This window comes from Quercus lobata, chromosome 1 (assembly GCF_001633185.2).
Source record: "Quercus lobata isolate SW786 chromosome 1, ValleyOak3.0 Primary Assembly, whole genome shotgun sequence".
Lineage (NCBI taxonomy): Eukaryota > Viridiplantae > Streptophyta > Magnoliopsida > Fagales > Fagaceae > Quercus > Quercus lobata.
Window position 1 is genome coordinate 21,873,160 of NC_044904.1, and position 60,948 is coordinate 21,934,107.

The window sequence follows — 60,948 nt, forward strand, 5'->3', positions numbered from 1 at the left end:
TGGTTGATGGACCTTCAGAAGCCATTTTCCAGACACTTATGTCTCTTGGTCCCTTAAGATCAGAGTAAGTGGAATATCCCATCTCTTCTTATGTTGAAGCTTCATATTTCTTTAAAATTCATATTATCCATGGCTTCAATTCAATATTAAAGCAAAAACCCATATGCTTGAAGAAATTTGATCTTAGGATATATAGCACTGTCAAGCTTTTGAGTACCATTACTTTATGGATCCTTTATTTCTTGCTCAAACACCCCTCCCCCCTCCAAAAAAAAACATTTATTTTATTAAAACTTTTGTAATAGTCATGGTTGCCAAAACAAGAAAAGACAATAGAGGAATAGAAAATCATGTGGTTAGTGACCATTCCTACTGCAAAGGCCATTAGTGAGAGCTCATACTCTGCAGATTATATAAATTAGAGACATATAATGTCAATCCTCCAACACAATCCCTAAACTATCTAAAACTCTGATTAACCTAGATTATTCCTACCACACTAACTTTCAGTCACAGAAGTGACACATTTGTTTTGGGAAGCCTGCTATCCAATTGCAATTGAAGATGAATAGATCTAAAATCTGACTGTCAGGTGCCCTTTTCATAAATGATTTTATAGTTTCCCATTGTTATGCATTCAATTACCATTAGTATTATGTAGTTATCTTTAATTCAACATATCATTTATCAAGCTTGTTTGTTACAAATTTGCTTGTAGATGGGACTTCTGTTTCTACAAGGGCAGTGTGGTTGAGCACCTTGATGGTCATACTGATATTATTCACAAGCAGTTATGTAGCGATTGGTTACCTTGGTTAGATCATTACCTTTGATGTTAATGATGTGTTTTTAGCCAGTAGTTTAAGAGTCCCTTATATTTTTTTGGCAGTAATCTCTGTCATTGACATATCATTCCATGCAGGGGAATGAAGCGAAGAGATCTGTTACTAAGACGTTATTGGAGAAGGGAAGATGGTGGAACATACGGTAATAATATTTTGGAGCGAATATGTGAATATAGTATTATCAACATTTCAATATGAATGAGAAGATGACTTCCTGTGATTTATCCTGTCACAGTTATTCTCTACCATTCTGTGTTTCACAAGAAGTGTCCACCTCAGAAGGGCTATGTCCGTGCCTGCCTTAAAAGTAATGTATGCTTAAAAATTAGATTGAACAACATTCTTACTCCTCATTGATTTTATTTTGTCATATGGTATCTCAATATATGGAGTTCACAGTCTGCACTCTCTACAGGTGGAGGATATGTTATATCACCTGTGAACCAAGGAACACAATCAGTTGTAAAGCACATGACTGCTGTTGATTGGAAATTCTGGAAATCTTATCTACGACCTTCTTCAGCCCGATCTATTACCATCTGTATGCTTGGGAGAATCGCCGGTAGCTTTCAACTGTAGATGGAATTTTTCATGTATATTATGTATCTATGGTTGTTTCAGATAATTTGATTCTTATCGATTTTTCCCCCTTTCTATATGCAGCATTACGAGAGATGTTTAAAGCAAAACTCGGAAATTATACCCTTGATTTATCATCAGGAGAGTTGACAAGAAACATTAGGTTGAATCAGATTGAAGGGGATAGCATGGTTGAATTTCATACACCGAGGGGGGATGGGAAGACCAGGGAAAATAAAGCTGAAGAAATGGAGAAAACACCTTCCGAACATGCAAGCCTAGTTAGCTTGAATGATGTTGCTGATGAATTTTTTGATGTACCAGAACCATTAGATTATGATCAATCTGAAAATAGCTGGTCTCCTGATTTTGGCCCTGATACCTACTCCCAGGTACAACCATACAATTTGTTTCAACGTTGTTCTTGTTGCTTATGTAACTAGTAAAGGGAATTTAGAGCTGGGGCCTTCTGTTATGATGAAATCTTCTAGTGTAACTTGTGTTTGAATAATGCTCATTCTGATGATGCTCTTGAGTTTTGGTTAAGTGTTAGGTGAAAGTGATAGAAGCACTAGCATACCTGTTTTTCAGAAGGCATAGTGATTTAAATTTGTAATATGTGAACCTAGGCTTAAGAGAGAAGTTCCTTCTGCAATGGTTACTTCTTCTTAGGGATCATGTGTGTCTCTGTATAACTTTGTGTTTTGGATGATGTTGAAATTATGTGTTTGAGTCAGTGGTGAGATCATGGGAAGAAGCCACAGAAGGCACAAATGCCTTTCTCAGAGCACTAATAATATTGGTGCTAAATAGCTATATAGCTATTTTTAGCACCACTAAATATCTAAATGTACCCTGCAATAGTGGAGCCAAAACTATATTTTTTGGCTCCACAGCTACAGTGCATAGCTATTTTTGGCTGTGCACTGTAGCTGAAAGGTAAAAAAAAAAAAAATTATTGGTGCGTTCGCACTACTTTTTATTATTTTACTATTTTACAAGCTCTCTCACTCTGAACTTGCAGACAACAATGGCGAACCCAAGTCTGTATGTTCTTCTACCTTTCACTTTTTTGCTTCTCATCCTCCATTTCCTTTTCTCCCAAGCTTCGAAAAACCCAGATTTGGAACCTCTCTTGGTGTTCAAAGCCTAAAGCAAACAAGCTTACAGCTTGAAACTCCACCACCAAGCCTCTCTATGCGTTCACACTATTTTTTGGCAACAAGACTTGCTGGGAAATGAAGGGAGAGAAGTGAGAAGTGAGAGTGGAGAGTGGAGAGGCACGACATTGAGATAGAGAGAAAGAAATAAATTAATAAAATAATGTAGTAGATATATTATTTTATTGTGATGTTTATATTATTTTATTGTGTTGAAAGCTAAAATAGATCCATTGATGCTGGATGTTTTGTAAAATGAGTATGTAAAATAAATAAAGTAGCTTTTTGTGATGCCAAATGGCTAAAAAAATAGCACCACTGCTGTGGATGCTCTCAAAGAGCCTATTAGTCTAAAGTCTAAACATACAGTAGGCTGACTTCATTGTCTTTTAACTTTTGTATACCTTCTAGGTGTTCACAAAACATGGTTGACATTGTAGTAAAGGATTATTGGTAATTGAGTGGTTTTTGCTGCTATTTTTATTTTCATATGTATATAACTATGTAAATGTACATGCATAGATTTATATCATTGAGCATTTTGTGTTGGTAATTGAATCTTAATTATAAGCATTCTTACCACCATAACTTCATATTTATCTTCAGTTCTAATTTAGGCTAGCATGTGGGTATTAATTCTTCATGGTCAAGAGATGCTAAGCTTTTGATATCTTGGATCGATAATTTATAAAGATGGAGAGATTGAAGAGGATATGAATCATAGAATAAGAGCACGGTGGATGAAGTGAAGAAGCATATAGGAGTATTGTGTGATCGTAGAATACTTATTAAGTTAAAAGGTAAACTTTTATAAGACTACTATATGACTAGCTATGTTCTATTGTACCAAATGTTAGGTTGTTAAGAAGAAAACTGTTTCTGAGTATAGCTAAAATGCGATTGTTGAGATGTCTAAGTGGAAATACATGAAAAGACAAGATTCAAAATGATGACATCTGCTTAAAGATAGGGGTAGCTATATTGATGAAAAGATGAGGGAGAGTTGCTTGAAATGGTTTGGTCATGTTCAAAGGAGAGGAGGGCGATTAATACACTGGAAAGAAAGCGTGAGTTGATCCAAGTTGAGGGAACGAAAAATGGTAGAGGAAGACCAAAAATAACATTAGTAGATGTAATAAAAAGGACATACCAATTAAGTAACAAAGAGTATGACTTCAAATAGAATAGAATGCAAGAAAAGAATACATGTGACCAACCCTAACTTCTTTGTTGAGGATGCATAATTGACCTCAAAATTTTAGGACTAAGGCCTTGTTGTTGTCGTATGTGGATATCATTTTTCGCTACTTTGATTTGCCCCATTTCTTCTTGTGCACATAAATCTCTATTCAGAGATTCTCATTCATTTAGGCCTTTGATTTTTGGTAGTAGTTACTCTTATATTTGTATTTGGTACTCTGCTTTTAGAAATGAGTTTAAACTTTGCATGAATTGGTGTTTTGGCTTTCTCACTTGGTTCCTTTGGCATTGAGAGTTACAGGATACACGTCAACCAAAATTATCCACTGCTGCTGGTCTTGTGAAAAGATTGCATGATCTTGCAGGTATTCAAGATTTGGTGATCAGTATGTACAATTTAGCATATGAATTCATTTGCATATCTTTTCTCCTCTAGCAGTTTTAGGAATTTTCTTTTTTGTATTATTTGATGATGGCTGGAGATTATGTGCTGCAGTTCAAAAAAGGGGCTATGTGGACTTACAAGAGATGGCAAGGGAAGACTGTATCCCATGCTGCTATGGGACAACCCTTCCAAAAGATCCAACTTGTACATTAGCTTGCAGTTGGACACAAGCGGATCCTTCGTCTTTCCTAATTCGTGGAGAGAATTATCTGGAAGACCATAAGAAGGTATGCATAACAAAATTTTAGTAATAATGAAGCTGAACACAGTGTCTAGAAAACAGTTTTGCTTGTATGTTCAGTAAGATGTTTGCCATGCTCACCAATTAAAGGATAACAAATTGGTTTGCAATCATGCATAGAATTGCATGATTTTGGAATGCTAAACTGCATATGCTCTGTGATGAAAACTGGTTTATGCTAATGGAATGTTATAATTTCTATAGTAATAAAATTCATACTTTAAGGTTCGTTTGGTTGGAGGGGTGGAAAAGTAGGATGATAGAAAATTGGTGAGGAGATGGAAAAGTGAGAGGCTAGAAAAAATTTTAGTTTTCTATTAGAAGTGTTTGGTTGGGGAGATGGAAAAGTGGAGGAATAGAAAACTTTTTTGTTTGGTTGAGAAGAAATATAAGAGGATAGAAAGTAGAGTTCATATAAATTTACTATTATGTCTCTATTAGATAAAACAAAAAATAACACATTATATTTTTATTAGAAAATTATGTATGAATGAACACATCATGCAGCCAAAAAAAAAAAAGCACAAGAAGTTCAACAACCCTCTCAAAAAATCAAAAAAAAAAAAAAAACTGTTGAGAAAAAAATGAAAAAATGATAATATCAAAAAAGACAAAAACAGCAAAGGATGAGCACATTAAAAAAAATTAAAAAATTAAAAATGAATGGTAAGATCTGAAAAGATGAAAAAGCAAAGAGGAAAAAGACAAATCAACGTTAATAAAAATTTGAATGTGCTGGGCAATTTCGTCCAAACCTCTGGCTCCCCATTTTCTTCCGTGTTTTCTCCCCAATTTGAGGAGATTGATTTTTGGGCCCGGAGAGAAAACTGCCGGGCCCCACCATTTTCTCTCCTCCTTTTCACTTCCAAACAATCACACCTCCACCCCCCCCCCCCCAAATTTTCTTTCCTATTTTCTCTCATTTTTGTTCTTTCCTTCTTATTTCACCCTCAACCAAACACACCCTAAAAAAAATGCCTCATAACCACTAATAGCGACAGTATTTAAACCATGAGATTTAGTTTCTGTAGAGTTCTTAATCCTGTGCACTCCATTAAAATTGTTTTAGTTTGTTCCTCTTAAACATCTTACTTGTCCAAATAATAAAACTCCAAAATAGGTGGCATTATAGTCTCAATTGGTGATTCTTATTTAAGTTCTCTATTCATTTGTTGTTTACTTTCTAGGTTAAGGCAAAGAGCACCTTGATGCAAATGGTTGCTGCAGATTGGCTGAAATCTGACAAGCGAGAAGATGATCTTGCAGGCCGTCCTGGAAGTATTGTTCAGGTTGATATTTAGTTTGTTATTATTTCTTCATAGTTTCAATTCGTAGCCCTTGATCACATGTTTAATTAATTGCACTCATTGCATTTTCACGATGATCTTTGTGATTGCAAATAAACTTTACAAGATCTGTGGTGCAGAAATATGCAGCACAGGGTGGGCCAGAGTTCTTCTTCATTGTAAACATGCAGGTCAATTCAAGCTTTTGTCTATATCTATATTACTCGTTTTTATCTTGTGGATTAACATTAATCAGATTATTTTCTGTGACCAGATCCCAGGCTCAACAGCATATAACCTTGCTATATATTATATGATGAATACTCCTATGGCAAATGCACCCTTGCTAGAGCGTTTTGTCAATGGAGATGATGCATATAGAAATTCAAGGTTTAAACTCATACCATATATATCTAAGGTTAGTACCTAAAATGTTTGTCATGGTCCTGTGGGATTAGAAACAACAATATCACAGAGCATAACAGTAGTCTTATTCCCCTTTTTTTCATTCAAGGATACATAAAAGCAGATAAACTTTTTTTTTTTTTACTTCATTGAGCTAAACAAGTCAGTGTGTATTTCTCATTGGTGCTTCTCCACATATTCATGGATGATTATGAATTCATTTTATGTTTTATCATTCTCTCCCCGCACCTGTGACCTTTGGCCCTTTCTCTTGGAAAAGTTTTTTTTTCTCTGCTAAATTGAAACATTTTATTTTTTTAGCTTTGTGCTTTAATCATTGGCTTGATTGCTGCTTAAGTAGAAACCAAGGGCAAAAAGTTAAAACTATATTTTTTTTCCTCGTTTGTACATGCATCTTCATATCTTTTAAGTTCAAAGTATTGCTTTATTTGTTGAAATACATAGACCCTCTCAATTCCCAGATATGTCTCCTGAGATCTCTGTTTTTAACAGTTTAAGTTTCCCATATGATCTGAGATCTGAGATTCTGGCATTTGCCTCATTTTTTCCCCATAAGGCTCATGCATACAGATGTTCTATTTGTTTTAATGTTGATATATATGTATGTGTGTGTATTGGGTTGACTCGTATAACCAAAATAGCTCCTGCAATCTGCAAAATGTATTATATGCACTTCCTTTTTTTCCCTTCTTGGACCTGAAGTGACCTTGTTACCTATACAATGCTCCATGAACATCATTTATCATCAGTGTATAGTGTATGGTTTATGTGGGTTCGCATTTTCTTTTCTCAGGGTTCATGGATAGTTAAGCAGAGTGTAGGAAAGAAAGCATGCCTTCTTGGCCAAGCCCTTGAAATTAATTATTTCCACGGGAAGAACTATTTGGAGGTAAGTTTACAAGAACTGTTGTTCCTTTATTTGTGTTGTGTAGTCTGGGCTTTGTCCTTTTGTAAAATGCGAGCGCGTGTTTGCACACGCATGTACACACACTCAAACACATGCACGCACGCACACACAACTCAGGCTTCGTCCTCCTGTAGCCCAAATTCGATTACTTTTGTACTCATTGGATTGGCATAGGTGCCTCCCAACATCTGTTGGAAAGGTTTCCCTGCTATTCAGAGAGTTTAGACACACTCATCTGTGCCTTGGTATGATAAATTAAGATCTGGTAACAGAACAGAGTAGAGACACAAGTAAAAGGACTCTGCCAAAGTCAGGGATATGCAACCTGATATTGAAAATAAAATTGTATGTCATGTCATGTGGGTGGTTATACACACTCCTCTGTGCCTTGGTATGATGAATTAAGATTTGGTAACAGAACAGAGTAGAGACTCAAGTAGAAAGGACTGTGCCAAAGTCACGGATATGCATCCTGACATTGAAAATAAAATTGTATGTCATGTGGGTGGTTATTTATCACATTAGCTAATTCTGCTAAATGACAATCAATGCAGCTTGGGGTCAATGTTGGGTCTTCAACAGTTGCAAGGGGTGTGTCTGGTCTTGTTCTCGGATACCTTAACAATCTCGTTATGGAGTTGGCATTCTTGATAGAGGTAATACTTTTTTATTTTTTAAGTGAGAGTTTTGTGCATTGGGTATAACATTTATTTATTTACTTTATATTTCCCCCTAGTTTGGATAGGGAAATAGAATAGAAGTGGGGAAGGGATCAATGGAACATACTCATTCTTTCCCTTCTCTCCCCTTGTCTCACTTCTTTCCAAGGATACCTTGAGCGGAGGGAGGTTAGATCTTAGATTCAAATCTCCTCATCTCACTTCGTTCCAAGGATATCTCAAGCAGGGGAGATGTTAGATCTTAGATTCAAATCTTGCAAAGCGATTTCAAAAAAAAAAAAAAAAATCTTGCAAAGCAGAAAATTTGCATACTATTGAACATAATTTCTGCTGATTCCACAATTCCTTGCATTTTTAAGTCATGATTCAGTTTGAAGAAACTGATATCTCTCTACCATATGGGTAAACCTCAACACCCAATAAAAAGAAGAAGTTAGAAATGAAAGCTTTACTATAAAAATATTATGCTTCTTTAGCGATTGCCTTTCTTGACGATCACATTTTTTCATTACAAAGCCTAAATGTCAATTTGTTATGCACAGGCGAATACACCAGAGGAGCTCCCAGAGTATCTTCTAGGAACCTGCCGTTTTAACCATCTTGATGCCTCCAAAGCAGTATTAGTGAAACCATAATTAGTTCCTAATACTTCCTCAAAACCCAACCAAATGTTGGGGGTTATAGAGTAGATAATGGGAAATTCAGGATGTTTGGTTCTGCAAAATTGCAGTCATTCTTATATTCAATAGAAATGAATTTGGCACCAGGTTGTTGTGATGTAAATATCATTAACGTTGATAATCAACCTTTGCAAAAAGATGCAATTTCTTGTTGGTGCTTATTCTTTGATTTAGATATATGATTTGTTTAGATCAAGCATATTGTCCTGGTTTTTATTTATTTTTTATTTTTTTTCTCGCTTGGCTACATTTAAATTCTTTATTACTTATAAAATATATATAGTTATTCTATATGTCTTTGAGCAATAAACTTGTTGAAATGAAAATTGCTGTGCTATACCAAGCACTTGCAAACTAATTGTAACGATAAATTCATTGTTTTTAATAATGAAAGTATCTAATTAAAAAAAAATAGCATGCACAGATTTGAAATAAGGGTAAAAGGCACAAGTTGACTGAATGACATACTGGGTAAGAATGAATCATCCTTGATAGTTTCAGACCCAAGGCGGTACATGTTGCTGTGTCTGACGTGTTTTTCAACTAAATGTGCTTTTTAAAATTTCCTAATAATAGTTTTTTATTATCAGACCAAGATATCAATCACAAAAGTGCATAACCAACTGGAAAACAATAGCAAGAGTGCAGTGGCAAGTGTGTTGCCACTTTAGCTACAGACCAAATGTCTTTTACAATTACACGAGGAATCCAAAAAACATCACAATGCAGACCATTCTGGTTCATGAAACAATAGTCTGCAAGCCTGGTACTGTCCATCCAGTCCATGGCACATTCCTTCTGCACTTTTGTAATTGCACTTTGTGTTATTTCTCCCTTCAATGGTATGGAAAAAGACCAAGATATCAATCGGTTTTTGGTATAAGTGGAGATTGAACTCCAAATCTCTTATTGAAAATTTACCTGAAAATCACGTTTTAAATTTATTCAATTAAATGCTTTCGGTCATCTTCAGTTAAATATATATCTATATATATATATATATATATATATTGTAAGGACACTATTTTGTGACGAACCTAAACAGTATTAGGTTCGCACGTAAAAGGCCCAGACAATATGATTTGTAGAGCATGGATGTAAAGAACTAGGTTAACTGTGGTATCTCCTCCAAAGATTTACTCTCAAACCCGTTCAAGGTTTGAAGTTGGTATAATGAATGTTTTTCTTTAGTGACTAGTGTAACTCTCTCTCTTTCTTCTCTTACTTTCTTCTTTTTTTTTGTTTCCGTCTGTTCTTCTCTTTTCTTTTTTTGTCCCGATCTTTCTCTTCATGTTCTTCTTTTAGTTTATATACTCCCCTTTGCGCTCCATTCTCGCCGCACACGTGTAGGTTGTGTCCGGAGGATTTCTTTCTGTCCCATCTGGCACCTCCTGGAACTTCCTATGGGCAGCTGTAAGGCTGCTTCCCTACTGTTCAGGTATCACCTCCACATTAATGCGGTCAGAGAGTTAGTTGAGAGGTCATTAATGCGGAGGCAGCTGTAGTTTCAGATATTTGTTTGTCTTATCTCTTTCATCTTTAGTCGACTACTTTATCCTTTACAATGACCTAATTCTGAGATCTGATCGCAGTGAGACCACGTCCTGATTGTCCTCGAACGCGATCGTCCTCGGACGCGTACTGCCGAGGAGCATGGTGTCCTCGGACGGGTATACGGCCTCGGATGGGCTACTGGCCCAACAATTCTGAACCCTATGGGCCCATTAATCGAACGATCCCCACAATAGCCCCTCAAAATCCTACTTTTCGAATCCTCGGGAGAAAAGGTGGATTTTGACGTCATAAGCCTGCACCTGTGCGCATTTTGGGGCATGCCCCTGACGCTTCAGCACCCCGCTTTTGGCAGCATTAAATTCTGACAACTCCCTTGTCTCCCACGTTCGACGGTGAGATCCAAATCAAACGGTAGGGGACTTCTCTTGTTTTGTGAGCGGGAACTTCACCGCTCACAATCTTCGCATGACTATAAAGACGCTCCCCAATTGAACCTGCACTTTACCCTTAATGGTTACGTAGTTCCAGAGCTTATACATTGAATCTGCCTTCTTCCAGTCTTCGCTGTTCTCCTGGCGACTACAAATAATCGTGCGTTGTCCAAGGTCCCTCCTTTGAACCTGTAAGTCCTCTTGAAGCTTTTACCATTTTTGTTCAAAGCCAAAAAGTCTTTTCTACTAAGTCTCTTTAGAAAAATGGGGAAACAGAGGAATCCCTTTCGGTGTCTCGTTGACTCCGAGGAGGGTATTAGAAACTTCCGCTCTAAGTACAATATCCCACCAACGGTAGGGATGAGGTACGCAGCCCAAGGGGAGTGGGTTGATGCTAGGCAAACTGGGGAAGTGGTTATCCCCATGATCGCCTTTATTGAAGGCGGGATGACCATCCCCATGGGTAGTATCACTAGGGGTTACCTCAATTTCTTTAGGCTATCCCCCACCCAATGTGCTCCCAATATGTTTAGGGTCCTGGAGAGTGTAGACGCTCTGAATCAGAGAATGGATCTAAATCTATCCCATCACGACGTGAATTGGGTGTACAGCCTTCACCGCCTAGCTGACCAGGACTATTATCTCAAGTCGAGATATCCTGAAGTAAGGCTAATTCAGTGCCTCCCTACTTCAAATAAGTACCTAAAAGAGGATTTCCTTATTTTTTCTAGGGAATGGCATGATGGTCTACCTTGCCCGACAGTAGAGGGAACACCAGGTGGGTGCGAAGTTATAGACCTATGCTACTTAGCTCGTGAACACATTTTACTTATCTTTATTATTTTCGTGTCTTACAATTTTAACTTTAAAATTAACGGTTTTGCAGATAAACGCTACACGAAGCCCAATCTCAGATTAGTCAATAAAGCGAGCCTAGACAGGTTATTGAAAGCTGAAATATACGTGAACGAGACTGATGGTCAGCTACGGGCAGCACATTTAATTCTTGGCTATACCCCCCTTTCTTTTGGCTTTCAGGCGCCGAAGTGCGTGATTAGGGCACGCGATCCTCGGCTTCGCCGTATCAGTGTTGCCTACGAAGGGTTCATTGTTCCAGAGGGTATTCCACTTCCCAAACACATACCTCTCACAGAGCCTCTTTTCGTGGCCAGCGTCTCGGCGGAGCCTTCTTCACCCTCACCTTCCCTCAAGAAAAAGGGAACCAATAGGAGAAGGAAAAGGGGAAAAAACAAGGAAACCGTTGTAACAGTATCTGAATCCACGGGCGATTTCGAGATTTTCGATCAGCCCACAAGCCCCGAGGAAAGTTCTGATGAGATGGGGGTACAAAGGAAACCCCAGAAAAGCTTGATGGAGCTGATGGAAGGTCAACAAGGAAAGTCTGCACCTACCCAAACAATATCATCCCAGGTTTCATCTCTTCCAACCGGGTCTCCCCCTCCAGTTCCTCGCCACCCTCCTCGATCATCTCCGCAACCAGCGCCGCCCAGCGCTGCCGAGTAAGAAAAGTGCAGAGAACAGAAGGGTAAGGGGGTGGCAGATGCGAGCAAATCTCGTCCCACTCGAGAGGAGGATGTCCAACGAGCTGCAAAGCAGTAGAAAACTAGGCACCCCGCTACGCGGGGCCAAGAGAAATCCGATTCCCCACATCCCGATTCACAAGCGTGGCTGCCAGTTCCTATGCTCGGTGGGGAGCCCCTGCAAGACGATGCCTCTATAAGGGACTTTAACGGCGGCATTGGGTGTCATGTAGCCTCGGCCATAGAGGAGGCCTTATTGCTCCCAAAGGATATGACTGAGATAAAGAATGTGAGGAAGAATCAACTCATCCTTGACAATAAACGATACTTGGGCATAGTGAGAAGCTGTCTTTTACACTGTTTCATTCTGTGACTGTTACTTACTAATGCGCACTTTTCATTAATTATAACGCTAACTCACCCCCCCCCAATTTTTTACAGATCATCCAAAATACTTTCAAGCTAGATGAGATGCTCAATGCTTGCTCCAACCAGCTAGATGGTGAAAGGAAAAGAAGGGTAATGGCTGTACAAACCTTGTCCAAATCTGAACAGGATTTAATCGACGCAAGGAAAAAACTACAGGTCGAAGAAGAAGCTCGCAAGAGTGCTGAATCGACATCAGAAGGCTACCAGAAGCAGGCCGAGGAACAAGCCAAGCTTCTGCGCGATGCGAATGCCGAGCTGAAGAAGATTCAGGAGCAAGTTCTTATTCTTAAGAAGCATCTAGAAGAAACTCAGAGGCTAAGGGAGAAAGCTGAAAAGCTCAAAGAACAAGCCGAGAAAGCGAAAATCAAGTCCGAACAGGCAATGAATGAAGCCGAGTAGAGGGGCTACGAAATTGGGATAGCTGAAACTGAGAAAGCTTTAAGAGCCGAAGTTCCGGAGGTGTGCCGCATCTTCTGCGCGAGAACCTGGAGCGAGGCTTTTAACCGTGCTAGGGTTGAAGCCTCATCTGAACTACGTAAGCCAGAGAACGTATATTACCCCGAAGCGATACGCTCCTCAACTCCTCAACCATACCAGGCTGATACTCCTTCCCCAGCTATTAACCCTAACGAGGAGGTTTTGCCTCGTAATTCCCTTCCAGGAGCTTCCCCAAACAAATCCACCACTGCTTCGAAGGCAAAGACGGTCTCACAGGGTTTTCAACAAGAATTGGACTCCACAGTTCAATCAATTGGGGGCATTACCAATTAAAAGTAAAAAAGTAGAATCTGTTTTGTAATTTTAAATAGACACTTAATAGAGGACTTTCTCGCTTACTTTCTTATCATTCTGATGGCTCCAAGTTACCTTCACACTTACTTACTTTGTCGTCGTAATTTTGTATGGGTTCATTTCAACCACCTTTTTCATTGTACGCCAATCTTGCATTCGAAGCTTTCTCTTTCTGACTCCTTAATGAATGTTCATAGGGCATTACTTTCACCAAGTTTATGATTTAGAAAACTCATCACCACTCTATTTACCATTTAATAATTCAATACACAACTTAGCAGGTCAATTTCTACCGAGTTTGTGGTCTGAGGATTTAGCATAACATAGTTTCTGTTTAACAATACAACATGAATGATAGGATGTTAATTTCCACTAAGTTTGCGATCCGAGGACCTGGCATAACTCAGTTTCTGTTTAACAATTCAGTATGATAGGATGTTAATTTCCACTAGGTTTGCGATTCGAGGACCTGACATAACTTAATTTCTATTTAACAATTCAATATGATACGATGTTAATTTCCACTAAGTTTGTGATCCGAGGACCTGGCATAACTCAGTTTCTGTTTAACAATTCAGTATGATAGGATGTTAATTTCCACTAAGTTTGCGATCCGAGGACCTGGCATAACTCAGTTTCTGTTTAACAATTCAGTATGATAGGATGTTAATTTCCACTAAGTTTGCGATCCAAGGACCTGGCATAACTCAGTTTCTGTTTAACAATTCAGTATGAATGATAGGATGTTAATTTCCACTAAGTTTGCGATCCGAGGACCTGGCATAACTCAGTTTCTGTTTAACAATTCAGCATGATAGGATGTTAATTTCCACAAGGTTTGCGATCCGAGGACCTGGCATAACTTAGTTTCTGTTTAACAATTCAGTATGATATGACAGGATGCAAGATTTTACAGGATACATATTTGACGTAAGTTAAAAGAGAATATTTGAATTAAAACTTCTTTACTAATAATAATACCTTCTGAGATTATTTACATTCCAAGGATGGAGTACAGGTTTTTCATCTAGGTCCTCTAGATAGTAAGCCCCTATTCCTGCTACAGAAGTAATCTGATATGGTCCCTCCCAATTGGGTCCCAGTTTTCCCCAATTCGGATTCTTAGTGGGCCCCAGGACTTTTCTCAGCACCAGATCTCTTATGGCTAACGGCCTCATCCTCACATTGCTATCGTAGCCCTGCTTGAGTTTGTGCTGGTAGTAAGCTAGCCGAACCATCGCGCTCTCCCTTCGTTCTTCAATCAGGTCTAAACTTTTTTCCAACATCGCATCATTATTACTTGAAGAGAACGCACTGGTCTTCAACGTTGGGAATCTAGTTTTCAGGGGAATAACGGCCTCGGCCCCATAGGTCATGGAGAAGGGAGTTCTTCCACTCATTTTCCTTCCGCGTCATCTAGTCTCTTCTTAAGCCCATTGACAATGACTTTGTTAACAGTTTCAGCCTGCCCATTGCCTTGCGGATAAGTTGGAGTGGAATATCTGTTTCTTATTCCCAGTTCTGAACAGTATTTCCTAAAGGCATTGCTATCGAACTGGAGCCCGTTGTCCGAAACAAGAGCTCGTGGGATTCCAAATCGCGTAACAATGTTCTTCCAGACAAACTTCTTCACATCTACGTCCCTGATGTTCGCCAAGGGTTCAGCTTCAACCCATTTAGTAAAGTAGTCTGTGCCGACCAGCAGGTACTTCTTGTTTCCTATAGTTTTAGGAAAAGGGCCGACAATGTCCAGCCCCCATTGTGCAAAGGGCCAAGGGCTTGAGAGAGGGTTAAGAACTCCTCCTGGTTGGTGGATATTCGGAGCATATCTTTGACACTGATCGCATTTCTTAACGTACTCCTGCGCTTCTTTCTGCATATTCGGCCATCAATAACCTTGCGTTAGTGCTCGGCATGACAAGGACCTTCCTCCTGTTTGGCTTCCACAAATGCCCTCATGCAACTCTTCCAGGATTGATTCTGCTGTCTCAGGAGGCACGCAGAGCAAGTATGGCCCAGAGAAGGACCGTCTATATAGCTTTTTATCCTTGGATAACCAGTACCGAGGTGCTCTCCTTCGTATTTTCTCAGCTTCCACCTTATCTTCGAGCAACACATCACCGTCGAGAAATTTTAATATAGGGTCAATCCAACATGACGTCAAACTAGCTTGACGAATTTGGCAAACCTCCTTTTCTGGTGAAGTGGGAGTACGCAAGTCTTCGACGATAATCACCCGAGGGAAATTTTGTACTGAGGAGGTGGCGAGGGTTGCCAAGGAGTCAGCGTGGGTATTTTCACCTCGTGGAATATGTAATACGTCAAAAGATTCGAACTCTGTTCGCATATGCCTAACCCGGTTCAGATACCCTTGCATCCTTGGGTCTCTGGCCTCCAACTCTCCAGTCACCTGGCCAACAACCAGCCTCGAGTCCGAGAACAGTTTCACCACCTTTCCACCCATTTTATGGACCATGCTCATTCCCATTATCAGAGCTTCGTACTCTGATTCATTGTTAGTAGCCGAGAACTCTAGTCTTAGCGACTTCTCGATGATGACCTCTTCGGGAGATATCAGAACCAATCCCAATCCAGCTCCCCGTTGGTTTGCGGCCCCATCCACGTATACCTTCCATACCGGCCCTCCTGGCGCGGATATCACGCCAACCGATTTTTCATTCATGTGATCTTGATTCCTACTAACTTCCTCAGGGCACTCAGCGAATTCAGCTACCAGATCGGCGAGAACTTGACCCTTTACAGAGGTGCGGGGCATGTATTTGATGTCAAAAGCACCCAGAATCGTTCCCCACTTGGCAATTCTGCCGGTATAGTCAGCACTTCTAAGTATGGATTTGAGAGGCAGTTGGGTCAAAACAACTACAGTGTGAGCTTGAAAATAGTGCGAAAGTTTACGTGTTGCATGGACGACCGCCAGTATGGCCTTCTCTAACGACAGATATCTCACCTCGGCTTCATGGAGGGATTTACTTACATAATAAACTGGCCTCTGGACGCCATTGTCTTCTCGCATCAAGACGAAACTGACTGCGTGAGGAGCTACCACCAGATAGGCATACAACACCTCATCCACTTCAGGGCTAGACATGATCGGCGGTTTGGATAAATAGTCTTTCAACTGCTGGAACGCCTCAGCGCACTCCTCGGTCCATTCGAATCCCTGCCACTTATGTAACAGACGGAAAATAGGACGACACCTTTCAGCCGACCTGGAGATGAACCGGTTCAACGCAACAGTCATCCCCGTCAACCTCTGCACTTCCTTTGGATTTCGAGGCGCTTGCAAATCGTTAATGGCCCTAATCTGATCTGGATTCACCTCAATTCCCCTATGGGTCACCATGTACCCCAAGAATTTCCCGGAACCTACACCAAAGGAGCACTTCAAAGCATTCAGGCGCAACTTATGTTCTCTCAGTATCCCGAAGATGCTAGTAAGGTCCTCCACATGTTCAGTCACTACCTTACTTTTCACCACCATGTCATCAATATAAACTTCAATACTTCTGCCCAGCTGTGGCTCAAACATTTTCGTCATCATGCGTTGGTAGGTAGATCCAGCATTTTTCAGACCGAAAGGCATCACCTTGTAATGGTAGTTCCCAACTGGGGTCACGAAAGCAGTCTTTTCTTGATTATCGGTGGCCAGCGGTATTTGGTGATACCCTTGAAAGGCATCCAAGAAACTCATCCTAGGGTGGCCCACAGTCGCATCCACCAACTGGTCAATCTTCGGCATAGGAAATGAGTCCTTGGGGCATGCCTTATTAAGATCCGTGAAATCCACACACACTCGTCATTTCCCCGTTTTCTTTTTCACTACCACCGTATTGGCCAGCCATTGGGGGTAAAAGACTTCTTTGATAGCCCCAGCCTGTTTTAGCTTGGCAACTTCACTTCTGACTGCCTCGGCATGCTCTTTCGATGGTCGCCGAGGAATTTACCTCCTGGGGGGAACGGAAGGGTTTACGTTGAGTCGATGACAAATGAAACTTGGGTCTACTCCTGGGGCTTCATACGGGTCCCATGCAAAGATGTCCACATTGGCTCGGAGGAACTCCAGCAAACTCGCTTTTTCTTGCAGAGGCAACTTGGCCCCGACCCGGAAGAATTTCTCTGGATCATCAGTAACAGTCACCTTCTCCAGATCTTCACACTCTACCCCATTGGTTGGTACGTCTAAACCTGATGCTGGGGACTTTAATTGCTATGACTCATTATCGGCTGTAGCCGAGGTTTCTGCCTCTGGCCGATGCTGAATAACCGCTACTTGACATTGCCGAGCAGCCGCTTAGTTCCCTACTATCTCCAGCACTTGGTCTCCGGATGGGTACTTCACCTTCTGATGTAGGGTGGATGAAACCGCTTTAAGTGTGTGAAGCCAAGGTCTGCCCAAGATGGCCGTATACGGAGAATAAACATCTACGACAATAAAATCCACCTCCACCACCTTCGTGCCTGACTGCACGGGCAGCCTGATTAACCCCATAGGAATGACCAACCTTCCCTCAAAACTGATTAGAGGGGAATTATAGGTTGTCAAGTCTTGCTGTTTCAAACCAAGCCCCTTGTACAAATCCGGATACATCACATCCGCTGTACTTCCCTGATCAACCATCACTCTTCGGATATCGTACCCACTAATCCTCAGTGTTACCACCAAGGCATCCTCATGGGGTTGTATAGTTCCAACCAAATCTTCGTCTGAAAAACCCAAAATCAAGGGGACACGCCTCTTGGCTCTCTTCAATGCTTGAGAACGATCCTCGGCCTGGGATCAGGACACCGACAACACTCTGGTGGGGCAAGATCCAGTCCTTCCCGGGGCCGCAAAGATGACGTTGATCGTACCCCGGGGGAGCCTTGAGGAAGCATCCCCATGCACCTCGGATCCGCTGGAACGATGCAAGAGTTGCTTTAACTTCCCTTCCCAGACCAACTGCTCCAAATGGTCCCATAAATTCCTGCAGTTGTCTGTCGTGTGCCTATGGTCCTGATGGTAATGGCAATACAAACTCGGGTTGCGTTTTGTAGGCTCTCCCGCCATCCTGTTCGGCCATTTGAAAAATGGCTCGTCCTTTATCTTCTCCAAAACCTGCTGAACAGGCTCCCGAAATACTGCATTAATAACCTGGGCGTCCGCCGAGGCTGACTGCCCAACAAAGTCCCTCCTCGGTCGGCTATTATTATAACGATCCGAGCTGAAATCCCTCCTCTCCTGAGGGATCATCTTGGCCTTTCCTTTCCCCTGTAGTTGATCTTCCTCTATCCTTTTGTACTTCTCTATTTTGTCCATCAACTGGCGCACACTGGTAACAGGCTTACCCGTCAAAAATTTCCTCAAGTCGTGATCAGCTGGGAGACCGGCTTTGAAAGTGGCTATAGCCACAGCGTCATTCTTCCCCCCTATTTCGTTAAACATTTCCCAGTACCCATCCGAATAGCTCTTGAGAGTCTCGCCCTCTCGCATAGACAAAGTCAACAAGGATCCCAGAGGCAAAGGAGTTCGGCTGCATGTAATGAAGCGAGCACCAAAAGCCTGGGTCAGTGTTTTGAAAGATCCAACAGAATTGGCCCTTAAGCCATTGAACCACCTCATCGCCGTTGGACCCAAACTCGATGGAAAAATCTTGCACATCAGAGTATCATCCCTGGAATGAATAGCCATTTTCTGGTTGTAATAGCTTACGTGTTCCACCGGATCCGAATGGCCATCATACAGAGAGAACGTAGGTTGATTAAACCGCCGAGGATGGGTAGCATCATCTATGCTTCTTGTAAAGGGTGACCTGGAAATTTGACTCAAGGCTTTGTTCATGGCATCGTTTCCCAGGCCCTTGCTAGTTGGACTTTTACGCCTACGCCTATGGCGACGCTCCTCTTCGTAGGAGAAAGTCTCGCTCTACGGAGTCCTCGACCTCCGCCTGTAGCTAGTTCCATCCGACTCCTCGGATGATGGTTCAGAGCGAGGTGGGGAACGTTCCCGTCGTGCATGGCGCAACTCTCTCTTCAAGTCCGCAATCTCACGTTGCAGATCCCCACCATGCTTCGCGTGGGAAACGTGACTCTTCCCGCGTGTATGGCTCCTCGTGGTATGAGTGGTATGTATACTTCCCTCCCGGACTTCCCTCCGTTCGGGACTCCTTCGAGGACCACCATGCTGAGAGCCCCTTGATTCCACCTGATGCAGGTTGACATCATCCTGATGCAGCCCCGCTGCGGGATGAGGTAGTTCCACTCCTTCCATCGGAAACGTTGTATCAGAGGTTGTACAAGCTAACACAAGCTCTTCCCACAGACGGCGCCAATTGTAAGGACACTATTTTGTGACGAACCTAAACAGTATTGGGTTCGCACGTAAAAGGCCTAGACAATATGATTTGTAGAGCGTGAGTGTAAAGAACTAGGTTAACTGTGGTATCTCCTCCAAAGATTTACTCTCAAACCCGTTCAAGGTTTGAAATTGGTATAATGAATGTTTTTCTTTAGTGACTAGTGTAACTCTCTCTCTTTCTTCTCTTACTTTCTTCTTTTTTGTTTCTGTCTGTTCTTCTCTTTTCTTTTTTTGTCCCCATCTTTCTCTTCATGTTCTTCTTTTAGTTTATATACTCCCCTTTGCGCTCCATCCTCGCCGCACACGTGTAGGTTGTGTCCGGAGGATTTCTTTCTGTCCCATCTGGCACCTCCTGGAACTTCCTATGGGCAGCTGTAAGGCTGCTTCCCTACTGTTCAGGTATCACATCCACATTAATGCGGCCAGAGAGTTGGTTGAGAGGTCATTAATGCGGAGGCAGCTGTAGTTTCAGATATTTGTATGCCTTATCTCTTTCATCTTTAGTCGGCTACTCTATCCTTTACGATGACCTAATTCTGAGATCTGATCGCAATGAGACCACGTCCTGATCGTCCTCGGACGCAATCGTCCTCGGACGCGTACTGCCGAGGAGCATGGTGTCCTCGGACGGGTATACTGCCTCGGATGGGCCACTGGCCCAACAATTCTGAACCAATTTTGAATCCTATGGGCCCATTAATCGAACGATCCCCACATATATATATATATATATATATATATAATATGGAAAAAAAATTTCAATAATTAATCGGATTTTTTTTTTAATTTTAAAATTTTGAGAGAAAAAAAAAAGTTAAAAAAATGTTTCAAGCCATTTTGCCCTACTCATACCTCGGGCCAACCCCATTATACATAGGGGGATAACCATACCTTTCTAAAAATTTGGACTATAGAGTTCAATTGACAGTTGGGAAGCTATCAAGTAGCATTTAATTTTAATGAAATTTAACGGTATTAGAGTGTAAGCATTCCCATTCGATAATTCCATCATATTCTATTTTATTATTTCAAAAAACTATTTTATCAATTATACAATACCATTATATATATAATATGGAAAATGTTTTTCAATAATTAATCGGATTTTTTTTTTAATTTTAAAATTTTGAGAGAAAAAAAAAAGTTAAAAAAATGTTTCAAGCCATTTTGTCCTGCTCATACCTCAGGTCAACCCCAATATACATAAGATGGGATAGGGGGACAACCATACCTTTCTAAAAATTTGGACTACAGAGTCCAGTTGACAATTGGGAAGCTATCAAGTAGCATTTAATTTTAATGAAATATGACGGTATTGGAGTGTAAGCATACCCATCTGATAATTCCATCATATTCTATTTTATTATTTTAAAAAACTATTTTATCAATTATACAATACCATTATATATATATAATATGGAAAATGTTTTTCAATAATTAATCGGATTTTTTTTAATTTTAAAATTTTAAAAGAAAAAAAAAGTTAAAAAAATGTTTCAAGCCATTTTGTCCTGCTCATACCTTAAGTTAACCCCAATATACATAAGATTGGATAGGGGGACAACCATACCTTTCTAAAAATCTGGACTATAGAATTTAGTTGACAATTGGGAAGCTATCAAGTAGCATTTAATTTTAATGAAATTTGATGGTATTGGAGTGTAAGCATTCCCATCTAATAATTCCATCATATTCTATTTTATTATTTCAAAAAACTATTTTATCAATTATATAATACTATTATATATATATATATATATGGAAAATGTTTTTCAATAATTAATCGGATTTTTTTTAAAATTTTAAAATTTTGAAAGAAAAAAAAAGTTTAAAAAAATGTTTCAAGCCATTTTGTCCTGCTCATACCTCAAGTCAACCCCAATATACATAAGATGGAATAGGGGGACAACCATACCTTTCTAAAAATCTGGACTACAGAGTTTAGTTGACAATTGGGAAGCTATCAAGTAGCATTTAATTTTAATGAAATTTGACGGTATTAGAGTGTAAGCATTCCCATCTGATAATTCCATCATATTCTATTTTATTATTTCAAAAAACTATTTTATCAATTATACAATACCATTATATATATAATATGGAAAATGTTTTTCAATAATTAATCGGATTTTTATTTTAATTTTAAAATTTTGAAAGGAAAAAAAAAATGTTTCAAGCCATTTTGTCATGCTCATACCTCAGGTCAACCCCAATATACATAAGATGGGATAGGGGACAACCATACCTTTCTAAAAATTTGGACTACAGAGTTTAGTTGACAGTTGGGAAGCTATCAAGTAGCACTTAATTTTAATGAAATTTAACAGTATTGGAGCGTAAGCATTCCCATCCAATAATTCCATCATTTTGTATTTTACCATCTCAAAAAACTATTTTATCAATTATACAATACCCTTTTACAATACACTCAACATCCAATTTTTATTTTACCATACTATACATTAAAATAATATATCCACACAATAAAATAATATATTCTGAAGAGAGAGAGAAAATGAGACAGTGGAGAGAGGAGGTAGATTTTTGTAGGTAGAATAAAATAATAATTTTTGAATTTAGAATGTTGCTATAGTACCATTGCAAATTTGAGATGATACTATAGCAATATTGCAAATTTTTTTAGGATACCAGACCAATACAAGGCCAAATGCTAGGACCTTTTAGTATTTTAATGCCAAAATTTGCTTACATATGTCATTTGCAAGGCAATTGTGAATGCTACCAACATGATGGTAAGTGAGTTTTATTTATATCCGAACTTGGGTTTCAGCTCGTGCCTTGTGGGCTTCACAGCCTATTTTAATATGACCATGGGCCATTTCAATTCAACAATCAAATACTAAGTATTATTAAGGAGAATTCTTCCCAAGATTTATGAGAGCAACTCAGCTCCTCGCCCTACAACCAATAGAGTTTGGATTAGCCTTTTCTTTTTATTTTATTTTTTTTTCAGTTTTTTTTTTTTCTACGTATAATTGAACTTTTGGCAATTTTCAACAAAAAATAAAAATAAAAATACGTCAAACACACAAGTCAAACCGGTTATTTGCACGAGTGGGCAACAAAAGTTAGTTTAGTATCAAATTGTATATAAGTGTCAATTTGAAACAAATCATAAAGATAGAACACTTTTTTTTTTTTTTTTTGAGAAATAATTACAACATGCTGCTAACCCCGCAACTCGAACCTTTTTCCCCTAGACCCCCAAACACTTTGTACATGGGGAGGTGCCAATTCAGCTACAAGACCTTTGGCAAGAGAGAACACATTTTGAAATCACATTAACACTTTTCCAAATGTAACCTAAGTGAATAAATGTGTTTTAAGTTAATTAAACATGAAATTTTCTTAATAATTTGATATATTAAAATGATAGTAATTTTTATCTAAATCACTTCAATTTAGGCCATACGAAGTGGGTAGTGGGTACAATCTGTGTAGCTTTGGGCTGTACTAAACTTTTTTCATTTTTTTTTTCTTAGAAAAAGTATTAATAAAGCAAGAGCAATAAGCAATAACACAGATTTAAGGTATGTCTTAAGAGTTATGGACAGGCCACCCCGGCCATAAAAAACTGAAAACCCCCCACATTCTACAATGTCCAACAGTGAAAGAGACACCAGTGTTGCACTACATACAGCAAAAAAAAGAAGATATAAAACAGTCCACAAGGGGGCCATTGTGTGGAGGACACTTTGGTCAATGCATCTCCATCTCATTACGAAAGAAAAGTATGAGCATCCCACCCACACATACAATGAAAATTCACAAGCGAAATTCTTTTTTGCCTCTTGTGCCATGAAAGTCTCGCCTGGTCCTGTATCGACTATTGACAACTCAAGGTCCAAGTTTACAAGTTTCGTAGTTTGTAAACTTCATCAATTTTTATGACTTTGTCATTTTGACGGCCACAAATACCTAAATATAAGACTATGCATAGGAAAAATATAATTTGTGTTCCATTCCAATAAATAATACTGGTCAGTGGTAATGTATGACATCTCTTTTCACTTCGGGTTTTGGTGAGTTTTTTAACTGACTTCATTATTTCGTCCCTGACTCCTAAGGACTGCCAAGAGACCTGTAAAATGTAAATAAACTAATCTTGTCTCACTATTGTGGTGGTCAATAATATATTAGATACTCTGGAAATATGTTCATTCCCTCTCACATAGAGGATGGTTTCACAGTACGAAATTTCCCTTTAGACCATGTGGGGCCCTTTTTTAAAATAGTTCCTTAGGCCCAAGCTCAATATTGAGCAATGGGTCTATTGGCGGCTAAGAGATGCTGAATTAAGTGGGAGTTGGACTCGGTTCCACCGCAATCAAATGATATCAATTTGCTAGACCAATATGTGCATAAACAAACCCAATATACAACACTTAAATGAAAGTAAACACTTAAATGAACTTTATTAGTTGATCATAGAAGTCAAGTATAATTTCCTTCAGAAGAGAAAGCCATAGAGCATATAAATCCTAAACTTCACAAACTTAAGTAGGTCTTAAGACTTTACATGACTTGTGAGATCTGGGACCTCAGATCAATGTGGAGCCCCCAAGTGGTTTTACAAACTGGAATTCTTATTCCTACAATGTTTCTTTCTAAGGACCTTAGCCTAACTTTCGATTATTTCTTTCGAATGAGAGTGCTCTTTCTCTGAGTGTTACTCGCTTCTTGTTGTTCGCATGGCTGACTTCCCCTTCCTTTTATACTAGTCTTAGAGCATTATTATTGGTAGTACTAAAAAGCCATATTATTATTTTTAACATCACTAATTACAAAAGTGAGACTGCATTGGTGGAATCAAAGCCAAATATTTTGGCTTCTCAGCTACATTGCATAGCTACTTTTGGCTGTGTACTGCAGCTCATAGTTATTTATAAAAAACAATATTATATTTGTGGCCTTATTATTTTAATCATGTTTAAATATCATTCACTCTTTTTTTTTTATCTACTCTCCAGCTCTCCCACAGTTCTCATTCACGCATTTTGCTTTCTTCCTAAGATTACCATTCTCTCATTCTGTCCTCAATCCTACTGTTTTCCCTTATAATGGGACCTCTACGTGAGATAAGATCAATAAATTTCAATATTTTCTATTTGATAATTATAATAAATATTAAAAGCTATGTATCATTAATGATGGAATCATTACAATTATCATTAATTATTTTTTTTCCCACAAAAATATTTTTTAAATAGATTATTAATCATTGCTCTAAAGGGAATTTGTTAGCATTTCCCTATTTGTATAATGAACTATGAAAAATGTTATGTTCATAACATTTTCAAAATAAATCATAAGAGGCAGGTTGTTATAGTTGTTATTGGTGAGGAAAAAAAATTAGTGATAGGTTTAAATTAAATTCAATAACAACTTACCTCCTACGACTTACGATTTATTGTAAAAGTGTTGTGAAAATGTTGTGGATATAACACTTCTCTTGAATTATATATTCTACTTTTTTTTTTTTTTAAATGATGTGACAATGGAAAGTGTACATGTAAGAGATTTTATGGGAAATCTATAATTTAAATTAAACTAAAAAATATTAGAGCAATTACATATTAAATGTGGGCTTTTAAAAGTTATAGTTGTCAACAATAGAAGAAGTCACCAAAAAGTTTAAAATTTCAATTTTATGAGATATACACTGAGAACATTTGAATTAACTCGTGTAAAAATTTTTGTCTATCTTTTCACAAGAACTTACTTTTACTATTTACATATTAACTTTTCAAAACACCTTAGATTAGATTATTTATTTTACACTACATTTCATTAAAATATCAATTTTTCTTAATTTTTTTTAATTGTTTCTCTTTCTTTACACACAACCACCGCCACTCACTCTCTTCCTTTATCACTAAGGGTCCATTTGGTTAGAAGGATGGAAATGTGAGAGGATAGAAAATAGAGGAAGGATGGAAAAGTGGGAGGATAGAAAAGTTTTTAGTTTTCCTCATTTGTGTTTGGTTAAGAGAGTGGAAAAGTGGAGGTATGGAAAACTTTTTGATTTGGTTGAAAATAAGGTTTGTATAAATTTACCATCATATTCCTATTAAATAAAACAAAAAGTAATACATTATACTTTTTAAAAAAAAAAAAATGTGTATAAATGAAAGTGGACATTTCAAAAAATAACATAAGAAATCATCCAAAAGTGTTTTCTTAAAAAATAATTAAAATTTTTTTTTAAAAAAAAAAAAAAAAAAAAAAAGGAAAAGAAGAAGAGCCCACCATGTCTGGACAAAACCCAAAAAAAAAAAAAAAAAGGAGCTAGAAATGTTAAAAGAGGTGGGGGCAATTTTGTCCCAATTTTTTCCCACTTTTCACTATAATTTTCTCTCAAATTTGGAGAGATTGTATTTTGAAGGGGGAGGAGAGAAAACTTGTGGACCCCACCAAAATCTCTTCTCTTTTCCACTCTCAACCAAACAACCAAAAACATCATTTTCTCTCCACTTTTTTCTCATTTATTTTCCACCCTCCCTAAAATCACCCCAACCGAACATAGGGTAAATGCTAAAATGAATAGTGTCACTATAGATTTATACAGTTATTGTAGCAATCATATATTTTTACAACACTGTAATTCCACTATATAGCAATCATATGATGTGGGTGAATTTCAAACTAAATAGGCTAAAATGTGATTATTTTTCTACTATACAATAACTTATGTGAGTTCTTTTTTTTTTTTTTTGGAATAAAAGATGTGAGTAGGGGTGTTTGTAGTACGGTGCGGTTTTAGGCCATTTTTAGCACTGCACTTTGTGGTGCGATTTAACCAAAATCATAATTGCATCGTACCTCATTATTGTGATCACATGTATAGTGCAGTGCAGTTTAGAGTTTAACCAAAACCATAATCGCACCGCACCTTATTTTTACAGTCACATATATGTTAATGTGTATAAGATACGATTTAAACAGTTTGAAACTAGTATATTTTTTAAAGAAACCAAACCATTATGATTTGGTTTCTTTGCATTGGGCTTACCTTTTAAATTTTTGGGTATCAACAAACCATTATTAAATAAAAAGGTTTCAATATCTTTAAATTGTACTATTTTATTGAAGTGTCCATTAAATATCATTGAAGTGTATTTAATGGTCAGATAAGATCAATAAATTTCAATAATTTCTATTTTATCTCTAAATTTGATAATTATGATAGATATTAAAAGCTATGTACCATTAATGATGGAATCATCACAATTATCATTAATTGCCTTTTTTTTTTTTTTTCTTTTTCCTTTTTTTATAAAAACATTCTTTAAATGAATTATTAACCATTTCTCTAAGGGCATTTGTTAGCATTTTCCTATTTGTATAATGAACTATGAAAAATGTTATGTTTACAACATTTCACAACATTTTCACAATAAATCATAAGAGTTAGGTTGTTACAGTTGTTATTGGTGGGGGAAAAATTTTAGTGGTAGGTTTAAATTAAATTCAATAACAACTTACCCCCTACGACTTACAATTCGTTGTTAAAGTGTTTGTGAAAATATTGTGGACATAACACTTCTCTTGAATTATATATTCTAAATTTTTTTATTATTATAAATGATGTGACAATGGAAAGTGTACATGTAAGAGATTTTATGGGAAATCTATAATTTAAATTAAACTAAAAAACATTAGAGCAATTACATATAAAATGGAGGCTTTTAAAAGTTTTAAATTGTCAAGACTAGAAGAAGTCAACAAAAAGTTAAAAAATTTAGTTTTATGAGATATACATTGAAAACATTTGAATTAACTCGTGTAAAAATTTCTATCTATTTTTGTACAAGAACTTACTTTTACTATTTACATATTAACTTTTCAAAATATCCTAGATTAGATTATTTATTTTACACTACATTTCATTAAAATATCAAATTTTCTTATTTTTTTTTTGTTTCTCTTTTTTTACACACAACCACCCCCACCCATTCTCTTCCTTTATCACTAAATGCTAAAATGAATAGTGTCACTATAGATTTATACAGTTATTGTAGCAATCATATATTTTTACAACACTTTAATTCCACTATATAGCAATCATGAATTTATATGATGTGGGTGAATTTTGAACAAAATAGGCTAAAATGTGATTATTTTCCTCCTATACAATAACTTATGTAAGTTTTTTTTTTTTTTTTTTTTCAATAAAAAATGTGGGTAGGGGTGTTTGTAGTGCGGTGCAGTTTTGGGCTATTTTTAGCAATGCACTTTGTAGTACGATTTAGTCAAAATCTTAACCGCATCACACCTCATTTTTGCGGTGACATGTGCAGTGCGATGCGAATCAGAGTTTAGCCAAAACCATAACTGCACTGCTTCTCATTTTGCGGTCACATGTGCAATGTTGTGTATAAGATACAATTTAAACAATTTAAAACCAGTATATTTTTCAAATTTTGGGTTTTTCCTAGTCAACCCAAAACTAATTTTTTTCCCTTTGTTTTAGGCAAAGTTTTAAACTATTGAGCTAGTTTTTCTTTTTTATTTTGAGTTGACTTTCCTAATCAACACTTGCTAGGGTTAATAAACTTTTTTTTTTTGAAAATTAGGTTTATTAAACTATTAATAATATATTTAATATTAAAAAAATAAATATATTAATATATAGAAAGAGTGCGGTGCGGTTTGTGTCTACATTGCACCATACAGTGCGGTGTATTGTTACTTGCAGTATGGTGCAATTATGCTATTTTGCGGGTGATTTTGATGCTATTTTTATTGTTTTTGTGGTTTGGTGAACATCCCTAGATGTGGAGAAATTATTAGGTCCATCAGAGGATTGTTAACGTGGTCTTCCCTAACTTTCCAACCAATAAAATGTTTTATTTATGCAAAAGTAACATCATCTAATAATTTTTATTTTTTATTATTTATGCTGATTAGGAAGCCCACACATACATTTGCATAAATAGAATCAGCACATTAATCCACAAGGAACAAATCAACAATCCATCCTGTGTAAATAATAATTCCTCCTAGACGTCTGTGCTCATAATTAGCAATTTTGAATTAGATTTTGGAGAAAATCCCAAAAAAAGAAAAAGAAAACCCAAAAATAAGGAATAAAGATTCTCGTTTGACTAACTTACCCCTCGTCTCTTCGAATGCGTTGGACCCACATTTGCAATGTTTGTCTGAACTCTGTGCCGTTTGTTAATGTTAATAATGGCGCATTTTCTTAGAAAAGCAAAGAAGAAATCCCATTCCGCTTCCACTTCCATAACCAACACAGCTACCCCCATATAAACTCCACTCTTCCCCAGAAAACAACTAGGCCTAGAAAATCTATTTCAACCTCAATTTTCACTGTTTGGCTAGCGAGAAAATAATAAAAAGCTCGGGAATTTTTCCTTGCAAAATTAAAATGGAAAAAAATTTCTACTTTCTCTAATTTCTAGAAAGAAAATTTCGAAAAAGGGAGTGGTGGGTGGGGTCCAATTGATCTCGAGGGGTGTACGGTGGAGTGGCAACATTGTTTTGGGCTATTTATGAACACGAGATCCTGATTATCGGAACAGGTAGGCCGTAGGTCCAATCCCATGTCTTTGAATTTCTGTCCTTGTCTTTGTTTTTTGTTTTGTTTTGTTTTGGGACTCTGTAATTCCTACTATATTTAATCGAACCCACTTCTTCATATTGACCTTTCCAATTCCCATTTCATGTATTCAAACATTTCTGGTTGGTGTTTTTCTTTTTTTAATTGTTGGGACTTTTTGATTGTTTTAAGAAAATGTACTATCTTGCTCTGATCAGTTATCTGAACTCAACTGAACTGAATGGAAGTTGGAACATTTTGTTTATGTAATTCAATAACAACTCTGAGGATTATTATAATGTGCTTTGCGTGTAAATTGGAACAAAATGAGATAATTATGGTTCTTTTTTTGTTGGGTCTAAAGAAAAGTTTTGATTTTTGAAGTTACTGCTCCTTAGTTTTCCCTATATGCAAGTTTTTTCATTTATAAGTGCAAAGGTTTTTATTAACTGTTTGTAATGATTGTTGTTATGTGGACATTGTGGAGTGTGTGATTTTAGCTTGACTTTTTGCGTTTTGATTGGCAGTGATTGGAGTAGGATGAGGAGGATGGTTCATCCTACTCTAAAGTTGATGTTGTTGCTGTTGATGCTTCTTGGATTGGGTACGTATCACCTACAATTCGATTCCCTTGTTCCTTTTCTTTTACATTTTGCTTCTTATTTCATTCTTTAATTCCAACTCCTTATATTCTTCATATAGTGTTTGCTACTCTTGATAATGTTTCTACTAAGAAGTGCTTATTGTTGTGGTGGTCCTAGATTTCTTTTCTTCCCTGTTTTGAATTGCAGATTAATCAAGTTGTGATTCCTTCTCTTTTTTTTTTTTAAAAAAAATAAATAAATAAATTTGTGGATATTGGTGATTTAGGTGGCTATATTACTATAATTTGAAAATGAAGTTTATGCATCAGTGGACTCAATTTGATTGTAAAATCTGGGTGCCATTTATAAGCTTAACTTTTTATCACTAGAATCCTTTCCATTTCATTTTTTCCCCCTTTTTTTATGCTATAGTTTTTCTTTCTCACTCGGTCATCACTGCTCTGCTTGTTAGTGACTGGTTTTCCTGACATTTACACAGTTTCAATACTAGTAAATGCCTCTTCTATCCAGAGTGATTTTGGGCACTGTGACAGAGTTGTAAAAAGGTGGGCATTTTCCTCACTTGATCAGGAAATCAAAGAAGACCGGCACACACTGCGGGACTTGCTGTTTTTCCTCCATGTCCCAAGAACAGGAGGCCGCACATATTTCCATTGGTAATTCCAGATAGTAACTGTTACCTAAAGGTTGCCCACTAGCATTTTCACAAGTATATTAATTTCCATATTTTGTATCTGCAGCTTCTTGAGAAAGTTGTACTCTAATAATCTTGAATGCCCCCGTTCTTATGACAAGCTGCGGTTTGATCCAAGGTACCCTCTCTCTCTCTCTCTCTCTATACAGCAACAAAGCCTTAGTTCCAAACTTTAAGGTCAATTATGGACTCTTAACAAACTAATTGGGGTCAGTCACATGTAGAAAAGTGGAGGAAGATTTTTTCTTTTTTACAATGACTTGTAGAAAGGTGGTGGAGGCTCTGTGGAAGAGGATAATTAACGGGCAAGAAAGAGTTTTTGGGTGCCTCTTTACTAAGTATATAATAAATCTTAATATAAATTGATTGAACATGATTTTTCTTTGTTTTAGCTAGCAGATGGAGCCATTAAACATATTGCTTAAGTGCTTCGAGTAGGTCAAAATGTAGTTAACTAATGTTGGTGCTAAATATATGGGAATGGAAACAAATAAGCTTGACAGTAGCAACCCAATAACTGTACTATAAAACTATAATAGTGTTATTAACTATTTTGTGCAGAGTGTGCATGGATGAGCTTATTTTCCTGTACCTAAAAAAAGTGAAGTTTTTAAAAGCTATACATAAGCTGGCATTTTAAGTGAAAAAAAAAAACAGATCCTTACAAATTGGTATTACTGTGTATGTGTACTGTGCAGCAAGACAAAATGTAGGCTTTTGGTTACTCATGATGACTATAGCATGATGTCCAAGCTTCCAAATCAAAGAACTTCTGTGGTGACAATACTTAGGAATCCAGTTGATCGGGTTTTCAGTACTTATGAATTTTCAATTGAGGTGGCAGCTAGATTTTTGTTGCATCCTAACTTAAGTTCCGTGATACAAATGTCTGGGCGCTTGCGTTCTGAGACTAGGGGAGTCAGCACACTGGATATTTGGCCATGGAAGTATCTGGTTCCCTGGATGAGAGAAGACCTCTTTGCTCGGGCTAGTTTTTTCTTCTTCTTCTTAATACACATTACTTTTATTTTCCTCATAGCACCATTCTTGGATTTCTCTCTTAACTTAATTTTCCAATGAGCTCTAGCTCAAACTGCACCTTCTGCTCTTGTAAGAGCAAGGTGGAGGGTGAGGTCGTGGGTTCAAAAGCTGTTTGTGTGTTTAATTAAAAAATATCTCTTTACCCTAATTATACTCTTACTACTTTATGTTCTTTATTTCCATTTAATGATTCTTATTACATCCTAAAGGCCTCTATTGATGTGAGTGAGATGACTTAACTTGAGAACCTTGTAAGAGCAAGGTGAAGGCTTTTTCTTTTTGTTTGTGCCCCTTGTAATGATAGTGGAAACAGATATTGTTGCCTTGAATGCCAACACATTCTTAGGAAAGCAGCATGCAATGATTTACCTGTAGACAATAATGATTTAGAGCATGTAAGTAATAGGTTTTTCAGGGCAAGCTTTTCTGATGAGAGAGTTAGGCAGTTGGAATACTCTTCACAGTGTAGTGTGAGCCAAAGCGGCATAGTTAAGGGCCTCTTCTTTAGACTAGATAAGTTCAAGAGGTGTCTGATAACAAGAGGATCCCCACAATGCATGTATCATAGTGTAAGTTAAACGTAGTCATTGTACAAAATCTAGATGATCAAAGGTATGTGAATTCATAATCTCAAAACAAGCCTTAGTAAATCCATGATACCTAGCTCATATTTTAATATTAATGAAAAAGCAAAATTGCAAAGGAAAAAACTTTGTTGAGTAATTACCTTGTATAATGATCTTATAAATAAAAAATACCATGTATATAGATGTTTAATTTGACATTAAACTCCCGTGTTAACTTACTTTGCCACCAACCAAAGGTAATCCTCTCTCTCTCTCTCTCTCTCTCTAAATACGTTGATTGGACATGCACACATTTTCTGTTGTGATCCAAGATGTTCATAAGTGTACTATTGTCCCATTGGACTACATCATAGTTATCAATTTATTTATTATTCTTACAATATTGGAATGGCTTGTAGTATTTCTTATTCTTACATATGTGTCGTGTTTTATTCTTTTGCACAGAGAGATGCTAGAATACAAAAGGGCTCACGTGACATTAAGAGCAATTTTTCATATGACATTGAGGATATTGTTATGCCATTACATAAATACATCAATGATCCTGTAGCCCATGATATCATTCACAATGGAGCCACATTCCAGGTACTTCAGCCTAAGGTCTTATAAACAACATGGAACTCTTCTCCTTTTTTCTTTTCTTCTTTTTGAAGTTGTGGGAAGAATAATATATTGATGGGATGTTTTCCAATTATGATATGTAATAAAATGGGAATGCTGAAGATGAAAGGAAGAAGTAATGAAGTATGGTGTTTTTGTGTGTGAAAAAATGTCATTCCTACCGATAGATGTGAACTGCCTGGAATTAGTCAAGTACCCAGTAGACCCTTGTGGCTATAAATAACTGAATTTATGAAATTTGTTTGTCTCCTTGCAAGGTGGAGGCTGAAGTCATTGGTTCAAGAACCAATGGGTGCATATGTAATTATCAATTAAAAAAATTGTATATCTGTGTCTTTGCTTATCTGGCCTGACTGTTTTAATGAACAGGTTGCAGGATTGACAAACAACTCTTATCTAGCAGAATCACATGAGGTGCGCCATTGTGTACAAAAGTATAAAATTCTTGGTGACCATGTGCTTCAAGTTGCGAAGGTGAGAAAAATAGGATTTTAAAATTGTGAATAATATCGTGTCATAATATTATTTCTCTGATATTGTCCCCCCCCTCTCCCCCTTTAATGGTTGCACATCATGGTAGATACTTGTAAATCTTGCAGAATAGATTGGACAATATGTTATATGTTGGTCTCACTGAAGAACACAAAGAATCTGCTACAATGTTTGCAAACGTGGTTGGTGCACAGGTGATTTCCCAACTGAGAGCATCAAACACCAGTATGAAGAGTGTATCTAACAAAAAATCAGGTTAGTGTGGTCATGCGGTGGAATAACATCTTCTTTTTTCCTGCTTTTAGTGGCAAATTCAAACAGTCAAATTGGAGTATCACAGTTTGTTTTCTGTGGAGCATAATGAAGTGCTAATTTGTGTCTCTTTGAAGATGTTGGTATTTTGAAAAGTATGGTTTTTTTAATTGTGCTGCTTGAGAAAGAAGGCTGGATGTCTGGACGCAAATGATCCATTCTTCTATTTATATACATAAATAGAAGTTAGAGTAGGATGCTGAAATTAATCTCATAGATGTTTCCTAACTAAAAGTCTTGCATGCATTTCGTTCAATGATTGTGCTTTCCTTAGCTCATTTAATTTAATTACTTGTTATAATCCTTGAAGTTTCATTATGGATAGTTTGGGATTTTTTAATAAAATGTATTTATTTAGTGTTTTTGTTCTGCATTATGAGTTTATCCAAGTTGCCATTTTTTGTTGGTTTTACAGACATTATCATGTTCTGTCATTCCTGTTGTGTGGTATGCTATGAGTTATATTTTGGTATTGAAAAATTTATGTAGTTGAGTGTGCACTAATTTTCTGCTGAGTAGTTTGTATTATTTGGTTTAAATTACCTTCTGTTTTCTTCTTTTGGTCATGCCTTCATGATGATTGACTTGCCTTCTGGTTTGTTGCCATTAGAACTCTTGCAACACATGTAGAGATCTTTTTCAATCTTGTTGATGATTTTAGACATGGAGATTGGCAGCGTCACACACTGATTGGATACTATTGGCGGGACCCTTTTCTCTTTGGTTGGATGCCACTTTCCATCTAATAGCTTAAGATTTAGGTTGGATGCTCTAACATGATATAGAGTACATTTTCTCTATGTTCTTGGATTCAACGCACTTGGTCCATTGAATTTGCGTTCCTGAATTTGGAGTTTGTTTGTGGAACTTTAGATATCTAGTAGTCATTGCTTGCAGTTTTCTTCTGTCCAGTGTAAATAATTTCTATGGGATTCAAACACTTTTGGATTAGCACAAATCGGGAGATTCATTCTTGTACTAACTTTTGTTTAGTAATGGTAGTCTTTAGTCTCTTTTATACATTACGTTCATTTTGAACCTTGAGGCAGACTTTACACTGATCAGGTGGGCATTTTTGTTATTTCGACCAACCTTGCTGAACCAAATAAAAAAGAATAAAGGAGAATAAAAAGCTAATGCTATTAGTGATTTTCTTATTCTTTTACAAAAATCCATTTCAGCCTTGAAAATTGGAAGTTTCGGGCTTTTGTGCAGTCTGAATTAAAAACTTCTCTGTTTTTCAATTAATGTGGCTATTATCTTTTAATATAGTTATAAAGTTAGGATGAAAAATGTCTAAGTTGAGTATGTTGTAATATAGTAAACTTAGGACAACATGTGTATGTTCATTTCTTAGATTGGTTGATTTGAATGACAATGTGTACTGCCTTAATCAAATTTAAATGATACTATGTATAGCCCATTTCCTCCATTCCCCATATGGCTTGTTGACCGATAGCGATATGGGCTGGCTCCTTAGTGTTCTTCTTTTTCTTTTTAATTATTATTATTATTACTTTGCGTTTTTTATTTTTTTTAAATGTATATGCTATTCTGCAAGTGTGTGTGTGTATAGCCTTAATAAAATTTATCTACTTGTGCTACAGAACAGAGCCCTTCGTTCTTGGATTCTGATCCTGATAACAATGACCATCAGGTTAGCAGCAGAAGACCTTGCTTGTTTATGAATGAAAATCTTGGTTGTTGTAAGTAGGTTCCTTACTCCATTTTTGCTTGCATACAGAATAGCAGCTCTGACCAAAATGCAGGTCACCTTGCTTCAAATGAAGATGGTGAAGCAATGAAAGAAAATGTAATCCACTTTGCATAATATTCACATATAAAGATGTGATTGGTGACTCCTCTTTAGGGGGAAAATATCTATATATTACTTATTTCCTTTCCTTTACCATATTAGATGACTGTGGAAGACCTTATGGAAGCCTATGAAGGGTGCATCTCTACTTTAAGGAAATCCCAAGCAGCTCGGCGCACTTCTTCTTTGAAGAGAATTTCCCCTGCAAACTTTTCGAAGGAGGTATATTTGATAATTCACCAATGCTGTGTCTATGCTACTATATGTAGCATCAACAAGATACTCTGTTAGATTTCTGTATTTTTGTGCTACTACACTGGATTAGTTTGAGACTATGAAAAAGGGATCTTGTTTATTGCTGAGAGCAAAAAAAAAAAGAAGTGTTTCTGTATCACTGAATGACTTGGAACTTGGACTATTAATCTTTTAGTTTTTGTCATTTAGGTTGCATTATGTGTTGTTCGATCTGATTGCTTTTGACACATAATTAGATAAATAAACGGACACTATGTTTGGATGGTCACCCTTTCTCCTCCCCCCCAATCTCCACCCAACCCTGAAATTACTCTTATAAGTAGATCACAATGGTCGTTGTAAATTCCTACCACTACCAAGTCTTTACCATCTTTGGACTTTATGTTGAATTTTGCTCTAATATCATGGGCATTATGCAACTAGATGGTTTAACCCGCCTCTTGTGACATCATGAAGGTCTTGACAACATTTTGTTAGTCCTAGAATGTTATAGAGCTTATAAGAGAAAAGCATCACTTCTGTTATGGAGTCTGCCTTGCAAAAGTGAGATGCCATTTCATATTATTGAATTTATGTGTTTATTTATTTGTTCATATTTTTATGCTTAAGAGAGATGGCAAAATGTTGCCTTTTCTTTTGTGTGTGTGTTTGTTGTTGGGGGGGGGGGGGTATGTAATTACCCGGCAACAAATTAAGAGTAAAAATTAGATAAGAGGTTCCCAAACTTAAACAGGAATCATTTTTTTTTTAATTAATTAATTGATTTTTTATGAATCAGTAAGAATTGTATTAAACCAATGGCTGATACAAACTAAGACATACCAGGCAAGAAGCCAATATAACAGGAATCAAATTTCAGCCACTATGATTTTGTGATTTTGTAATCAATTTTGTTTGAAGAGAATCATTATGTTTTTTTATGTTTAATGTTAGTTTTCAGCTCAAATGCAATGGCCTTTGTCCTATTCTTCTTTCTTAAAAACTTTCAGCTCAAATATAATGGTCTTTTTCCTATCCTTCTTTCTCAATAGTTTTTCAGCTCAAATGTAATGGTCTTTTTCCCATTATTCTTTCTCAATCCAAATTTTACAGTGCTTCTACATTAATTAGTTAGATTTATGCCAGCTATTTATGTGATGCTAAACTTTTGTTGGTTTTGCTGTTTTGTTACATCTGCTTTCTTGCTCTGTGTTAGTGTCCTAAAATCAGTAAGATTTATATATGCTTTTTTTTTAATAAGTAGTAAGATTTATATATGCTTGCAACTTTATTTATTGAATTTCATGAATCAATTAATCTATTTACAAAAAATTTGATTTGGAGAGAGAGAATATCAAATTCTAAATGCTAGTATGTACTCTCCCTGTCTCAGGGCTTACCCCTTGCATTGCCTCTGTGCCCTATGAAACAATGATTTTATTTTCTACACAGGGTTTAAAAGTTAAAACTTTTCTCTCCTTTCAAACTGCTAACTTTTTGACCCTTCAAATTTTACAGGAACGTCTTCAGGTTCCTGAAATGCTCCTGGAGCAGATAAGATCACTTAACCACCTTGATTTGGAGCTCTACAAGTATGCTCAAGAAATTTTTGAAAAGCGACACAAACATACAATGGAGAAGCTTGTTACTGCTGTAAGTCTCTGTCCAGTGCTTCACTTAGAACCCATGTTTTGCTTGGTGGGGTGTGTTATACCATATTATGGCATTTGTACCTATTGCAACTGGTTAATTACACACCTTCACAATTTGATCCTCTGTTAAATTGGGCATGGAAACTGAAAGAATAATTGTCTGGAGAAATAGTTTATTAGGGTTTAGATTGTGGAGGTCACTTCGTCACCTATAAGGCCTGTCATCCACTTATCAATTAATTAATTAATTAGCAAAAAGAATTTAATTGTAGAAGTCTTCTTGTCAGTCATGTTTGGAAGTGTTCAGATGTCTTCAATGTCAACCTGATAAATGGTAGTTGTTTCTACTTATCAAGCTCATCGCCTTAGTTTGAGTCATGTTATGTCAATCTTCTTCCTTGGCTGATTGATAATTGTCCCATCTATTTTATAAGAAATAAAATTCATTAAAAGAAGAAGCCTTAAAGTGGCGCAACCCAAGTACACAAAGCAGTATACAAAGGAAGGCCCAAATAAAACAAGATAAAAAGAAGATGATTGTTATTCTATATTGGGGGAGAAATAAGGATGCTTAGTTGATCTAACCATTTTGTGGATCTTGTAATATTCTAGAAAATGTTACCACCAAACACATGTACTTACCTTATCTTGAGTACCTTAACTATTTTCCTTGTACTTTTTATAGACATTATAATCAGCTGCAGATTGAAGAATCTGTTTACTTTATTTCTCTGGTAATATTTAGATAACTTCGTGGTGAATGGGGGAGGCGCAAGTAGAAACTCACCCACTTCTGCCACATTGCCTTTGTTAAGTGGCATGCTTATGTTTGTCAATTAATTCTTTAATATTTTTACTTGCAGGAGATGTGGGAGAGCATGTTTAACAACTCATATGGCGGTGTGTTTTGGAAAGTCTTCCCGTTAGTCATGACCGTTATCTTACTCTTTTGTCTATTTGTTCTTTTTGTAAATGCAAGAAGAAGAACATCAAAAGTTAAGATATAAATCTTATTTAATGACAATTTGTAGGGATTGCAGGCTTTAAAAAAAATTGAGAGGATCTTATAGAATAATGGTGAACATAATAGTGTCTATCCCTGTTTGATTGCTTATGCATCACATGTTGGAAGCTTAACCATTGATCTCAAATTGTTTTGCATAAGGTTGAAGTTTTATGACATGGTTTTTCACCAATGGCAAATGTATTGCACTGATCAGATTTCACATCAAATTGGCCAAAAGCCACATGTGCAGTTGGACTTTTGTCTTTAATTATCAATTTTGTGCAGATGTGTGTCTTTTTATTTTAAGGGTCGTGCTAGAATGTTACAAATGTTACTAACTTCTATATTTTAATCTTTAAAATGAGGCTTTGATGCGAGCATCTTGGACTTAAAAGCATAATATAAGCTTGTTATTTGTTCTTTTAATATGGGGCAACATGCCTATTATAGTTTTGAAATCTTGAAATCTGATCAAATTAATCGATGCCACATCCATTGGACCTAGCAAAAGTCTAAATGCCCCTAACAATGCTGCTCAAGGTAAGGTCGAAGGACGTGGTTCATGAACTGCTTGACAAGTAGCAAGGTATATTGAGGAGTTCTGTACTCACCTGCTTTCCTATCCAATGTGCAAGTCACGCAGGATGCTATGTTTGTCATTTTTGTTTTCAATAAATCTAGAATCACAATATATTTCGCAACAAATCTTACAACAATAATAAATTACCGATTCAGTATATGTGAAATATCTTTCTCAAGAAAAAAAAAGTATATGTGAAATGTGTTGTCTTTAGCATTATTTGTTTAATAAATCTAGAGTCACAACATAATTGGCAACAAATTTCACTATTATCTAAGATGACAAGTTTTTAATGGTAGATAATAAAGTAGTGTTATTGATTGGCCTATATGAGAATCAATAATATTCTATCGATAATATTCTACCAACTCGGTACTTTTTGAAATTCGTTTTGAAGATTGTTTGGTCTATACTTTATAGCATTACTATGATATGTTTTAGTAACTGCTAGGGGTCACCTAATGCCTTTGCACTAAAATCTAGCGCCTATAGTTTGGCTTTCTTGTGTTTAACGGAAATAGTTAAGCAAATTTTGACGCCACTCCTTCCCTTGTTAGAAAATTGGTACTTTCTTAAATGAGACAATCTTTTAACTATGGTCTATGTCAATACTACATTTCTTTTAATATAATTTTTTTATTTATAATTTTTAGTTTTAGTAACAACATAAAATGTCTCCTTTTTTTCTTTTTTTCTTTTTTTTTTAATGATCAGCGAAGGTTTAGACTATGATAATTACGTTAATGATATTTGTGATTGTAACAATTCAAAAACATGTAAATCTTTTTCCACATCACCTCCATCATTGTCACTATTGTTATGCCACAATCATTGTTGCCCCCATAGTTGCTACTATTATCATCATCGCCGCCGCCACCACCATTGTCGCCACCAGTAATGCCACCATCGCCATTGCCATTGCCATCACCACCACACCACAACTAATGCCAATTCCACCCACTAATTTTACCACCTATGCATCACCTTTGTAACAATTTCTTGTGCATGCCATATTTCATCATCACCACTACCACCACAACCATGGCCACCTCCACCCAGTGCCATCACCATCATAAGCATCATCATTGTAATGATTTTTAGTGCATTCCTAATGACAAGTTTTTAGGATCACTTCAAGATTACAATCAAACAAAACAAGTCAATTTTTTTGGGGAAAAAAAACGCTTTTAGTATAAACAAATTTTTATTTTTCCTAAGTAGATAGCAAGGGAGGACAATATAGATTTGAATCACAAATATAAGTACTATAAAAGGTATCATTATTACTGTATTATCACTCGAATTCAATAGAGTTTAAAATTTATATTAATGAATAATGACGATTCTTTTACAATTTTATAACTAAATCAAGTATCAATAGGCAGACCATGAACTCCATATTCCGATTGAGAGTTACCATGGAAGATGGAACAAAGAGAGGAAATAGAAGACAAAATCAAAACCTCCACTACTTTCCTACCAATTGGTGTGTGTGTATGTGTTTATTTTATATTTATATATATATATATATATATTTTTTTTTAGTGAGTAAGCTTCATATTTTGTGAGTAAATCCGGATCCAATCCACAGTTGTCGCATCTTTCTTTCGTCCCCGCAAATAATTATAATTAAATAAAAGGAAGAAAGGAAGATTGATTATTAGATTAGACACTGGCCAAGCAAACTAGTATGAACATGTGAAAGTCCAACTAGATCGGTCTTAGACAATTATTTGATATCAACTCTCTCCTCCTCAATTGTCGGTGATCTCTCTCAAATCATGCCGCGTTAAAGATCATTAAAAACAATTCTGTCCCACATCCTCTGACTCGTGCACTCCATTTATGACTACTTCCCCCCCCATCCCATGAATGAAGCCTAACCAGCTCCACTCAATCAGCCACCACTTGTTTCCAAAATATGGGTAACTTCAAGGATAATTCTTCAAATTTTATTTGTTTATTTTTTGAAATTAGTGTTTTAAATTCTAAATAGTTTTTATTCACAAATCAATTAATGAATATGGAATACTACATGTGGGGTGTTTGTGCTTTGCGGAGCAACCCTGACAAGATTAGAGGTTTAAGTGACTGCTCAGTGGCAATGAGCATTCTTAATACTACTTAATGTATATGGTTTGAACCCCACCTCCCACCTCTTCCACTATTGTCCACTTATTATAATTAATAAGTTCGAACGGTCGAACCCTTTACAAGGTCCATGTATGATATTTATTATATATATTAATAATAGTTTAAGCTTTTGTTATATAGCACATTTTTTTTGAAAAGGAAAGGCAATCGTCTTCATTTACCCTTCCATCTATATCATTGTTTTTAACCCATCCTTCTATCTTATCAAAACATTGCATTTATGTCAAACTTATCAATTAATTGTCATGTGTTCATGGGGCAAATACATTTATTTTCATATATTAATTATTTATTGATGATGCACTCATTATATAAAAGGAATTTATAAGAATTTATATAAGAAAAAAAATAATGTGAAAAACACATGTTCACCTTTTCTACAAATCTTACAACTCAAGATGCATTTCTTTTTAAATTCAAACTGTTGGTTCGGTGTGATATATGGGTTAATTTAAAATCATACATTAATTAAATAACATTTTTTTTGAGAAGAAAATAACATATATTTGATTCTATGATTAAAATTGAAAAATAAAATAGATAATAAAAAAATATTTACTTTAAATTATGTGCGTGTAAGACATAGTTTTTATCGAAACAAACAATTATAATAGATTATTAAAATAAATAATGCAACACTTTTAAATTTTGTTTTAATCAAAATAGCGTTTAGATTTTTTTTTTTTTAAATTGAAGATAAAGATTTAATTAAAGTAAACTTTCTCAATAATTTAGTATATTGACAGTGTGCCGCATCACGAAAGCAAGCCATATGACGTGCACTACTTACTTTAAGTCACATAATATAAGCAGGACATGTGATACTCAAACTTTTGTAGTGAAACAAAAAAGCAATTGTATACATTGGAATAATTTGAAATAATTAATAAAATTCCTTTTAAAATTTAGAAACTTTTGGTGTTTTTTGTTTTTTTTTTTTGTTTTGGTGTTTAAAATTTTAATTCAAATGTCATTTTAAATTTATTAAAACTTTAGCAATAGAATTTCTATTGTCCACGTGATGTAAGTAAAAAATATATATAAAGGAAAAAGGAAAGGGCATTTAGTTGCCGCAAGTAGACATAATTTTTTATCATATAATATATAACAGGTAATTATTTTTGCAATTAATGATCCAAATTTGGAAAATAGGCATGATAGATTTTTTCACAAACTTTAGAAAATCAAATCAAGATTTTTTGCACATTGTCATCATTATGTTAACATCTTATATTTGGAAAAAACAAAAACTATGATCTCCTTTCAATATAGCCATCTTAAGTATGATTTTAATGCTTTTTTTTTTTTGGGGGTGGGGATGTATTATCTTTACTACTTTTGTGTTTTACCTTATACTCCACTAATCATTTTTTTGAGAAGATATACTCCACTAATCATAATTTGCTATTGTATTCTTTTTTACTTTCTTTATAAAATAACTAAAGATTTAAAAAAATTAAAAATTAAAAATCACACCTAGGGTATATTACAATTAGTGAAGTATATAATGGAACATAATATTCAAGTGAGATTGTATTAGGAATGCTTTGTTCCCTCAAGGCGAAGCAAACTTGTGCATAATAAATTAGAGGTATTTTATCATTCTCAACGAGCTGAGTCGTTAATAAAATACCACTCCAAAGGATAGTTTCAGGTAAACAGTTTCTATGAAATGTAGGCCTCCCAAAAAGTAATAGAATCATACAAAGTTTTTCTCGACTTAGATGGAGATTGGTTCTCGGGTGCAAAGACAAAATGAAGCTTTAACTGCAAGACCCACTTGTCAAGTAGGGAAGAAAGTTAGTATTAGCGTTCCGATGGTACTAAGTGGAAGGGCCACGCTCAACGGATTGATTAATATTAATGCAGACAAAAAAATGTTAGGAGATTAAATTATATATATAAATAATTTAATTATGTATACAAGGGTGAGATGAACTGAATTATGAAATGGAATAGTATATTATTTTTCAAAAAAGAATATTACTTTTTTTGGATAAAAAGAAAAAAGAAAAAAGAAAAAAGAATACTACTGGTCACATTCTTGATTCTTACCTCAAAAGAAGGAAAATGAACATTTTTATTTTAGTTTTTCAAAAAAAAGGAAAAAGAAAAATAGAGATGTGCGGTGATTAAAGAGAGCTCACATGAACCCTAATGTAACCTCCTCCATCAAAACTTTACTCTGTCTAGTCTCTTCAAAAACAAAAAAAAAATAAAAACCTAAAAATTCCCAATCTCTCAGACACAGACACACACATAGCTAGATAGATAGATTCATTCAGAATCATATCCCCATTTTTTCTTTCACACTCTCTCACCGCCACTTCATCAAATGCTTTCTCCTTCTTCATCTTCGTCTTCGTCTTTTTGACCCACATTTCCAGTCACTGAAGTTCTCAGCTCCCTCATTTTCATGGATTCGCTTCCGATTTAGGGTTTTCACCAGGTTTCATTCCCTTTCTCTTCACACCCATTTGCGCTCTCTCTCTCTCTCTCTCTCTTTCTTAATTTAAATTTTAGTTTTGCTTTTTTACTTTAAAAAAAAAAAAGGAAAATGGCCCAGAAAAAAACTAGAACAGTTGAAGTGGTTTCAAAAAATTGAAACTTCTTCCTGCATTTTCTCACTAACCAAACGGCCACTTTAGGATTTTAATTTTTTATTTATTTTGAAATAATAAAGTAATTGCAGTTATGAAGTTTATTATTATGAGTTATAACCGTTAATTAGCGTAGGTAACGTCCATTGGTTTTTAGAATGGGAAGTTTAGTCAAACCCGAAACCATGTTTGAGAACGACGACTTAACTGATTTTCCGGAACACCACGTGAATTTGTGTTTGTTTTTGTCGTCGTTTTCTTAACTTGTTCGTTTTATTACCAACTTTAAACCATTACAAGAATATTCTCTCACTTTTCTTTTTTTTAATAATTCAAAAGAGTCATTTTCTTATTCTGGGTAAATCTCTGAATTTTTTTCCTTTAAAATTTTTTTTACCAGATTTTTGTTACTGCATTGCGTGTTATACCATGATTTTGATTGCATAATCCATAAGGTAACTTTGTGCTCATCCAATCTATTGGATATAACCCACATTCCCTTTTTACTCGTATTGGGTTCTTTATCCTGTTGTTTTTGTATGTGTATATATATATATATATATATGTAAGTGTTTTCATGGTGGAGATTATTATGTGTATGAAAATTGAAGTGACATTGTTGTTTTATTTTGTTGTTGATTTGGTCTAAGATGTTATGAAGAAAAGCTGAGAATTATAAATAAAAATGGCCGGTTCTTCCCTATTCGACGACAATATCAATGGCGTTCTGGATGAAAATTTCGATGACATATTTAGGATTTTTGATTTCCCTTTAGAAGATGTGGAAGGAAATGTGGGTGTCGAGGACTGGAATGTGAAATTTCAAGGGCTCGAGCAGCCATCGTTGGATTTTTTGACAAGTTACTCATATGGGCCTTCCCCTAAAAACGGCAATGATGCTTTAAAATTTGCCAACGGCAATGATGCTGTAAAATTTCCCGAGGTTGTGAATATCTCCACTCTGGTCAGTTCTCTTGTTTCTTTTTTAAAAATTACTATTTAATTGATGCCCTGCAATATTGGCTGTTATATGATGTACAATACTATTTTGCTTTTGCAATATGATTTTAATTTGATGTTCAGACACCGAAGTTACTCCTTAATCTCTTGCATTAATTTATAATATGGGGTTCAAGTTGCACTCCACTGTAAAATATTAACTGTGCTTAATGAAAATGGTGTACATGGAAGGCTTCTTACGTTTTTTTGATGCAAAAATATGCGCAATTATGCTCCATGCCACACTATCAAAGTGTGCATTGTACATATATATGAGTAGGTTAGGTTTTATCTTCCTCAAGGGCTCAATGCATAAATGGATGACTAAAAGACAGATATTCATTTTCTTACAATGAGCAAATATCAAAGGAGATGACAATTTGAATTGAATGATTTTGGAATAGTGAATATGCCCATGAATTATGAAAAACTATTTACACATTCTAGTATGAGAAAGTATGAAAAACTATTTACACATTCTAGGATGAGAAAGTATGAGAAAACTGATGACTTTTTAGGTTTTTGGTATTGAAAACTGGATCAACATAAGATTTCCTTCCATATTCCTTTTTTTTTTGGGTCCAAAAACTGTGCTAGACAATGGGGTAGCCCTTCCCCTAACCATGCATCTAGTTCTCAAGGTTCTGTGAAATTTAATTCCTCCTTCAAGGTGGAAGTGAACGTATTTTTTTTGAAGTACAGGAATGTTCTGAAGAAGCCGAATATGGTTACTGACAAGGGTTTCACTAAAATGCGGGTGTTATTAACCAATGTCCTTTGGGCCAACTGGCACATCCACCTCCACTAGTGGGGCACATCTAGGGGTTGAACCCTCAAAACCTTTACTTAGTCCAAAAAAAAAAGAGTTGGGTGTTATTGTTTTTGAATGTGGGTGGGGTAGAGAATGAAAGTACATACTGGGGTTGAGGTACGGTTCCGTTGCTCGCTTTAAAACTTTATGCACTTTCACATATACAATGGGCCTAGTGTATACTTTTGAATTTGCAGGCCTGCATCATGCTTGTATTTCCAGAAAAATTGTTGCCTGAAATTGAAGATGTGCTTGACAGCAGAAGCATGTGTTGTTTCTGAAAAAGTAGAAGGCCTTGCAAGCATATTATCTTTGTTTATATGATTCTCGTTTTCACAATCCTTGAGAAGAATATATAATACAAAAGACAAATCACAAAAACATGATGAATTACATCAGCCTAGCAAATAGGTAATGTAGTGATCAAATGAAGCTTAGGAGTGTGTCCAAGACTATCTGAGACTTCATAGACACAGTGCAAGATACAAAGCAGTGTACAGTTTCCTGTCTACTGTGAGTTATTGAATGTAGAGGCTTTCTTTTACACATAATTCTTAGATATTTGGCACTTAAAAGGAATTAGATACTAGTGAAAACTGATTTTATGATGAACCAATTAAAAAATCATGCTTCAATAATTGTATCAATGATCTGAATGAAGGTAGAAGCTTTGTACACCCTTCTTCATATGTTTGATAAAACTGCGTAGTGTGAATCTGGATTCCTTTGAATTTAGTTGTAGTATTGCATTGATGGTTGATGAAGATTATATAGCTGCATATACACACCACCATATAATTGAATCTGCGCGCATTTGTCTTTTGTGCTTTTATTTATTCCTTTTAAATTAATGAGTGGATAGTTAACATTTGATCAAGTCTTCTATTGACAAATCCAACAAACATTTCTTTCTTGTTATCTGATCTTTGTTTGGTATTTTGCCTCTAGCATGATGAAACTTCTCCACTAAAAGGACTGCCAGTCACTGTAGAAGCCACCTCCAGTAGAAGTGCTTTCCTTCACAAATCTTCGGATGTCAAAGGTTTGCGTCTCTTCCAAACCTCCAGTCCAGTCTCTGTTCTTGAAAGCAGCAGCTCTTGCTCAGTTGAAAATCCCACAACTGTTGACACCAAAACTACCATCCCTGTGAAGCGTGCAAGAAACAAGCGGCCACGTCCATCAAAGTCTAACAGTCAATTCAGGGTTCCTTTCTTTTGCTCCACTTCCTCTGCTTCCAAAATATCCCATCCTTCAGCTGCTTTTGAATCAGGTTCAGAAACTTCTGATCTCTCTGAGACAGCATCAAACCCTTCGAAGAAAAAAATGAGGAAGAAAAAGAACCTCTCAGTGCTCTCAGGTGCAACAGAGATGGGGAACTTTTCCTCGGAGGAACCAGTTGCAACTAGGAAATGCATGCACTGTGAGGTAACAAAGACTCCACAATGGAGAGAGGGTCCAATGGGGCCGAAGACCCTTTGCAATGCATGTGGAGTTCGTTTCAGGTCTGGCCGCCTCTTTCCTGAATACCGTCCTGCTGCTAGTCCTACCTTTGTTTCATCGTTGCACTCCAACTCTCACAAGAAGGTTGTTGAGATGAGAAAGAAGGGTAGTTTTGGGGCAAGAATGGCTGACATGGACACTTTATCATCGTCCATGCCGACAGTATCTACCGGATAGCTATTTGTTAGACCTTTTGTTAGACTTTCTGAAATGAGAACAATACTTGTAGTTGGGATCTCCTTTGGTTCTGTGTTTCTCTTTCGTAGTTAATATTTGTTAAATTTGTTTTATGTACATTAATGGAATAAGAGGTAGGAGTTTTTGATTGCTGTATGTTTTCAAATGGGGAAAAGGTAAGTAAACAGAAATTTTGTAACAGGTGGATAATTGGAGGTCTGTGTTCAATCAAACTAGGATTAGTGATGCTTCAGCCATTGGAGATGCTGGACATGGTTTCTATATTTCAAACTGAGGGTTCTCTTAAGTGTTTGTTTCAGTAACGCATAATTCCCACTCGTGGTTTCGGCCATGGCATTGCCTAGAGCTCATCAATTCAAAGGGAGCATTGCCAAGAACACAATGCATTGCTCCTCCCCTTTCCCAATTCTGTTTTTCTCCTGGAGTGAAAAGACAAAGCGAAATTTGAGAATCCAAATGAGTCAAAACAATTACAGATTTGCTCGGAAAATTTTTGGTCACATTATGGTCAATTATATTGAGTTTGGAAATTATTATTTCTATAAGCTTTAATTACATACCTCTTCCGATCAATGCCCACTTTTGCTTAGTACCAATCTATCTTTCTCTAATATGCAAGCTTTTTTTTCGTTTGAAGTTACATGCCTTTCCAGTGCTATGCCTGAGCTCACTTTTCCCCAGCTCAATTTCTTGACTCTTAAACAAAATTTTTATCAGTTACTACTTACTAGACTATTTACGTCAATGGATGATAATTTTTTTTTTTTTTTTACTCTTTAATTAATAAAGAAAACGTAGAACTCTAACTAGTTTATAAATGGAGTTCAATGCACTCACCCTTTCCTGATGGCCCTCTCCGTGTCTCCTACAACTAGAATTTCAGCTTATTCATCAATATAATGACATTTTATATCAAGAGTTTCAATTTTGGAAGGTCACGCCTCGCATGTATGGGTAATTATATTTATAATAATTTGTGTACAAGGAAAAATTTGATGATTTTTACTTTATTTATTTTATTAAATGAAAAATAAAAATAATTGATGAGACTTGGTGTTAGTCCTAAACTCTTTTTAAAATGATGTGATTATTTTCTAATAAAGTATAATCGATACAATATATTGTATTTTCTAAAAAATTAAGCTATCTATATTTGTTACTTTAAAATGTTTTAAATTTTTAAAAAAGAAACATAATATATTTTATATTCAATTATTATATAAAATGAAATGCTTTGTAAACATAATACTATGTTTCAGCTATTCATAAAAAAAAATACAATGTTTCAGCTTTTAGATATTATATAAATCAATTACAGACTTTTCCATTATATATTATTTACAGATAATATAAAAGCAAGTTACACATACTAAGAGAACAAGAAAGAGAACGGAAAAGAAGAAGGTTGTATCGTGATAAAGATAAACTACAGTAAATATGGAATTGACTAATAAGAAAATACGTGTTCTTCTAGTAATAAATGGATGTTTGCCATATCTCACCTAATGTTACTAACAAGTCAAAGAATACATGAATGGATATTTACAATTAATTATGAAAGTACACGTGTATATACAACTTTTTGACAAAAGATATATTTTTCTTTCTTCTCTTCGTGCAATTATTTAGTATACAACTGTCTCTTTATTGTCTCTTTGCTATATATGAAGAATTCATAAAAATTTTACATGCTTATCTTATTCCTCCATATGGTTGATGAGATTATAATAATATTCTATATCCTATATCCTAGGCGAAGAGATAGGGTTAATATGGCTTTGACTTTTGTTGATTTGACATAATACTTCAATGCCACATCTGCACTCATATGGTACATTAAGATTATTATTATTATTATATATATATATATATATTTTTTTTTTTTTTGAGGCAATGTTTTTTAGCAAATCTTCTATCTGTCTGACTTGATCTGTTGACGGTGCATAGCCAATTGATAATAGAGTAACAAATAGTTTTTCACCTATAGGTTTGCTCCTTTAATTCTTTTATCTATCAAACAAGTAAAAATGGCTTTGTGCCACATAAGATCTGTTTGTTACAATTGTTTAAATAATATAACACGTATTTCCATACACTTTTTCATTCATACATATTTTCAAAAAATACAAACAACATTACTAAAAATCTTTAACCAAATGGGCTTATAATTTGCTTCATCAACTTATAGGCTAATTCATGTGAATTAACTATTTCCAACCCAAAGAAGAAGCTAGTTTTAAGGCTGCAAATTTTTGCGAGGCAGCCCATGGCCTACCTTGCACACAATAAAACTTGGGCCAATATTGCCTTTTGCTTTTTATTCATACATATTTCTAAAAAATACAAACAACGTTACTAAAAATCTCTAACCAAATGGGCTTATAATTTGCTTCATCAACTTAGGCTAATTCATGTGAATTAACTATTTCCAACCCAAAGAAGATGCTAGCTTTAAGGCTGCAAATTTTTGCGAGGCAGCCCATGGCCTACCCTTGCACACAATAAAACTTGGGCCAATATTGCCTTTTGCAAAAGATGGGCTTGTGCGAGGCCCGAGCTGGACCATTTATTTGCACTGGACAACAAGGCTGTTGGATTTGGACCTACTTGTAATAAGAATGGGGTAGAGAAAATCATAGAACCCCGTAAAGATTAGCAACATACTTTTCACCACGGATTGTTAGTCTAGTGGTCATGAATTTACTCCTAATGGTTTGAGAGATGAAGGTCTCAAATTTGAATTCTGCAATAAAAAGTACCTAAGTAAATTGTTTCATGTTCTCAGCTCATGTTCTACTTCCACAGATCCGGGTCCAACAGGTAAAGTGTTGCTACGAGGTTGAAGCCGTCAAAGGCAAAAGAATATACTTTTTTCTTTTCTTTTTTTTTTAGATTTTTTACCAAGTATGGAGTATCATATACAAAAGAATCACGAGAAATCCGAGAGTACCCACACCGACTGAATACGTACATAAATACATTAATTAATGCATACATACATACGCTACTTTCTGAAACAAATTAATAAATGATGTCGTAACCAAAGTACCATAACCAATCCAACAAAGGAGAGAGAAAGAGAGAGTCGGGCAAGCAAGGCCGTCGGATCGGCGCCTGAGCCGCATCCGCATACGTGTCTTCACCGATGACCACGCACGTACGCATGCACGAACGATTTTCCATTAATGAATGAACCAAGAATGAAGATGGTGACCCACATTGCACGCTGATGATAGATGAAGTTGCAGCTGCATGCTTTTTTTTTCTTTCCTGTCGAATAGGTGAGCTTTAATTTGTTTGTCACATTAATTTGTCCTCTTGGCTGTTATATCTGTATCTGTATCCATTGTATGTTCACGTGCACTACAGTACTAAAACTAAACTATTGGTTGCTTCGTTGACCACTCGAGTCCCGATCGATGATACTTCTTTTGGAACACTTTCTCTCTATGGTCCAGCCATGAGCCACCAGCCACCTTATTAGCTCGCTATACATGTGTGACCACTATGCTCGAATCGGCCTAGTATATATGTACTTGTGATTCTGTGTGCTGTATGGGCTCACCTAGCTTTGAGAAATAATTTTGATTCAGATCTCCCTCACCATTTATCGTCAAGAAAAAGAAAAAGAAAATACCGGAGAATTGAATTATGAATACATGTTCTACTTCTTCTCTTCTCCTATGGTTATGGCTAGTAGATTTAGTAAAGTTAATACCACTAAGGATGTGTTTGGGTTCAGATGAAAAATTAAAATTATTTCACTATTCAGCTTATTTTTGGTACTATTCATGGTCCACTATATTTTTTGGTACTATTCATAGGTTCCATTGTACTATTTCAACTAGTTTTTACATTTATCTACAGTACTTTCAATAATAATTTTTCAGTTTCAACAAAATAAGTGGTATCCAAACACATCTTAACTATTTCGGGAGCTCACAAAGTCAGCAATTGAGCTTCTAAAATATCTATGCACTCTGGGTCTGTGATATGTCAGCCCATGCTGTTTTCTAATGACGAGGCTCTAGATTTTTGGTCTTGATATTAAATTCTCATTAAGCCCTGTATCAAAACCCATTTAGTATTTTTCACAATGAGTGATTGATAGGTTGTGAATTCAAATCCCCACATGGAGGAAAAGTAAAAAATTTGAGTAATTTTTTTAAAAGGATTACATAACTGGGCTCAAATTTAGAAATTATTTATTTTTTTAAGTAGTATCTTTATATATTATATTAAGATTTCAATTATTGTCTCTCCAAGGTACTACCTTCCCAAAACTAAAAAAATAATATATATATATATATATATATATGTATGTATGTATATTGAACTAATTAAATTTTATAAATTCCACACGTTAATTGAGACATTTGGTAACAATTTCTGCGGACAATATATATACAAAGAATTACCCAAGGTTTTCACTTGATATAGTGATTCTTGTGACCCAATTTTCTATATAATTTTCGTTCATTGTGCCTAGGCTTGTCCACGAGTCGGGCCGGGTCGGTTTTGGACCCAACCCAGACTCGACCTACCACCGTCGAGTGGAGGAACCCGAAACCAACTGGTACTTTTGTGTAGGCTAAAATTGGGTCAATGTCGAGTGAATTGGTCAGTTTTTCAGGCTCCAGTCAGTCTGGACACCCCTAATTATGCCACTCAATTCATTACTCTTAAATAAAGTAAAATGTGACTTACTTTAAAAATAAGAAAAGCCATTTTAAACTTTAAAGTTCCACATACCAACTTGTACGGCTGTTAGGCTAACTAGTCGCTAATCCGTGCGATGCATGGGAATAGCTACTGAATGAGTTTCAAGAAGGAAAAAAAAACCATTATTTTTTAGTTTGACTAGTAAGTAAAAATGCATGAAATTAAAAAAAAAAATGATATTGAAAGAAATAGCATAAAGTTTTATTAGTTAGGTAGAAGAAAGTAATGTTGTTTTATTTATTAGTTTTTTTGTGGGAAGGAATAAGAGACAGAATGTTGCGTCTCTAGTTTAGTTCGTGTTGTGTATATAGGTATATAAAAGATAGGTTGTAATATATATTTCAAAAAGTGTCTATTGGCTGAAAATGTGCCTGTTAACCGAAGAAGTGTCTATTGGCCGAAAATGTGCCTATTGAATGAAAATGTGTTTATTGAATAAAAAGGTGCCTACCAAAAGATTCTTATTGAAATGCCATAACTCTCCATATTAGATATATCAAAAGGTACCTTTTGACCAAAAATGTGCCTATTGAAAAATGAAACATCATCTAAATTTCCAACAGTTTGGGCAGTTTTTTTTTTTTTTGGTTAAATAGTGAAAATGTCTAGAAATTAAGCCATACCCAATTCAAGTAACAAAAACACTAAATAGAATCACACTGAGGGTTAGAGTTGTTGTTGGAGAAAAAAAAAAAACTAAACAGAGTCACATTGGGGTTATAGTTATTGTTGGAGTAGAAGTTATAAATAAATAAATAACACATATTTTATTAAGACTATTGGGAGACAGTTGGAATGGTATTTACATATACATTGCCAGGAAGTTTCTCTCTAGCTGTCACTCCGTATCGCTCTCCTATCTTTTCCCTTTTCTTAATTTTTCTTTTCTTTTCCCTACAATAGAGCCACATCGGACTGACCGAGTTAGACTCAGTGATGAAAACCCATCAGACCCATTTGGGTTTGAAGAAGCTAGAACATGAAAATTGGGTCTATGGTGGAAATTTTTGGACCTGGGGTTCATAGGAAGCTTGAGAAGAATGAGAGTTTGAGAGTTGTGTGTGGTGGAGCTGAAGAAAATAAAAGTGGGTTTGGTTTGTATAGGGCTGTAAGCTCCATTGGTGGGTTTTGATTGAGGAATCCGTGGCCATGGGCTAGATGAGACCCAATGCAAATGGGGCGTCGTTTCTGGGTACTAGAAGTTGGATGTGGGTGGTTTGTGGCAAATGGGTGGTTTGAAGAAGGAGATCGACCTCTATTCTGAGGAAGAAGATGGCTGTTGGTTTGTGGATATGGTGGGTATGGGGTTATGGTGGGTTTTGATTGAGGAATCTATGGGTCTTTATGCAATGCAATGCTTTGCTGTTGGTTTGCTATGGGTCTGATCGAGGAGGAGCTGGTACAGGAAGGCAGGGAAGAGAAGGCAGAGTATTGGGAGGCAAAGCATCGAGTTTAGAAAAGTTTTTTTTTTTTTTTTTTAAATATTGTGTTGACGTGGAAAATTGTGAGAGTTTCAGAATCTTCGGTTATATATATATATATATATATATAGATTAAGTAGGGTTATAGGTTAGGAGCAATATAAGTTAGGTGTGTATGATTTGACATTCTAAGAAAAAGAAAGTGTTACAAAAAATGTAAATGAAATGATGCATGTCGCATCAGTGTTGCATATATGTCCTTTTGGTTCTCCCATTTCAACCTCCCTTTCACACTTTTACTTTGTCCTAAGTCCCAACACAAATCGATTGGATCCGTGTTAGTGGCCAGGCCAGCTCGTTAACATCCTAAAGTGCATTATTGGCTACGACATAGGTTGTGGATTGGCAATGCCAATCTAAGGTTACTTGATATTTCGAGTGGAGTTCAGGGCCCTATCCTAACATCATTGGGAATGAAAAAATCTTGGGTGAGACGCATGCGCCCGTCTCACAAGATAACATCTCCATTGGGAATATACAATAACCTTCATGTGCTTGTGTGTGCAATTTTCGATCTTAATTTAAAAGAAACCTTATGACTATGGCCATTAGGTACTTGACATGAGCTTGGGGAGTACGCCACCAATAGTGAGTTTTGGTTCAGTTTTTTCAAATGGTGTTTTTTGAAAAAGTGGCTATTTTAAAAAGTACAGTATGAAATTCGGCTTTTTCTTAAAAATTAGAGTGTTTGGTAAAAATTGTCAAAAAGTAATTTATGAAAAAATTGGATGTTTGGATAGTATTTATAAAAGTTGCGATTTGAGTTGTAAATTGCCAAAAAGGATAAGATATATATATATATATATATATATATATATAAAGAGAATTCTTTGTTTTAACTACCTCTCTTAATGCAAGTTATGGACATAACGTTTTTATAAAAATTTTACAATAAAGTCTATATGACAAATTGTTAATTGTAGATAAAATAATAATAATATCACTAGTAGGTTCAGATGAGAACCAATAACAACTTACTACTTAAACTATATTATGAAATTGTTATGAAACTATTGTGTCAATAGCACTATTTTTTTCTAAAGAAAAATAACACTAATTTAAAAAGTTTAGAGATACAATAAAATGTGACAATATTTTCACAATACTCTTTGCTTTTAGTTGTGGTCAATCCTAGTCTAATATTTTATTGTTTTGTTTTGTTTTATTTTGACATATGAAAGATTTGATAACTCAATTGTTATGAAAATTTTATAATTATTTGTAGTGTCCTAACACAATTGTAATTTTTATTTTGTAAATTTCCTTGCATGATGGACACATATCCCACACTCAAACCACCTTTTACTTTTGTTTAATTTTTTTTTTTTTACTTCTCTTTTTTTTCTCAGCCACATGTTTCTTTCACTCTTATCTTCTTTCACCTTCATCTTCTCCCATCCACCATTATCTTCTTTTTGCTTCTCCTTTTCTCTAATTTCACCAAACCGAACTCCTCTCAAATTTGTCATCCAACCTCATGCATGCCAATTAAAAATCATTAAGATTGAGTTAACTTTTCATGTCCTTCTCTGTCTATTTTGTGGTTGGTTGGTTAAATTTAAAGGAAAGGAAAAGAAAGAAGAACCACTACTACTGGCATGGTGGGATTCTTCTTTTGGGCTTCTTGCAATTGATGAGGAGGAAGCATAAAGTGTAGAGAAATTCTTCTCTGGCTTCATGACGGTATTTTTTTTTCTTTTTTTGGGTAGAGATTTGGGTAAAATTGGGATTTCAAAATAAAAATAAGGGTGGTTTAGGTATAATACTTAAAATGAGCAACAATAACATTACAAATCAATTTGCGTTTTTGCATCACAGCTCCAAGGTCCAATATGAAAACGCAAGAAATCCTTCGTATTTGAAAAAACCACTTTTGGACAACACGAGATGACAATAATTTATCAAACACGCATTTTGGGTTTTTGGCTTGGAAACACACATTTTGGGCTCTAAAAGTGGAACCAAACGTACCCTAACTCAAAGGTTAGGCTAAAGAATAGGAGTTATCACCTAATTTAAGTCCAAGAACCATTTTGACCCTATATAGAGACCTAACGAAAACAAACTTTGAGTTTGGAGTTATAGTATGAACTAAAAAATGTGTTAGGCACCCAATTTTGCTTAATTGAATGGATAAAACTCCACTTCATACCTCCTAATCATATTTTAGTAAGGATTCCCTTTAGCAGGATATTTCATAAGGATGCACATTATCTTGAGAAAGCATCAATCAAACCAAGCATACATGAGCACCATTCATTCCATGCATGAGGTGGGTATCCTATCTCTATGATTTAGCCTAAACACATGTTTTCTAACATATACTAGAAAGAAAGAACAATCAAATATTAATTGAAGAAAAAAAAAGGGAAAGAAAATAAGAAGTTTTATGGTTTTTGGAAGATACTAGACATGCATGACTAAGACTGTGTATGTAGAACTTTGGGATGCATATGCATGCTCGATGTTGCATACACACCTTAGAGGTAAAAACCCTAATATAGACAACATTTCTACCATAGGAATGTTTCTACCCTATAAATAATTAAAGACATAAATAAAAAGCTCAAAAATTAAAAGGCAAATTTAAAAATGCATAAAAGAACAAAAACCACCAGAAAGAGAGGGAAAAGCTACCTAGAATGAAGACATAATTCTTGAAACTTGATTAAAAGTGATCAACAGCTCCTAAATAGTTATTTATTTAGGATAAATTATAGTGACACTATCAAGGTATAGCAAAATTAGACTTATTATATCCAATTATCAAGAAATGACACTCTATCCCCGAATGATCAAAATAATTCAGTATTTTGAGTATACATGCAGGAAAATTTAATCTCAATTGGGTATTTTTGAACTTCGATTCCCTAAGCCGATTGATCATTTTGTCAAAATATCCATTGCCCACCGAGTTAAGTCAGATTGGGTTGGTGATTTGGGTTTACTTTACCCATTCGTTGCATAGCCCTAATCATGGTTTTTGAAGAAAGGTCGGCAAGGCAAGATGAAGAGTGAAGAGTACTGATTCCTTCGCTTCCGTTAGCTTCACTCTAACAATAACTTAAAGAGACTTGCTTTGTTTTAATCTCTACCGCTTGTAAGCATGCGTGATAACATGTCAACATCTTATTATATGAAAAAAGGAGAAATGCCTTGTTAGATACTAATAGGATATTAGCAGCTATCATGGTTGATGGTTGTGAAACTCCATCTTATGTATATTTCTCATTTATGAATCAATGATAGGTACAAGTTCTTGATGAGGACCCGAATTATCAAATCAATTAGTTAGCTGGCATTGTGCTTGTTTAATTAGTTTCTTTTTAATAATTAATTCAATAATTACAACATGAGAGAAAAGATTTGAATCCTGAATATTTTTGCTGGAAATATCTATTGAGTTAGAAAACTTTTGAATACCTATTTAGTTTCTTTAGGGATGAAAAAAGACACTTGATTAGTTGGTCTGCAGAAGAACTTAAGATCTTTTCTATTGAAAATAAAATGGGGTTTAAAGAAAATCATTCTTTTAATTGGTTTCATTCATAGATTATTGCAATGGTTGGTGGTGCTCGTGGTTCTCGTTAAATCTCCTCGTGCTTTACAGAAATAACAATGGCAAGTGTTAGTACTATCAGTTTCCTAAAGAACAGTACATTCATCCTAAAATTAAATAGAAGTGTAAAATAACTGCTGCCACTTCCAAACACAAAATTGTCAAAAATAGTAGCACCCCTTAACATTAGTTGTGTTACTTATGTATGCAAGTACAAAAAAGCAGAGTGAGTGGACGAAACTTAAGTATAATTTTATAATTTTTGCACATTTAAAATTTTCAATTAAATTTAACAATAAGACCATTTTCCCACACGACCAAAAAAACAAAAAAAAACTATGAGATTGTATTAATGATTACAACCCATCTTTTTTGTAAAAGAAAATTATATTTAATCAAATGATTTAGGTTCATTTGGATACCGCTTATTGCTGAAAATGCTGTTGCAAAATAATTTTTAAACTATGAATAGTGTCTCTGGGACTCAAATTTATTGCTTCTTACTGCATCTTCCATACCTGCGGGTTTTGTAAACAGTACACGAGACCTAAGGAAAAACAGGCGTTTGCGTAGCAAACGCACACTTATTGTTTTTTTTTTTTTTTTTTTTTTTTTTTTTTTTTTTTTTGGAGAAACATAAAATATAATACTACCTAAGTTTTATCCCATCAGCTTGATTGAATTAATTAAAGATCGAAGAAGCCAAATGCAGATGACATCAATTCCGTATGACAATAGAAAACCGTCGGCCATCAAAGTTACATTCATTCAAAAGAGTCAAATTTTGAAGGACCACTTGTTAAAAGCAAGGACAAGCCAACAATTAATCCACCATTTAAGACCCTATTCATGGGGTTCTTTGGCTTCGCTATGGGATGGCAAGGGGGACCTTTTCATTTTGATTGATCGAAATGCAGATATAGTTAGTTTGGACATAGCTTTAAGATAAGAATGGATAGGAAAACCCTACCTACATATACATTAGATGCTTGGTTGCACTGAATAAAATATTGCAGCAGGGACATGTCTGGATTGGCTCCACGTTGTATGTCGGTATCAATGTTGATTCTTAACCAACCATTCTCAATCTTTTCCCAAAGGCTTAGCTTGCAGTATATAAAAGCATGCTTAAGAGGGTCCCTTTCTTTTTGCACAATAATGGTAATCTAGCTCTTTGAATTGTCCATTTGGCTTGATGTTGTTTGTCAATGTTGATGAGAGAGGTAGCTTCACCAAAAGCTTCAAGCTTCTCCTTTATGAGTTTGCCCCCCCCGGCAGTTATAAAGGTTGGTTCAAGAGCCTCTTTCTTTTTAGCTTGGTAGCTTTAATGGGATTCTCTGAAATTGTCAAATACTCATTCTTCTATAATGTTGACACTTGACAGATTGTTATAGACTTATAGTCCCAAACATGCAATGTTTCTTGTTGACTCTATTAACTAAAGCTTTTGCTTTCACTTTAAACCTTGTTAATTCCAAATAGTATGCAGTTGGAAAGTTTCCAGAAATTAGAGATGTCATGCATCCATAAGTGGAAGTTTTAGAAATTGTGACAGATTTATTTAAACTTTGTTGAGTATCTCTCTATTCCTTTGGGTGTATGTACTATGTAGTTTCTCCGTCCTGTACACACCAAGTTATTATAGAGAGGGATTCCTTGGAGGTAGCCCTAAGATGTTGGCAAAAGGTTTTGAACGAAGATCTCATAGATATCATGAGACCTTAAAAACCACTAAGTCAATTTCTTGAAGTTGACAAAAGTCTTATTAATAGAGAGACGAATTTGGAAAATTGTTTACAATAATTTATTTTCTCCTCCTCTTTTCTTCTTTTTTCCCCCCCTTGATTATGCTAATATCTTATGTAATATGGAAAAATTATTGAATACTCCGAAAGTACCATAAATGCCTAATCTTCCCTCTTACATGAATTGTGGGTCCCACCACAAATTTAATTAGTGGGACCCACAATTATGCGAAATGAGGGAGTACGCATTTATGGTACTTCAGGACTACCCAATAATTACCCATGTATATGAGTTGAGTTGTTGTGTAATAAATTACATAGAAAGAATTTTCATTCGAAAAATAAACATCAAAGCCCAAATAAATCAATTTTTTTCTCCTTTATTTTTCTAATATATATTGTGTGCATGAAGAAATGAGCTCATAACTTTATCTGTCTTCTATTCTTTCTTTTTTTAATTTATTTATTTAGCTATCTTTCTCAATTTTGACATATTATTTCAAACTAGGAATATTATTTGCTTTGGCATGATCTTTTACCGAGAGATGGAATGGAATCACATGAAACTAGTAGCACTTTGAAGTACAATTAAGTTAGCGTTAGAAATTAGAACATTGATTAAGAGTAATACAAAAACTAGACTCAACCTTTTTTTTTTTCTTTTTTTCTTTTTTTATTATTATAGGTGACTAAAGATTGGGAAATTAGAAACAAACATATTTTTATTATATTTTATTTTTTGTTGAGAGAATGTGTCCTTATCCATCCTCCAAGAGATGGCAGAAGTGATATCACTATTTTCTTGGGTTCTAGTCGAGACCAAATGTCTTAATACTTTAAATGAGGTCGAGACCAAATGTCTTAATACTTTAAATGAGGTCGAGACCAAATGTCTTAATACTTTAAATGAGTCAATTAAACTAACCCCACAAAGTTAAACCCTTTTACCACATAGGTGTGCACAAAATAGACTCAATTACCTCATGTTTAATTTCTCCGATCCAGTCTCTTTGTGGCCCAACTTCCTTACTAATTGTTTTTTATTACTTAGTATTTTTTTAATTTGATAAGTTACACCTATTAATTGGATCTTGAATCTATTATTAAATGCTTAATCTTACAGTTACAAAAAGAGTTATATGTTTTTTTTTTTTAAGAATCAAAAAGAGGTATAACTTTAATTGACTGTGACTACTTTGCTACTTGCCACTTGTTGTGGAAAAATTTAAACAAAATGAGATCATATAAGTTAAATCTTAGATGTACTCTTTTGCCACAAGCATAACAAGAGTTGCTAAGGTGGCGAAACCAATTAGTTGGCAAGTTTAAAATTTTGAAATAAGCCCCATAAGCAATTCTAAAAATAAAATAAAAAAGCTCCATAAAAATGGATCAAGATCCTTCAAAGATCTTTGGGTAATTTTATTGTGGGTTTTTTAAAATCTTAATCATTCATAGTTGAATGAATGCAAATCGAACTAAAAATTAACATAATAATAAGTGACAAATTTTGAACTATTAATTTAGCCATTAATATCACCGTGCACCCTTGGCATGATAGACACTCCACAAGTATAAGTACTTGTAGGGTGTGGGGGGTAAGAGCCAGCGTTCAAGTCTCAAAAAGTAGCTTCACATACATATACACTTAAATTAGGTTAGAGTATAATTTCTATCTTGTATCCAAAAAAAAAAAAAAAGCCATTAATTGGCTTTAAGTGACAGCCCACCTCTCCCTCCCCATTATCTACCTATCGGGAAAAAAATATTAACCATTAATTAATAAGAATTTAAGAATTTTATGTCAAATTTACTTAAAAATTAAAATGAATGATTCATATTTTGCCATATTATAATTCATGGCAAATTTTTTACAAATTAACTTAAAATTTATATATACATATATAGATATAGGTTTAAGTTACACCTGGTGTAACTCTTTAGAGTTACACATTTTTTAAACCATTATATTTAAGTAGATCCAACGGTCAAAAAAAGACTCTCATTAATACTAATATTTTAATTGATTTCATTTATTATCCCTTATTTAACACATTTCATACTTATCTCTAAACCCAAAAAAAAAGTCTACGTCTCTCTCTGTCCTCCATAATCATGTTTTTCTCTACTCTATCTCTTTCTCCTCCATTGCTTTTCTCCAACTCAATACCATTGCCTTTCTCTTAATTCCAATCTCGCCACCATGCTCCTTGCCTCATTAACATGAACACTCCAAATCTTGTGCCATGAAATAAAATCTCAGTAATAATGGCAACATAGTTCTTTCAAAAATATTCTAGACATTTTTGTTGGTGTCTTTTTGTGAGTAGCACACATGTTTTTATACTTTAATAGTTAGATTCATTATTTTTCTACTACAAAAATGATTATTACTAAAGCCAAAAACTTTTTTTGTGCCATTATGAATGTAAGAAGAACTAAAG

At 35.4% G+C, this 60,948-nt stretch overlaps 3 protein-coding genes across 4 annotated transcripts in view; all 3 read left to right on the top strand.

Moving 5' to 3' along the window:
* LOC115983358 (protein ENHANCED DISEASE RESISTANCE 2-like) overlaps positions 1–8,667 on the top strand; it is an 11,713-nt gene extending 3,046 nt beyond the window's left edge. Inside the window, exons 8-21 of one of the 2 annotated variants that reach the window (XM_031106001.1) lie at positions 1–64; positions 719–814; positions 923–987; positions 1,081–1,152; positions 1,261–1,407; positions 1,509–1,816; positions 4,086–4,149; positions 4,281–4,456; positions 5,658–5,759; positions 5,897–5,947; positions 6,031–6,174; positions 6,976–7,071; positions 7,644–7,745; positions 8,312–8,667. The exon at positions 1–64 is cut by the window's left edge and continues 34 nt beyond it. In XM_031106001.1, coding sequence (XP_030961861.1) covers positions 1–64; positions 719–814; positions 923–987; positions 1,081–1,152; positions 1,261–1,407; positions 1,509–1,816; positions 4,086–4,149; positions 4,281–4,456; positions 5,658–5,759; positions 5,897–5,947; positions 6,031–6,174; positions 6,976–7,071; positions 7,644–7,745; positions 8,312–8,404 — 1,580 coding nt within the window. In that variant the 3' untranslated portion in view covers positions 8,405–8,667. The remainder of the gene's footprint in view (positions 65–718; positions 815–922; positions 988–1,080; positions 1,153–1,260; positions 1,408–1,508; positions 1,817–4,085; positions 4,150–4,280; positions 4,457–5,657; positions 5,760–5,896; positions 5,948–6,030; positions 6,175–6,975; positions 7,072–7,643; positions 7,746–8,311) is intronic. The other variant, XM_031106008.1, reaches the window with a different exon arrangement.
* Positions 8,668–28,667: 20,000 nt separating this feature from the next.
* LOC115983371 (protein-tyrosine sulfotransferase) lies at positions 28,668–38,423 on the top strand. The gene is made up of 13 exons (XM_031106022.1): positions 28,668–29,078; positions 29,623–29,699; positions 30,179–30,356; positions 30,441–30,512; positions 31,093–31,381; positions 32,467–32,607; positions 33,013–33,117; positions 33,243–33,390; positions 35,055–35,104; positions 35,192–35,260; positions 35,366–35,485; positions 37,016–37,150; positions 38,013–38,423. The coding sequence occupies exons 2-13, from the start codon at positions 29,636–29,638 to the stop codon at positions 38,154–38,156; spliced, it is 1,515 nt and encodes a 504-aa protein (XP_030961882.1). The 5' UTR covers positions 28,668–29,078; positions 29,623–29,635; the 3' UTR covers positions 38,157–38,423.
* A 4,693-nt stretch (positions 38,424–43,116) lies between these two features.
* Positions 43,117–47,128, top strand: LOC115983372 (GATA transcription factor 11). The gene is made up of 3 exons (XM_031106038.1): positions 43,117–43,338; positions 44,140–44,453; positions 46,248–47,128. Exons 2-3 carry the CDS (start codon positions 44,175–44,177, stop codon positions 46,974–46,976), a joined length of 1,008 nt encoding a protein of 335 aa, XP_030961898.1. The 5' UTR covers positions 43,117–43,338; positions 44,140–44,174; the 3' UTR covers positions 46,977–47,128.
* The last annotated feature ends 13,820 nt before the right edge of the window (positions 47,129–60,948 follow it).

Coding starts and splice junctions, on each gene's coding strand:
- LOC115983371 (XM_031106022.1), top strand. CDS start 29,636: ATGAGGAGGATGGTTCATCCTACTCTAAAGTTGATGTTGTTGCTGTTG. Junction 32,608..33,012: donor ACAATGGAGCCACATTCCAG/GTACTTCAGCCT, acceptor TTTAATGAACAG/GTTGCAGGATTGACAAACAA. Junction 35,261..35,365: donor GTGAAGCAATGAAAGAAAAT/GTAATCCACTTT, acceptor TTACCATATTAG/ATGACTGTGGAAGACCTTAT.
- LOC115983372 (XM_031106038.1), top strand. CDS start 44,175: ATGGCCGGTTCTTCCCTATTCGACGACAATATCAATGGCGTTCTGGAT. Junction 44,454..46,247: donor TTGTGAATATCTCCACTCTG/GTCAGTTCTCTT, acceptor TTTTGCCTCTAG/CATGATGAAACTTCTCCACT.